Source organism: Gopherus evgoodei, chromosome 9, assembly GCF_007399415.2.
Source record: "Gopherus evgoodei ecotype Sinaloan lineage chromosome 9, rGopEvg1_v1.p, whole genome shotgun sequence".
Taxonomy (NCBI): Eukaryota; Metazoa; Chordata; order Testudines; family Testudinidae; genus Gopherus; species Gopherus evgoodei.
Genome location: NC_044330.1, coordinates 20,289,733 through 20,361,821, shown reverse-complemented (window position 1 = coordinate 20,361,821; position 72,089 = coordinate 20,289,733).

Genomic DNA, 72,089 nt, shown 5'->3' with positions numbered 1-72,089 from the left:
CACTTGAAAGCCTTTACATGGGATGACTCATTTCCACCATAATCTAGAACTGTACAATTTTAATCCAGCTATGTTAGCCTACTGCCACAGAACTATATTTAAATTTCTTCCTCATCATCCTCAGAAACTGTAGCCTCTTTCTTCTGCAGTTTGTCTCCATTAAATTTGTTTATCACTGGTACCTGAGTTCTTATAGGAGTGCCAAACCATGCAGTCTTGACCTGTGTCGTGTCTCCACAGGGAAAATATGTTCCTCATATATTTGGTTATAAAGTTCATGCCACTAGGGCACAGATTAATGATTGCTATTGGATTATGCCCACCACTTACTGTGTCAGAGCTGCTACTTGTCCTGTTGCAGCTACTTGCTTTTTCAACAGCTAAAATTTCTAATAAGCTTTATGATGGCTGGCTCTTCAGCCAGTGTGAGTGAGTAACAGGAAGAAATCCATGGTGACCAACAATAATCATCTCACTTTTTAAAAACTAATTTTGTTTTAAAATATTCTATTAGAGCTGGTCAGAAAATGAACTTTGCAGAAAATCTCATCAGAATACAAGAAAAAATGAAATTTGCAGTGGAAAAACAGAACACCCCCCCATTGAAATGTCTTCAGTTGTGAAAAACTGAAAAACAACAACAAATGGATGAACACTGGTAAAAATAAAACATTTTGTGGTTTTTGGCCAACATTTTTAAGTTTCTGAAAAGCAGACTTTCTATGAAATCTCTTTAATCAAAAACTCAATTTTCCATCAAAAGTTTCTATGGAAATTTTTTTTGCCAGACCTCAGTTCTCTCCTATACTTACTTACCTGGAATCAGTAATAGCTGTCTCTAAAAGCAGACTGACTTGTTTAAGTATGACCAACTGTCATAAACAGATGGTTAAGGGTTAATGTCTCTTTTACCTCTAAAGGGTTAAGAAACTCAGTGAACCTGGCTGACACCTGACCAGAGGACCAATGGGGGGACAAGATACTTTCAAATCTTGGTGGAGGGAAGTCTTTGTTTGTGCTGTTTTGTTTTGTTCGTTGTTTGCTCTTGGGGCTAAGAGGGACCAGACCTGCGACCAGGTCTTTCTCCACTCTTTCTGAAACAGTCTATCATGTTCAAAATAGTAAGTACTAGCTAGAAAAGGCGGATTAGTCTTATGTTTGTTTTCTTAACTTGTGAATGTGTATTTTGCTGGAAGGATTTTTTACCTCCGTTTGCTGTAACTTTGAATCTCAGGCTGGGGGGAGGAAGTCCCTCTAGGCTATATGAATCTGAATACCCTGCAAACATTCACCATCCTGATTTTACAGAGATAACTTTTAATTTTTTCTTTCTTTAATTAAAAGCTTTCTTTTTTAAGAACCTGATTGATTTTTTTCCCCTTGTTTAAGACCCAAGGGGATTGGGTCTGAACTCACCAGGGATTGGTAGGGGGAAAGGAGGGGGGATGGTTTATTTCTCCTGGTTTTAAGACCCAAGGGGTTTAGGTCTTGCCTTCCCCAGGGAAGGTTTTGGGGGAACAGAAAGTGTGCCAAACACTGTATTTTGGCTGGTGGCAGCACTCTCAGATCTAAGCTAGGAATTAAGCTTAGAAGGGTCCATGCAGGTCCCCACTTTTGGATGCTAAAGTTCAAACTGGGGGAAAAATACCTTGACACCAACATATGGCCCAATATTGGATTTAGCTAGAAGACTTAACATAGGAAAATATAGGAATTGATTTCTTATTGTTTCCCAAACTTTTTGTTATTGCAGGTTGCAATGAAAAAGAACATAATCAGTATAGTGGTTGTTCACAGGCTCAGGTAAGTTACATTTAAATCTAAATATATTCTAACATATTAGTTTGGGATAACGTTAGACAATATTTTTTCTTTTTATAATTTAATGGCTCTTCCTGCACAAAAAAAATGCTGGCTGTTAGGACTGTAATAAAGAATTTTTTTCTAAAACTATTTTTCTTAAATTCTGTCTCTCACTTTAGTGAATAATTTATTAAGACAATATACTCAAATTTCCAGTTCTTAGCAATACATTTTAGAATATTAACCGTAGTATCAGCATTAAGTGGTAGTGATCCGTTTTGTCAGTACCAAGCAATACTTCTAATCCTGTAATTGTCTATGTTCCTGTAATGTTTTCCAATGTGATCCTTTCTGAGTGAAAATAATCTATGAAAATTCTGCCATGTGTGTTCAGAATTCCCCACTTCACAACAAACCATCTCATATAAAAGCCTGGTCTTGCAACTGACTGTGGATAGACCGTGTGGAATTCCATGTGGGTGCTGGATGCAGTCTCTATTTGTGCGTCATTCATTGGTCCATGTGTATCTTGTAAATTATTTTTATAGGATCTTTAATAAATAGTTAAGGATCATAATGAGTAGAGCTTGAAATAAATAGCTGAGCCTAGCTAAAATGTTCATTTTCAGAATATTAATGTTAAAGATCCAAGATATAAAGGTTTCCCATGCTATAAATCTCAAAGAAATTTCTTGTAAAAGAGTGTATAATTCAGGTCAAGTGTCTGTAAATTTTCCCTTGAGCTGCACTCTAAGGGCTTGTCTACATAATCAGTTACTGCACAGCAACCATGATTGTGTGAATCTACAGAACACCACCTTGCCACGCAGTAATGTGCTGTGTGGACGCAGCAAGCTGAAAGTCCTAGAATGTGGTTTAGTACTCCGACATTCACTGCACTGTGGCAGTGTCTGCATGGGACGTTTCTGTGTGGCAAGCCTGTGTGTTGTATATTAACAACCTCCCATCCCTGCTTGCTGTGCAATAATTTATCATGTAAACAAGCCCTAAGATACTAAATGGTATCTATCTGAATGCTCTTTCAGACCTTTCAAGTAACTGTTGTTATTCATTGAGTACAGACAGTGTGCTTGGTGCTGTACAAGGCATGGACATATAGACAGTTCCTGCTCCTTGGAGATTTCTGTCTAAAGCCCAGATCCTGCACTGAGAACCATACACATATCCCCCTGCAGTGAAGTCCATGAGTGGTTTTCAGTGCAGAATAGGAACCTAAAAGACACGCCAATAACCACCCAGAATGATCAGTTCAAGAGCTCCAATATAAGAGTTGCACAGGGGAAGCCATTTGCAATCTCTAGTGCCCCCTCCCCCTCAAAAAATTTTTATATTGGTCCTACAAACCCGAGCCAATGCCATATATGTGAGCATCACTTACTGACACCTTATCTAATAACTAGCTATTCTGTTGATGTGTGAGCCCTGCTACAACCCATGGAAAGCCGTTAATGTAGGTTGGGTTTTTGTTGCTAATGTTTTCCTGATCTCATTGTCTTCCCCACATGTGTGATAGGGAAGGTATTTACAAGAATGCTAATGTCTGTGCATTACAGAATTAGTGAGTTTTTTGGAGGGACTTGAATGCTGGGGGATGGGGGAAAGGTGTTTCTGTACTGGAGTTGGTTGGGATTCCATGCAGGAGGGCAGCCTGGAAATGAACTGAGATGAACATGGGAGAAGGAAATGAACAGGATGCTGAGTCTGGTATTACTGCACCCAGTAAAAGAGTGGGGAGCAGTGCACTTAGTGAAACCTTGAGCAGAGCTGGTTTGCCACACAGGGAGTTGTAAGCTATACCCTAGAAAAGATTGTGGCAATAAGCACAGCTCCTGGCTCCTCACTGTGGGCTGGGTCTACAAGGAACAATGAAGCCCATTGTGAATAAGGCTTGCAGGACTGAGCCCATTCTTCTGTGAGACCAATTTCTGCCATGTTTAAACAATGAATTGAGCTGTAACTATATTTTCATACCAGGTATTGTAAATTTAAATTCAAATAAGTCACCCTACAGGGTTTTAACCATATGTCTGTAAAGGCCATTAAAGAATGCCATTCTCAGCTATATGGAAGTATTTATCATGTATTATTTTGCATACTAATAGAAATAGAAAGTATTACTTCTTGTTACTCCCTTACATGATTCATCTGTTAGTATTTCTTGCTGGACAATACGGACTTGATTAACTGGAGAATAGCTAATACATGCTGAAAATAAGGCCTTCATTTTTCTTTCCAAATAACTTTTTTTCAAGCCAGTGCATGCTACTAACAAAATAATTGAAATGCAAAAATTAGTTATGTTCTAGTGTTAAGGTTTTTATTTTTTTATTTTTTTATGGAGTATGTATATTCAACATCAAATCTCAGATAACTGGGCACAGAATAACACATTGTACCAAAGTAAAAGAAACACAATTATTAGGCCAAAACTAGTGTCCAGTCTCAGAGACCAAAAATATATCCTCATGGAGGACAAAAAAATCCTCACTCCAAAGAACAAGCAGTAATGAAAGACATTTAAAATGAAATAACAGAACTCCAACATAATTATCCCGGTACCTAAAACCAGCAAAGAATGCCTGTAGACATTTAAATGTTATTCTAAAGAGGAAAATGAAGATCATTAAACCCATGGATTATTTCTGTTTGAGAACATTTTGTGTGTGTGGAGGAACTTGGGCGACATGGCAATGATTAGAAAGCGGCATTAAAATATATAATGAGACTGTTATAGCCCTGTTGGGCTTCCTTTTCTGGACACTCACCAGGCTGTTGTTTGGATTCCAAGGCTTGATCTGTGTTTTTAAGTTTGCCTTTGGTCTGGGTAGGCTCCAGCACTGTCTTTCTTTGCCCTCCGAGCATACTCTGTCTGTCTGGTAGCCCTTTTAGGAAATGGGATCTTGCAGTCCAGCTGCCCAGACCCCAAGACCAACGCCTTACCCCACAAGACTCTCTTGTAGTTTAAGGACTCTCCACCTTTGTGCATACTTTAAACCTTCAGGGACTCCGATAACTGAGGCAAACAGACATATAGACATTGCAGAAGAATTTCTAAAACAATCCTTCTTTTATTTAGACAGCAGATCTAGGCAAAACAATAAACATCTGTATGCTATACCCTGTTTCAGTTTCCCCACCATGCTTGAGTGTTCTTTGCGGTTTGGGTCAATGCCCTTTCAGGGTTCAAAGTTCCATCTCCTGAGCCTCACACCTCAAGCTCATGGTGTTTCCTCTCTGACCTCTGCAACCAGCTTCAGATGATCTAGTAGTCAAACGGTGGCCTCTCACCCATTCCTTCAAACCCTAACTCCCCTGCAGACCAACTGGGGTCAAACTATTTTCACCCAGATTTGAGCTAGCAAATTGGTTTTTCTATTCAGTTCTTGGTGATCTTTAACAACAATTCCATTCAGAGGCAGATCTTCAGGTATCACTTGTGTCTACTTAGCATTAAATGTGTCTCAGGAAAGAAACTATATCTTTGAGAAGAGGTAGTTTTAGCAACAGTTTAAGTGGGTAAACTGAGTCACACAGTTTTCATAAAAGCAATACAGAAATTTCACATGATCTCCATAGTGACCTTTGCTGGCTGCTCACACAAAGAATTTTGGGTAGCACAGTGATAGGAGGTCGAGGGAGGAGTCTGCGGGAGGTGGGCAGCAGGGGTTGGGAGCGGGCAGCATCAAGGCTACATACCCCAGCACATCAGGTAGTGTGACTGAACTGGAATACCATGGAAGCAAGCTGTGCCACGCATTCTTCTGGTATAGATTATTTCCATCTCAGAGCCAAGGAGGGAGCAGGGATCAGATTGTGACTCTACAGATTCAATGGTTTTCTTCATTTCTTGTCAATACATGGCTAACTCATAAATGTGGCCTTTCTTTTAGATAAAATGTTTACATGTGGGCAGACTTTTTGTTTTTGTTTTGTGTTTGTTTTTTTGTCACTAGGATGAGGCATAAATATTAAAGAAGCCCTACAGGGCTGAGAAAAATGAAAAGGGAAGGGAAGAATCACCTAGCTTAGAAGCTACTGAGTTCTTTAGCCCCCTGGTACCATAGAAGGCTGCAAAGCAGAAAGAGTGGCAAATATTGGGCAATACAAAAGACTGGACCTTCTATGCGTAACTCTTTCCCTCGGGTTCTGTGTGAGGCTGCAAAATTGCTACATCTTAGCCAGAGCTCAGAATCATTTCTGAAGATGCACATGTCCAAGCTGTTTTTAACTTGCTTGTCTCTAGAAAAAAGATGAATATTTCTGTCTAAAATATTTTAATAAAAGCATGGGTGCTTTAATAAAAGCATAAGTGAGAAAAAAAATCCCCACACGGTAATCTCAAGAAACTGTGTTAAATACCAGGGAGGTAACTGGAAAACAAAATAACCAGCCTCTGACAATGCAAAATAGAATTGTTTACCTATAATTTAAGGGAAAGCTTGTAGCAAAGGCAATTCTAAAGTCACCTTTGTGGCATTGGTAGATTCCTAATGAACGTGAACTTCATCCTAACCTGTGTTTTTCTGAGATAGGTGTCAACTGGATAGCATTAAATAGAATGTATATGTATGTGTGTGAGGTTGAATCTCCTAAAATTGTAGGTCTGGAAATACATTGCAATCATGGGTATAGTGAAAGTAATTTACAGAAACCCTTCATTAATGTTTAGATAGTCTGTGGCAGAGTGATCTTAGCTCAGGTTATTTTGGGCAGTTACCCTGTGAATTGAAGTACACATGAAAACTTTATTTGGAACTAGACTGTTCTGAAATTACTATTTATTCTTTAAATTAAATTAAATAGTATATTTGGGCTTTTTGGCACTTCTAATTTTAACTATGAGCACCTGTATTTTGGGTGCATTAAGGATTCTTCTGTTGAACCTGTCAAAGCCCTAATGGGAAGCCTACACCTCATCTACATAATACAATGTAGGATTGTCACCTATTTGTGTGTCATTCTGAAGCCCAGGAATATCTGAAGTGGTGAAAAGAGCTACAAGCATGGTTGAGAGCTCTTGTTTAAAATATCACTTGCTTGAATCATCAGTGGGATTTGCACCCTACCATCTAATTTTTAAGTTCTCAGCCGTTTTGATTTTATGAATTACACTTGTCCGGTGTACAGCTACAATAAGGCATATCAAGAGTCTTAGACCATCATGATATTAAAGGTAACATAACCAGTCACCACCTGTATTTTGTAGCTAATTTACATGAAAAGACTTCATTGATCATATGAGGGAGACTACACAGATGGGGTCTTACTTGGCCCAACTGCTATACCAATGCAACAGCATAGGCTTTCAGCTACCAGTAACACGTAACATAAGTGTAAAAAAAAATCACTTTACAGTCAGCAGCATACAGAAAATAACCTTGGGAATGTCAGCACTGTACATGCAAACAAAACTGTAGACATGGAACCATAGAATCTATAATGGTATCCTTATCTCCTAATGGCAGTGAATTTCATGAGGGCAGTGGAGGAATTTTTTCTTAGTGGACTGAGTTGACTTTTATAGTGTCAATATTTTGCTGGTCAGAGGAATCCTTTTGTTGTTTGTGATGTAGGGGGGAGAGTGAATATTAGTGGTAATGAATGTAAGGCACTAATAGAATTAGTTGGTCAGCAAGTGGGAAGATATTATTAGGAAGAGAAGAACTTGCTCTGTCAAATTTGGAGCCCACTCAAAAATTGGTTCAAAGTCTAGAATAGAGGTGAATATTTTGAAGTTTGAATTGCATTTGTCCATGGAAAAATACAAGTTCTAGGGCTACAGAATGACTTTGTACTTAATTTTCCTAGTAGTCCTGGGAGAAGGGCAAGAACTATCAAAAAAGAATTTTTGTTTTCATTGCAACAGTTCTATTAACTAAAGGTATGATTTCAAAAACAGGAACCATATTTATGCACACAAACATTTGGTCAGATTTTTCCGCAGTTGCTAGGTACTCAGCTGCTCCCACTGAAATCATGTTCTTAATGTTTTTGAAGATATGACACTTCTTTAGTGCCTGAATATGGATTTAGGAGCCTAACTCTAGGCTCATTTTTTTAAAAATATATATTTATTTCAATGAAATATTTAGAAAACAACACAATGTTTTAACTGAATCTACATCTATGCAACTCACACAGACATCCTGATGCTGGCTGTCATCTGATCTAGCATACTAAAAAGAATGGTGTAGCATAGACAGTGTTGGCATAGGTTAACTGTCCCGAGTATAAACCCACCTGAACCTCATGGATACACACTTGGGGCAAGTAGCCCGGGCCACTGCTGCCACTGCTCATGCTACTGCAGCTACACTACTATTTTTAGCATGCTAGCTCACATGAGAGTAAGAGTAAGTATGTCTGCGCAAGCTGGGAATCACACCCCTAGTCTGAAATGCAGATATACCCTAAATGCGTGAATATATTTAATAAGAAAAAATTCCAGTTAGCTCTCCTGAATATTCAAGTTTCTCAGCACAGCTCTGCCAACAAATCTAAAGGGGGGGTGCGCACTCTCAACTGGGAGGATAATTTCCAGCTTGAAGAGACACATCTCTTTTCATTGAGCTAGCATGCTAAAAATAGAGGCTGGCCACAGCAGTGTGAATGGTGGGATGGACATCTTGGCTAGGTACATACTTGGGGCGGCTAGACCGCCACTCATTGCTAACACTCTACTTTTAGCATGCTAACTTGATGAGCACTAGTGCAACTGTCTCCTTGAGCTCGAGATTACATCTCTAGTTTGATGTGTAGACAATATCCGTTGTCCTCCCCCACAAAACTGCTCCTATTCCAGTTCGTTCTCTCTCTCTCTCTCTGAAAAGGACTTCTAGTCATGCTCTATATTGTTAGATGATCAAATAAGGACACGTATCAGGCCACTAATCTCCTCCTTTTGATTTAATAAGGATTTGAACCCTGATTTCCAGAGGTGAAAGACCATTCCACTGAACTACTGCAAACTAAATCTTACAGTATTTACATTCCTTCCACTACGTAGAGGATTAAGGAGATCAGAATAATATCATTTGCATTATTGATAAAACTGAATTTGTTTGGAGTGAAATTTGAATTCCCCTTTATGGCTACTTCTATAACAGGAGAGTTTTCTCATCACTTTATGGACTTTATCTTTGTCTTTTCTTATTGCGATACTAATTTTTGTGTTCAATCCATAGAATGTTTTTCACAATGAGTCAATTGTGCTATAAGTTTTATCATTAATTCTCAGCTATGATATAAAGTGCCTCACCCAGCTGGCAGTACTTGATTATGATGCTATTACAAATGTAATGTTTGTATTTCAAATCAAATGAAAATCTCACTCTTTTTCTGTATTAGTTTATCCAACATGACCATTTCAGTTTGGAGCCTGACAGGCAGTTTCATTTGCATATGGACTAAGGTTATCTCACTGCCCAGAGCAGAATCTTTATTTGTGGCTTCTCTCTGTCTGATGATCTAGGTTTGATTTGCACTGTGCTCTTCAGGATTGAGTGTAAGGAGTACTGTGAGTTCTGTGTTGGTCTGGTTAGAAGCTGCCTTTGGAACTGCATTTGCACAAGAGACGGAATATTTTTTTTTCAATTTCATATTGATTACTGGCATACTGATCTACAGGTTAAACCCTTGTACTACTGCCATTTGACTTGCAGGTGAAAAACCTGCTATACTATACAACCTTTTTGTTCATAATTTGCTAAGACTTGTTTTCAGTGTTTAGGAGACCATATTGCAACTTATTAAAAATGTATCAAAATATATCACATTGGCAAATTGTGTAAAACAAACAAAACCCATGAATAAAGACAAATTTCAGCTAAATGGGTATTTGATCTTATATATGCCACTGAATCAAAACTCCAGTTTTTGGAAGCCTACCTTGCAGTTTGCAGTTTTTGTTCATGTGTCTTTCGCAGTTGGTAGATTTAAGAGCACTCTTCTGTCAAGTGTCAACAATTCTTTCTTGCCATGGATAGTGTAACTTCATCTTTGTGTTCCCCTTCAGAGTTGCTCATCTCTTTTTGATATCTTCAACACTTCACCTTAATGCTGATTAGGCTGTTCCTGAAGCAGTGAATGCAATCCACATTTGATTTTTATCAGCCTTGTTCACTCCCTTATCTCTCAAAACAAATAAATGATCTTTCCGCTGGATTATCACTTCAACTAATCTTTCAAGTTCAGTATCTGTGAATGTATGTGTTCACAGCCACCCTGGATAATCATTGATGTCATCTTTGGGAAAGGATCAAAATTATATCCCCTATAAATACATCTTAAAAATTAGCAGTGCTCTAACACAGATTACCTGAATTTCTACCAGCCTATTTTCTCATAGAATCATAGAATGTCAGGGTTGGAAGGGACCTCAGGAGGTCATCTTGTCCAACCCTCTGCTCAAAGCAGGACCAATCCCCAACTAAATCATCCCAGCCAGGGCTTTTTCAAGCCTGACCTTAAAAACCTCAAAGGAAGGAGATTCCACCACCTCCCTAGGTAACCCATTCCAGTGTTTCACCATCTAGTGAAAAAGTCTTTCCTAATATCCAACCTAAACCTCCCCCACTGCAACTGCAAGGAGACCATTACTCCTTCTGTCATCTTCTACCACTGAGAACAGTCTAGATCCATCCTCTTTGGAACCCCCTTTCAGGTAGTTGAAAGCAGCTATCAAATCCCCCTCTCATTCTTCTCTTCTGCAGACTAAACAATCCCAGTTCCCATAACTTCTCCTCATAAGTCATGTGCTCCAGCCCCCTAATCATTTTGTTGCCCTCCGCTGGACTCTTTCCAATTTTTCCACATCCTCCTTCTAGTGTGGGGCCCAAGACTGGACACAATACTTCAGATGAAGCCTCACCAGTGTTGAATAGAGGAGAATGATCATGTCCTTCGATCTACTGGCAATGCCCCTACTTATACAGGCCAAAATGCCGTTAGCCTTCTTGGCAACAAGGGCACACTGTTGACTCATATCCAGCTTCTTGTCCACTGTAACCCCTAGATCCTTTTCTGCAGAACTTTTACCTAGCCCTTCAGTCCCTAGTCTGTAGCTGTGCATGGGATTCTTCCATCCTAAGTGCAGGACTCGGCATTGTCCTTTTTGAACCTCATCATATTTCTTTTGGCCCGATCCTCTAATTTGCGCACCTTTTGAAAGGCTCTCTGTTCCTTAAAACAGATAAACTAATATAGCTGCAACAAACAGAGTAGAATAATTAAAAATTCACACTGTTATTGCGCCTTCAAAACACTTTAGAAACAGATGAAGACCAGGAATTTCAAAGGGGACAAAGGGAGTTAGGCACTGAAATTCAAGGGGCACTGGACACTTAGCTCCATCGGATCCTTCTGAAAAGTCAGTTTGACTCATCTCACACCTTGAGAGTAGGTATTGCTCCCATTTAACAGATAGCAAAATGGAGGTAGAGAGAGAACAGTGATTTGCCCAGTGTTCCAAGTTGAACATGGCTTAGATAGATTTATTGGAACTGTGCTGTGTGGTGTGATAGCTTTACTTCTATAGCCCAATATTGCCTTCATTAGTCGTCTTGCTCCCTTATTGCATTGCAGTGTCATGCTGATTGAATTAATAATCTAGCAATGTTGTATCTAATTTGTTCATTACTACAGAAGGTCTACTATAAAACTTCCTCTCTTTCATTGAATATTTATTTCTATTTTTTCCCAAAATTATACTGGCCTATTGATTATAAGAACATAAGAAAGGCCATACTGGGTCAGACCAAAGGTCCATCTAGCCCAGTATCCTGTCTTTCAACAGTGGCCAATGCCAGGTGCCCCAGAGGGAATGAACAGAACAGGTAATCATCAAGTAATCCATCCCCTGTGATAGAATCATAGAAGATTAGGGTTCAAAGCGACCTCGGGAGGTCATCTAGTCCAACCCTTGCTCAAAGCTGGACCAACCCCAACTAAATCATCCCAACCAAGGCTTTGTGAAGCCAGGCCTGTTGCCCATTCCCAGCTTCTGGCAAAGAGAGGCTAGGGACACCATCCTGGACCAATTTATCATCCTGTATGAATGTCATGTGTTACTCTGTTTCCCCATCTCATTAATGAAAATATTAAATAAAATATGAAATGACTCAGATCTTTGGGATACTACATTGTAGTGACTCTGGCTGCGGGTGTATACGTGCACATGCATACGTATATGCATGATGTTACAGTCTCATGGATGGTACACAGAGAAAATAGGGGCCTACAGAGAAATCTTGTTTAGACTATGAGGTAAAATCATAGATTATTAGGGTTGGAAGGGACCTCAGGAGATCATCTAGTCCAACCCCCTTGCTGAAAGCAAGACCAATCCCCAACTAAATCCCCAAATAGCCCCCTCAAGGATTGAACTCACAACCCTGGGTTTAGCAAGCTAATGCTCAAACCACTGAGCTATCCCTCCCCCCTAAAAACATAATTTCGAAGCTGAAACATGAGGATTCTTATCCCAGTTTGCATGCGTGTCATTTAATATTACTCACTGTCTGAAGGACAATGATTTGTTAGAATGCCCCTGTTAGACACGTTCCCCTCTTCCAGTTCTATCCATCAACCGTTATCCTTCTTCTGTGAGGGTGAAAAGTGTTCTCTGTATAACTTTTGTGTATCCATCTCTTTAGCACCAATTTCCAGATGAAAGGTGCTAATGTAAACTTACTGTATGATGTTCTCCGTATTAATGTATAGGAATGCACAGCAGCTAGCATGGGGGGGAAAGGAAATGAGAACGCTACTGTGCCACACAACCCAATTTTTACTGGGGGATAGTCATATCACAGGACAGCACTTACAGAGACAGACTACAAACATTTCAATTAAAGGTCCTGCTGAATCTCTCAGTTAATACATATGAATGAATAGAGCCCTTTAAGAATTTCTATTGCTCTTTGTAATTTGATTTGCCATCACTGAGCCTGGGAAAGCCTCTTTCCTTGGGCCAGTCCGAAGGGTCATGGGCATGCTAAGCCACGCATCATGGATGTCGTCATTAGTTTTTAAAAGCCATACCAATGCAGAGATTATTTTAGGTACAGTGTCTATGATTGAAAAGAGTAGAGCCATTCATGCATGTCCCTCAGGTCGTACAGAGTCAATAGGTGCCTGCTGGGAATCTCCATTACAGTGCACTGACTTGCCTAGCAAGACACCTGCAGACCTACAGGAATAGCTCTACATTTTTCAAATGATGGCCATAATGTACTGTATACCATTATATGGTTGTTAAAGGGAACACAGAGCTGAAAGATCTGTTTAAGTAGCAAAGAGAGAGGGGTAAAAAGAGGAATACCATAACCAACACTTCACATCTGTACCAAGAAAATAGTGAGGGGGTTTTGTTTGATTGGTTGGTTTTTTTTTCTCCCCTTGAATCATAACTGGACTCCACAGATGCTGAGCTGCAAAAATTTGTGAACCACTATTCTTTACTGTATAGATTCCTTAGCTGATATATACAGTACTATAATAATTGCACAGTGATTAGTTATTTTTAGGGATATAGTTAGGTTGACCAGATGTCCCAATTTTATAGGGACAGTCCTGATTGTTCAGTCTTTTTTATTTTTATATATATAAGCTCCTCCACCCCCATCCTGATTTTTCACATTTGCTGTCTGGTCATCCTAGATATGGTACTTTTTTAGATGAAACCCATATAACCCTTCTGGCGGTCAGAGTTGGCAGCAACAAGGGCCAGGTTGAGTATCTGGGGTTCCTTTTCAACAACACAGCACAAAACTGGCTTGAACCACCACACAATGACCTGGAACAATTACACAACACCCCAGGGTGCCTCTAAGAGGCAATACTTCCCCTCTAGCATGCTCAGAGTCTGAGTATAGCAAAGATGCTTTTAATAAAAGGAAGGAAGTCAACCAACGTTAAAGAGAGAAAATGCCACAAGCAGGATTCATAATCATAAATCTGTGAGCAGGAAACCCACCCAGAGTGTGTGGGGCCTTCTAGGAGTTTTGAGTAAACCATGATGGAACTTCTATTTGTCTTGCAAAGGGGTAGGTTCTGATTTCTGCCCTAAGGAATGGTCTGATCAGGATAGTTCTTATATTTCTAATCTCCATATTTAAACCAAGGATCCTGGTCAAGGAATGTCTGACCGTGTGCAGGTCCACTGACTACCTGTGAGAAGCATAAGATGGGCAAATCAGATAGGAAGTTTGTGCTGAAGTGTCTGGGGTTTCCTCTGCATGGATAGTGAGGCCTCCTAAGGGGAGAAACCAGGAGAACTTCATCTATGTATCAAATAATGTTAATCATTCTTTTGGGAAACCTTTTGTGTCTAGAGGTCTATGGCTCAGTATGTTTGATTTATCTCTAGTCTTTGAGATAAAGTGAATGCGCTCAAAGGATTAATTTAACTTTTCTTACATTTGAGCTTGTTGTTTTCTCTTAACTTAGTGTATAGCAGTGTTGCCCAAATGGTGGGTCCTGACCCACAGAAAGTTCTAGATAGGTCGCCACATCCAAAGCCAAATTCATCCATCACTAGCCCCTGGCCTAGGCAAATATACATTTCTCCAAGCCTGGTGCAGAGAGGAGGCTCCAGGCGGGAGGAAGTTTGAGAGCAGCCTGACCCACACTCACTCCACAGAGGTAGCTGTAAATCTGGGCCTGGCTCCAGGCATTGCAACTTGGCATACAGGATTGCAGTGTCACTCAGGTTAGATCCAGTTGCCACGCCACACCATGAGAGAGGGGTGGCCAGGCCAAATCTGAATGGCACCTCAACTCCGTGCTCCAGATTGCAATGCTCATAGTATGGAGCTGGACTCAACCCTATGGAACAAGAGCTGCTACACTAGAGTGAGTGCAGGGTGGGATTTCTCTCCCAAGCCCCACACCTACCACCAGGGCCTCTCCCCTCAACACTAGTGGGACTCAAAAATAGACAAAATACAGTTGGTGGGTCAACTTACTAAAATGTTTGGGAGCAACTTATGTACGGAGTAATTGGGTGAGAATTAACTGTGCTAACATTGGATCTGCAGTGTTAATCAGACCAGGATGAGTGACCCTTTGATGAAATCATGGATGGTGATAGGTTTGTTGACTCTGCTCATGCATTCAACAGCATGTAACTAATGTCCTGATTCTTGTCTATTTTAGCTACTGGGTGGATATGTTTCATTTTTACTTGTCTTCTGAGATTGTCTGTACGTCTAAAAAAAATCCTTATTTCCTTCCATTCATTCTCCCTTCTCAGTAGTCACTATAACTCTATCCTGCCTATCATCCATTCAATTCACTTCTTTCTTCCTCACATATCCACAGTATGGCCACAGCTAGTATACTCTTTATCACGTGCTCACTTCTATTATCAGCTCCCTTATTTGGCTGCTTCTTGCATTCTTCATCCACTCTTAAACAACTCAGCCCTGCTATATTGCTGCTTAGGTTTCCTTCCTGATCACCCAAAACTTTCCCCTGAACCACTCATTTTTGTATCCTTCTTGCATTCATGCCTTTGTGTGTTACTCCTTGCCGTATTGGTGCTCAAAGTTACTACCTCTGTCTTTATTTAAACTCCGCCTGAAAACTTATTTCCTCCATCATGGCTTAAAACTAATTTCTTCCTTGAAGCCCTCTGGTGAGCTCAGTGAGAAATGCTTATAATGAAAACAGGATTGCAACCTTCCATAGAGAGAGAGGCCTGCTGTTTCTCATTAATAATCATGAAATCATAGAATATTAGGCTTGGAAGAGACCTCAGGAGGTCATGTAGTCCAATCGCCTGCTCAAAGCAGGACCAACCCCAACTAAATCCTAACTATAACTGCTCTTTTTCAGAGAGGTTGGTTTTCTTCATCTCAAATAACTAAATATCAGGGGGGAAATAGGAAGGGCCAAGGATTCACTTTCAATATGAGAGTTGTAAATGATAAATACCCTGGTGTCAGTTGTCATTTGCTATTTCTCAGTAAGCTGCTGATAATTACAGCACCTTTGCTCTCATTTCACTCTTTCATATGGCTGTGCAGTTCTGAACAGGAGTGCACTAAATTAATTAACAAATATGTGGAAAAGAGGCAGCTTTTTAATTAGCTAACATGTTTGGTCATAATTCTGAATGTTTTTAGAAGCCTCAGCTAAAACATAAGTTAGTTGAAATGGGGTCATTTTCAGTTGCATAGGTCAAATGAATTTTGTCTGCCTGTTTCAATGTATTGAACTTGCATGTGAATTTACCCTGGCTGCTATTTTAAAATTCTCATGGCAAAACAACCTGTATTGAAAGACACTACATTCTCTCCTTTTGCTTTAAACTAGCTATTAAAAATGCTACATTACTTTAAGCGATTCAAATATAGGATCCAATTCTGTAGTCCTCATTCACATGAGTAGTAATTGAAAGTAACTGGGCAGTATATAGTAATGATACAGTAATGATTGTAACCTGGGATGGGACCTTGTGATGAGACAAATGTGTTTTCTTCTAGGCTACTGATCGCAACTTGAGTGGAAGTGAGGAAGTACTACTCAACATGAGTAAGGGTTGCAGATTTAGGCCTATAATGAATGATTTTACTATTAGGTAATTAAAATGTTCTAAATCCATAATGCTTTTGAATTAAAATCCCCCCCAACTGAGGAATACATCATTATCTTTCAAAGTGTCATATCATTTCCACCCTGCCTCTGAACATTAATTATTTGTAAAGTAAAGCTGATTCAATTTTTTTTCCATAGAAAAATTCAACTTTATATTGGAAAACTTAAAGCCATAAAGGTGAAAACTGACAATGATGAAAAAATGGCCAAAAAATACAGACATTTGAAAAAATAGTTCATTTTTGGCTCAATTTTTGCTTCTTTTTTGTTTCACTTTTTTGTTGAAAAACCAAAATTTTTCAAAGAGAGAACACACTTCCCATTAAAATTTGTTTAGTCAAAAGCCCAATTTTCTGTGGAAAAATGTTTTGAAGGAAATTTTTTGACCAGCCCTTTTGCAAAGGTATAGAAATTGAGTACCACAAGATTTGGCCCATAAGAATTCACGTCTGAAATGAAATATCTTGCATATAGCTCAAATTTTAGATGATAGAAAATGTATAACTAATTGGAATGAAGCATCAGAAGAATATATGTGGAACATTATCATAATCATTTTAATACACAATTACAAAACATGGTAAACATGCTATAATCTATTCTATTTGAATAAAGAAAACATATCCAACATAACAGAAATGACTGAGGGAGTCTGACACACTTATGGCCTAATTCTCCAGTTCTAATGCCTGCAGCATGTCTCACACATGCAAAAATGACAGCAGTAACCTTCCTTGAAAATGTTTGTCCTTGTCAACGATGGCCTCCTTCTTTACCCTTTCTTTGACTAGGTAATAAATAATGGTGATTATTTTATTAATATCATTATTTAAAGAAAATCAATAACAATTGCATGTCAAGAAAAAGGAAAACAAAATTCAATGCAATAGCATTCTTATTCTGGACTACAATAAATGGAAAACAAATTGCTTACAAAATTTAAAAAGCAGAACAGTCATGCAAATCCTACAAAACTCCTTTATTTGCAGTTCTTCAGTATGCGTAACAAAGGATGGCTCATTACATCTTTCCATTTTTTTCAGGTACTTGGCCATATGACATAGTTGTTAAAGGTTATTTGTTGTTGCTGTTGCTATGGTTTAAACTTTAATTTTAATTGGAACTTCTGTTCTGGAAGCACCAGTATGGCTGTCTTTGTGACATTTGCTGGGCAGGAGCATGCATCCAGAACCCCCAAGCATCAGCTTAGTTTCCTCTGACCAACAGAAACCATCTGTGCTTTTTATTTCTTTCACTCTACTTGTCAGAGCTTTTTATTGACTTCTGGCTAGAAAATTGAACTTCTTTCCCAAGTCTAGCTGTCTCATTAGAATCATGATACACTCATTCCGTCTTCCCGGACTGGTGGCACACTGTAGGGGCTAACAAGAAAGGAAAGTAATTGTGATTTTTTTTTCCCTTCACAAATTCTAGGCTAGTGTCACATCAAACTCCCAGTTATTTCTTGAGGTCAGGGATCCTCTGAAAATATCTCAGTGTAAAGACAGATTTCCAGGCATGGACATAACAGGCATGCAACCATAAACATGTGCTTATGTGACAGCCAGCAAAATATCTGTCTGCAATAGGAGGGTTAAATGTGCTCTGTTCAGGCCATGTAGCCATATGCTAGGGGAAGGAACCAATACCACAGGAGACTCAGCAGGGGTCAGTAAGGATGGAATTGACTCAGGGCAAAGGAGAAAGCAGCCAAACTTCTACATGACTCACATACTGCTTTTTCACAGATCAGTGTCTTAAAATACTGCATGCAGTTGATTATAAGAAAGCTGGCTTTTTAGTTCTAAGATTTCTGTATTTGATTAGTTAAAAGCTAGTGGTCTGATTCTCTATTGCCCTGTACTTTGTGTGGTCATATACAAGAGTGCAAAGTGAAGACAAACTATTTGTAAAATGCTACCAGATCAAAATATTAGTATTTTACATCCCCTTTGTATAGTCTTTAACAAGATTCAACTTGCAGGGCCATGAATAATCAGGCAAATGAATTGTAGGAAGATCTGGTATTAAGTCTCTTATTGTTGTTTATTTACATACTCAGATACCACAGAATTGGGGACTGCCTCCCAAGTATTTATCTTTACAACATCTCTGTGAGGTAGGAGCGTGTTTTCCATGCTATACCGATGGGGAATTGAGGCACCACAAGATTAAGGGACTTGCCCAAAGTCACACAGGAAGTCCAGAACAGAACTGAGAACTTTGCATGCATCTGACGAAGTGGGTATTCACCCGGGAAAGCTTATGCTCCAATACATCTGCTAGTCTTTAAGGTGCCACAGGACTCTTTGTTGCTTTTTTACAGATAGAGACTAACACAGCTACCCCTCTGATACTGTAAATACATTGTTATACCAAATAAACACAATTAAAAACAAACAAATTCACACTTTTTAATTAGGGTAATAGAGAAAGAAAACACAATTAGTTACAAACTATAATTCTCAGATGTCAAGAAAGAAGTGCCTTAAACACAGTTCAGATAAAACCACTGCTGTGACTAGCTGAGGATTTGGCCCATTATGTATAAAGTTCACTTTAAAAGTATTTGGTGTTTCATACACTGCAGTTTTAATTCCCCACATTAACTTATGTTGCTCCCAGGATAATTCAGTTTAATGGATATCTTGTGGCAGAAGTACTGGGACTCCAGAGCCTCGAGTTCAGTTCTCAGTTCTGTTCTGGACTTCCTGTGTGACTTTGGGCAAGTCCCTTAATCTTGTGGTGCCTCAATTCCCCATGAATTGTGGTGCCTCAATTCCCCATCGGTATAGCGTGGTGGCACAGGACTCTTTGTTGCTTTTTACAATTTATTTACAGACATTCCTAGGCACAACCTTTATCAAAATGGTATGCGGAATGGGGTGTATACACCCCACACAGGATTAGAGAGGGTTAAAGAGAGCCAGAGGGCTAAATTAACCTCACCTAGTATATCTGGGGAAGTGTAATATGGTCTCTTACCCCCTCAGGGCTGAAAAGCTGGGGTTAGCCTAGGGTGACCAGATGTCCTGATTTTTTTTATAAGGACAATCCCAATTTTAGGGCTTTTTCTTATAGAGGCACCTATTACCTGTCCCAATTTTTCACACTTGCTGTCTGGTCATCCTAGGCTAGCCAACCCTGATTACAGAATAAGCCACACCTGGGAGAGATCAGCATGATTGTTCTATAAAGAACACAGGAGACTATAATGAATAGGGTGGAAGGTGAAACTCAGAGATTGGGAGGAGTGAGCAGTCTTCAGCTGAGAGTTAGGACTGAGACTCCAGCCAAGTGAGGCTTAGGAGTAGCCTGCTAAAGCAGGAAGGCCTGGGAAGAGGAAGATAAAGCTTTGTTTTGTGTGGACTTCTGGATGGAATTAAAAACTTTATTCTGCAAGTTTAACTCAATAAAGCAAAACCCGAAAAGGGATGGGAATGGACAAAAGTAGTTGAGTTTCTTAAACAGTCCAAGAGGAGGAAACTGAGGTACGAGTGGGTGCATGGGAGGCATTAGCCCTGCTACCAACTGGTGTAGTTGCAAGGATCCTGTGGCCCTCCTCCCATTAAGGAGGGAATGTGAAGGCATGGGGCAGGGCAGATCCAGACAACAGAGGAAGCAGTTTCTTTGCTAGCTGAACACCAGCAATGGAGGCCGGCTGTTCTTCTTCAGGAGCAGTGGCAGCAGTATAAGACACAGTGAGACAAACAGCAGGCAATCCAGGTGGTGAAGCTCCAGGCACAGCAGGAGTGGCAGGGAGACCGCTGTTCCCAGCAGGTGAGGAGAATCCTGCTGACTTGTTAAGTTTTAGAAGTGGGAAGCCAGGACATAAGAGTAGAATGCCCCAGTTGGCAGTGGGAGTGCTTGGAGTGAGCTCAGGGAAGACACACTCCTAGAGTGGTGTGGAGGTAGAAGGATCTGTCCAAACGTTTTAAGTATATCAAGGGGACTACAGCTCTGAGAAATGTAAAAAATGCAAAGGGAAAAGAAGAGAGGCAATGAAGTAAGGAGAATGTCCCCTAAGAGGCAGGGGAAGGGTGTATACAACTGCGACAAGGAAGGAAGAACCCTCTATGAATTGTTTTGCTTGTGGAATGGAGGGTTGCATATTAAAGATTTGTCCAGAAAAGATCTAGAACCTTGGGGACGTTAAAGAAGAGAGCCTGTGAGACAGGGAATGCTAGGCCATCTCAAAGAGACAGTCTCTAAACCTATAAATTACTGCAAAATACATTGCATGGGTTGTTTGTTTGAACTTAAGCCACTTGAGGTGTTTGAACTAGGAAGGGAAGAAAGACTGCAGCTTTCCGCATTTACAAGTGAGAGCTTCCGCGGGGAAGACCCTGGCACAAGAGAGTTTGGAGGCTTCTGTGGGAAATATTGACTCGGAGAGAAGGGTTGGACCTGGAAACCACAGCCAGAAGCAGCTGTGGGAGCCTCAGCTGTCCTTACTGCCATGAAGCAAGGTAATGCAGGAAGCTCAGAGGGGAAATAGAGCTGTTGATGGCTAGGGGAAAAGATATTAAGTCTGAGAGCAGACCAGTCTTGGAAAGGTGTGACCAGAGTGTGGAACCATGTAGGATGTGGCAGAACAGACTTGATGGGTAGGAGAAAGGTGTGGAAAGGACATTGATGGTATGCTCTCCTTTAAAGAGAAGTACTACAGGGAAATCGCTTGTTGCTTATCCTCCTTCAGAGCAGCCCTGCAAGAAAGGAATGAACTAGCCCTGCAGAGAAGTAGGGCTTGGAATGGCAAAGTGAAGTGCTGGTGGATGAGGGGATTGGGCTACAAGTCCAAGTGGGGGAGATAAGAGGTGTCATGTAGGAAAGAATCCTCTCACTCTTGGGGTTTAGTCAGCTGTAAGTATTGCCAATGGAAAAATAAACTGGCAAGGATGAAAAAGGAAATAAGGCATTCTTTCAAAGAAAACTTGACCTGAGGTGGGCAGCAAAGGGTGTTTTTGGTTTTTGTTTTTTCTTTTAAAAAAAAAAAGAAGTCTCTGGGGGACATATGTAAGCTTGCCAATTCTGATTACAGAACAAGTCACATCTGGGAGAAATCAGAGTGATTGCCTTATAAATAACAGTGCAAGGCTGTAATAAAAGGGCAAATGCTCAGGGATCAGAGACAGTGTCCTGAGCATTAAGACTGAGACTCCAGCTGGGTAGGGTTTGGGAGTGACCTGCCAAAGCAGGAAAGGCCAAACACAGGAAAGTGAGAGAATCCTTTGTTTTGTGCAGACTTTTGGATGGACTTAAATTTATTTGAATGTTTAATGAAGCAGACTTTGGGAAGGGACAAAAGTGTTTGGGTTTCTTGAACAGTCTGAGGGGAAACTGAAGCAGCCTACCCACCATGGGGGGTGCATGGAAGGCAGCTGGTTCAGTTATGAGCAGGTATGCTTAGGTAAATGGAAGAATTCAGTGGCATGCAAAACAGTCAAAGGAAGAGGATGGACAGAAGTCCTCTCCTGGGAGTAGAGACTGATAAGCTAAGGATGTGGGGGGGGGGGAGAATTTAGCTTTTAGGGGCCCTGTAAAGGGCAAGACCGATAGGCCCTGTGAGTAAATGTCCTGAGGTAAGGACAAAGAGGTGGAGTGAGGAGGAGGACGGGCTGAAACCTCAAACTTATCTGGAGTGAGAGAGGTCTAGAGAGATTTATGTTTTGGACACTACACTTGTTGGAGAGGTGGATTGAAAGGAAGTCCCAGAAGGGCCATAAGACTGTTGGGGTTTGCTGGGTTTGCTTTAATGCCCTGGAAAGAGTGGGGCTTTAAAGGAATCAGGCCAGATCCAAAATGCAGGAGATCATCAGAAAAGGCCACAGGTGAGCACTCCACAACGATAAGGCTGCTCAGTTCAATATTCACTTTCTTCTAAACAGTCGGGTGTGTGCTCAGTCTGATCATTGCCAAGGTCCTGTTGCTACAGTTCTTCCTACAGCACCTGCAAGTATAAAGCTGGGTCTCTACAGCTACATTGTCCCTATGGAGTGCAGCTTCATGAATGAGGCAGTCTCAAGACAAGTTAGATTCCTATCTGTTCAGGACTCTGTAGAGGAGGATCAGGGTTTTGAAATCTTTTGAGAAGGAAATGAATAGCTAGCAGAACTTGTGAAACAGGAATGGGATGTGTTCACATCAGCCTTTGCTGCTCAAGAGATGCTGCAGTATCCAGCACCAACTTCAGTGCTTTGGTGGCAGTTATATTTCTGGAACAGCCTTGCAAGGAAAGTAGTGGGGGCAAAAGACATATCTGGCTTTAAGACTAAGCTTGATAAGTTTATGGAAGGGATGGTATGATGGGATAGCTTAATTTTGGCAATTGATCTTTCAGTACCAGCAGATAAGTATGCCCAGTAGTCTGTGATAGGATGTGGGATGGGATGGGATCTGAGTTACTGCAGAGAATTCTTTCCTGAGTGCTGGCTGGTGAGTCTTGCTCACATGCTCAGGGTTTAGCTGATCGCCATATTTGGGGTCGGGAAGGATTTTTCCTCCGGGGCAGATTGGCAGAGGCCCTGGAGGTTTTTCGCCTTCCTCTGCAGCGTGAGGCATGGGTCACTTGCTGGTGGATTCTCTGCAGCTTGAGGTCTTCAAAGCACAATTTGAAGACTTCAATAACTCGGACATAGGTTAGAGGTTTGTTATAGAAGTGGATGGGTAGGGTTCTGTGGCCTGCTTTGTGCAGGAGGTCAGACTAGATGATCACATTGGTCCCTTCTGACCCTAAAGTCTGAGTCTATATTCAGCATCTGTATAAAAGGTAGCATCAGCCAAATCTGAAGGAGACACACGCATGGATCTCTGACTAGGTCTTTGCCTTAAAAAAGGGTGTCACTTCTGGGTCAGACAGAAGTGGGAGAAGGCATTCTTAAAGTGATTCACATTCTAATGCAATAATGTACTGTGGCAAGTGAGGGCTGGAAGCAGCCAGACCTATGTATGACTGTCTTTTCATTGTGCTATGATTTTTCATTGTGCTGTGTTAGTAATATCATTCTCACATTGCCTTCGTGTTTTGAAGCCATAACACACGTACCCCACTGTGTGTACAAAAATCTGTATTTGCATGCCCAGTCAACTAACTGAATATGCAAACAGATAATGAGGTTCACAATTATCCTTTTTGTGCAGATATAGTCTCTACAGCACATGGCTGGAAACTTGCCGTATGGACTCATGTAGCTTCTATATTAAAGTGGCTGCTGCAACTAAAAGTTTACTAGCATTCCATTTTAAGACTCTATTTGTGGGTTTATAAAGTGATAGGAAGAAATAATGCTGTACACAGAAAGTTGTCATAGAAAATTGCTGTCCAGGATATTTTGTGTGTGTACGTAAATAAAATTGGATTACCCTTATTTTGGCTACTTCCTTTAAAAGGGTGATGAGAAATGGCAGCTGTTTTGTGGTTGTGAACTAAACCCTATATTATTATTATTTTTTTTTTACTATATGGGCTAGCTCTAGAAAGTAATTTATTTAACTTCAATTGTTGAGAGAGTGGGAATTTGAAAGGCTGCAGTTTACTAGAAAACCTTATGTGGTGGTAAACATTTTACCCAACATGCTTTTTATATTCGGCAGAGTACTTGGAGCACACCACATTTTAAGTGATTTTTTGTTTGTTTCTTTGTTCTAAAAGAGGCAAGAAATTAACTATATAGAATATCTTTCTGCAAAAGCCTTAAAAGAAAGGGTGGCAGGGTGCGTGAGGTAACTTCTTATCGGACCAACTTTAGTTGTTGAAAGAAACCAGCTGAAGAGCTCTGTGTAAGTTTAGAAATTGAAAGAAGGGTGTCAGATATACACTTAACTGCAGGAGGCCTATGTGCAGGATACAAGAAAGTGGGCTATTAGCAGCCCTGGGGTGCTGTGCTGGCTCTGAATAGACCAATGAGGATATGATTGGAGGCAGGGCCAAGGAAGGCGTGCTGGATTTACACTTACATGGATTCAAAGGCAGCATACCTCACAGGAGTTGTAGAGTGGTTTCAGTGCAGCTCTGTACCCTGTCTCAGTATTGTGGGGGGCTGAATTTCAACCCTAATTTCTGCTTAATTCCTCCATAACATATGTAATTCCTTGACCTTTGTCCAGGGTGGTTTAATTTGCCCTTTAGATGGTAGAGCAGAGTGGGAGGTATACAGGTCATGTACACAAATTGTAGAAATCGTTTTTATATTCACAATTTTGTTTTTGAGCAATTCTTCCCACTTGCTCTATCTTTCGATAAATATAACTCAGCTGTTAACCTAAATCAGGCAGTCTGTATCTCCCTTAGTGGCTATTTTCAGACGTCCATTGATGTAGCAGGCCAAATAGACTCCCAAATCTCACAATGTCACCTTGCCTTCAGCCTGTCAAAGCACAAGCAGTGCCCTCTGTCAATCATGGATGGGAAACTGTGCTTCAAGAAGAGCTGAATAATCAGAATGAGGAAGAAACCTGTGAACTGTCAGCAGCAGCAGATGGAGGAAATGATGTGATTGGAGCAGCCTGGAAGCCAGCTCAGGGCATGCTGTGAAGTGAGGAGGAGGCCTGAAGGAAGGAAGACAGCCAGTTGTAGAGGAAAGGTCTGAAGACAATGGCAGATGGACAGAGGGGGTAGGGAAGACAGTAGTGATTGCTGGAGTGCTGTGCTGGGGCACAGTGCCTGAAGCAAAGGCTAAGACATGGGACAAAAAGACAGTGAAAGAGTGACAGGCCCTCAAAGGAGAAGAGGGGAGAGTTTAATGTAATGTATGCAAATCATTAAAACCAATAAATATCCTCAAGGAACAAAAGACAAACTAGCATAGTTAGTTGAAAATCGTTTTTAATCATTTCAACGTTTCTTTCCTTGGGCACAAAAACCTTTTACCCTGTCACTAAGATCAGTAACAAGCAGCACGAAAGAGAAAAATCCTCTTCTGAACCATGCAGAACAGAATGGGCAGCATCAGGGCCAGCTCTACCGCGTAGCCCTATTAGTGACAAATTGTCATTTTTGACACAAGCGACATAAGGACCCAAGGGAGAAGGTTGCAGGTACATTCCCCTACTGGCTTTTTAGCTACCAAGTGAATTTTAGTGTCTGCAGTATCAGAGATTAGCCCAAGTTGCACTGTCTGAAGATGTGTGGTTCCGGATGTTAAATCATTCCATCTTATGGATCAGGACAATTTAAATTCATATAGAGAGATGGATCAAGAGCCAAACTTTCTCTAAGTCTGGAAGTGCTTGGTTCAAATTCATCTCTGTTCAAAATTAAACTCTTCCATCATCAAACATTTAAATGGGTTGTGACTAGCCATGTGCAGGCCCACAACATGGGGAAGGTGCAAGGAATCTTCTTTGTTTTCCCTATTTGGGCGGTTCACAGTTGTAATCCTTGTTCCTAATAAAGGGTAAGGTGAACGGGTCTATGGTCCTGTTCCTTGTCTCCCTCACACCCTTCACTGAATAGCACTCCTGGCCAGCTACACATGAGCTTCATAGACTGTATCCCCTTAGCTTCTGTAGTAGTGAGTATGATCCCCTGTGAAGCTGGGAGCTCATACAGGGGTAATGTGATCCAGAACTGCCCCCTTCTCCCACAGGCGTAAATATAATGCTAAAGGCCCAATTAACCCCAGAGTGATCAGAAGTGAAAAATTGTTAACCATATTGTTGACTTCTAGGATCACATTTGTAAGATGTGTAGGCTGAAGTTCTCAGGAAAAACTCTGTGTGTGTGTGTGTGTGTGTGTGTGTGTGTGTGTGTGTGTGTGTGTGTGTGTGTGTGTGTGAGAGAGAGAGAGAGAGAGAGAGAGAGAGCGCGAGCGCACACATCCACGTTAGCTGACACAGGATGGAACTCAGGACCTCCAGCACTAAACATACAAGTCTCTAAGTCTGAGCTTGAGAGCTAGTTTTATAAGCTGGGAACTGTAAAAGATCCCTGTCATCTGTGGACTAGGTACAGAATGAGGGATCTAGTACACACTGACCAGTGGGTTACTTAGTTACATTAATCATGTTGTGGTGGAGCGCCTGCCCCACCCCCATGTGAGAGGGGGCTAGAGTAGGCCAGAGAGGCTACACAGGCCTGCAGCCAATCAGGGGAGGGATTACTGAGAGCCAGTTAGGGCTGTGATTGGAGACAGCCGATCAGGGCTCAGCTGGGCCATATATAAAGGCTGCCCAGAATAGCAGCAGGTAGTCTGTTCCAGACCGTGGGGAAGGTCTGTCTGCAGAGTAGGAGATCAGCACCAGGGACAGTGCAGTGCTGGGCAGGCTTTGGGGAATGGAAGAGAACTGCAGCCACTACCTGCTAGGCTGCAGGCCCTGAGGGAAGGGCCTAGCAGGTGCAAGTGGTCCGAAGCGGAAGTGGCCCAAGGACAGATGGACAAGGGGAGAGAAGGAGAGCAGAGAGGCTGCCACTAAAGGGTCCGTGGGTTGGGACCTAGAGTAGTGGGCAGGCCTGGGTTCCCCCCTCCCCCCTTGTACTGCACCTGGCCATGCAGTAGGGGGCTGAAACAAAGTGCAACTGGCCCTTGCGACAAAGGGCTAGACTTTGGAGGTTGTGGTTGGCCACTGGGGTCAGTGCAAGGACTGTTGCTAACCCCTGCCTGAGGAAGGACTAGGGGACACTGCCAGAGGGCAGTGGCCTGAATAGGACACCACTGAGTGGGGAGCATTGTGAGTGCAGACACCAGCAAAGAACAGACAACGGATGGGACACCACCGTCAGAGGGTGCTTCTCCAAGGTCTGAGCTAATTCCCAGAGAAACCAGTGGGAGGCGCCACGGTGGTGAGTCCCAACCCTGTCACACACATCAACTATTCATTGCAATTCTGTATGGGTATTGGGTAATGTTAGGAGCCTTGCTTTCTGGCATGTGTGTTTGATATGCAGACACAGTTGTAGCAATTGGTCATACAAATGTGGGCACGTACCAATATACAGATTTTGCATGAAGGCCTCCTTTTCTGAAAATGTTCATGATTAGTTTGACACTAAACCATGGAGGAAAAAATGATGGCAGCTCACACCTCTGTTAAAACCGCAAATAGTCTAAAACAGCATCAACCTTTTGAAACAGTTCTCAACCTTTTTCTTTTTGAGCCCCACCCAGGGCTGGCTCCAGGCCACAGTGCACCAAGTGCATGCTTGGGACGATACGCCGCAGGGGGCGCTCTGCTGGTTGCTGAGAGGGCAGCAGGCAGCTCTGGTGGAGCTGCCGCAGGTGTGGCTGCGGACAGTCCGCTGGTCCAGCAGCTCCGGTGGACCTTCCACAGACACACCTTCGGCAGCTCCACCGGAGCCGCGGGACTATCGGACCCTCCGCAGAAACGCGTGTGGCAGGTCCACTGGAGCCGCGGGACCAGCGAGCGCAGCGTGCCGCCATGCTTGGGGTGGTGAAATTGCTAGAGCTGGCCCTGGCCCCACCCCAAACATTCTATAAAAACTCCATGACCCACCTTTGCTGCAGTAACTGGTTTCCTGCATATAAAAGCCAGGGCCAGCATTAGAGGGTAGCAAGCTGGGCAATTGCCTCGATCCCTATGACACAGGGGCTCTCGTGAAGCTACATTGTCCAGGCTTCAGCCCCAAGTGGCAGAGCTCAGGATCCTGGGCTTCAGACCCATGCCGTGGGCTTCAGCACTCTACCCTGGGTCTTGGCAAGTCTAAAGCTGGTCCTGCTTGGCAGCTCCCCTGAAACCTGTTCATGGTCCCCCAGGACCCTGGAGCCTCGTTGAGAACCACTGAGGTAGGCAGCCTTATATCACTTCATATTCAAAAGGATATCTTTGAAAATTTGATAAATACAAAGTAATGAACATTGGAAAACATAATCCCAACTATACATATAACACACTGGGGTCTAAATTAGCTGTTATCACTAAAGAAAGATCTTGGAGTCATTGTGGATAGTTCTCTGAAAACATCCACTCAATATGCAGCAGCAGTCAAAAAAGCAAACAGTGTTGGGAATCATTAAGAAAGAGAGAGATAATAAGACAGAAAATATCATTGCTTCTATGTAAATCCATGATACGCCCATATCTTGAATACTGTATGCAGATGAGGTTGACCCATCTCAAAAAGATATATTGGACTTGGAAAAGGTTTGGAAAAGGGCAACAAAATTATTAGGGGTATGGAATGGCTGCCATATGAGGAGAGAGTAATAAGACTGGGATTTTTCAGCTTGGAAAAGACAACTAAGGAGCGATATGATAGAGGTCTATAAAATCATGACTCGTATGGAGAAAGTAAATAAGGAAGTGTTATTTACTCCTTCTCATAATGCAAAAACTAGGGGTCACCAAATGAAATTAATAGGCAGCAGGTTTAAAACAAACAAATGGAAGTATTTCTTCACACAACACAATCAATCTGTGGAACTCCTTGCCAGAAGATGATGTGAGGTCCGATACTATAACAGGGTTCAAAAAAGAACTAGATAAGTTCATGGAGGATCAATCGATGGTTATTAGCCAGGATTGAGAGGGATGGTGTCTTCAGTCTCTGTTTGCCAGAAGCTGGGAATGGGCAGCAGGGAATGGATCACTTGATGATTACCTGTTCTGTTCCTTCCCTCTGAGGCACCTGGCATTGGCCACTGTTGGAAGACAGGATACCTGGTTAGATGGACCTTTGGTCTGACCCAATATGGCCGTTCTTATGTTCTTAATGCAAATATAGTGTTAAATTAATATTTCTGAGAGGTTGGGATGCAGAAAGAGGGAGGAACACCACCAGCAACCCAAGTGCTGTAGGGCGAGGCATTCAACCAAAATAAGGCACCACACTTTGTCCATTTTGGGAGAGAGCTCATGACAGTGGCACTGTACTCTTTTAAAAGGTACAAAAAGTTCTGGTTTCAATGTAAGTCTAAGGATAACTGCTAGCATATTGGAGGTGGTGGGGAGATTGTAGTCATGCCTCTACACAGACCTATCCCACCTGGGCAGGAGGTATACAGCCTGTGGTTGGATGACCTCCCCACTTGTAGAGAGATTTGCTTTCACACTTTGGCCTCTTCTCTGTACAGATGCTTTGTAAGTGAATGAGATCCCTTTGCGCTTTCCCTTTATAATACAACCATGCAAGGCAAAATCCTTCCCTGTCCCTCAATTGTTTATGGGTGAAGTCTTAAATATCAGCAGAAACCAAAGGAGCCACCAGAGACCTTATCAGCTCAGTCTAATTCCTGTACTTTTTTTTTACAGTTACACAGGAATTTAGTGTTTGTGGCAGTTGTGTGGCTAAATCTAGCACACCTCTGAAATGCAATATATTACCAGTAATTTCTGAAAAACAAAAAATAATTCCAAAACTTTCATGTGCCCGAATCATAACATTGCCACTTTGCTGCTGCTTATAATGTTGTAGATATGCTACTGTTAGCAAATTAAAATATGCTCTTGTCACTACATTGGCGTAATGACAAGAAAACTCCTTATTTCCATACTGGATCTTGTAAAAGACCAATATAGTAGACAGGTTTGGGTTTTATTAAAACATTTTTATAACAAATCTGAAGTTATACATTGCTTAAAGGAGAAAGTGTTTTATTAATTATGCAGTTTGAATTGCAATATCTGAAGTTTCAAAACACATCTCGTGCAGTGTCCAGAGAGGAGGTAAGCACAGAAAGAGAAGCTTTCCATTTTAGTTAAGTGACTGGATGCTGATTAGGATTCAGGGGATAGGAATTCATTTCTTAGCTCAGCCACAGATTTATGTGACATTGGGCAAGTCTGTCTGCTAGATTTTTTTTTTCCCCCAAAAGAATTCAGCTCTCAGGCACCTAAATAAACTTGCCACACTTTCGGAAGTGCTTAGACATTCTCACTGAGAACAGTGGTAGCTGCTGGAAGTTGACCACTCTTGAAAATCTGACCTGTGTGGGCATCAGTTCTTCATCTATAAGATAGGAACAATAGATACAGTGAGGGAGAAAGAAAATAGTATGTTGTCCACTTCAGTCATGATATATGTACAGCATCGAGCACAATGAGGCTCTGATCTTGGCTGGGATGCCAAGGCTACTGTAACAGAAATATCAGTACTAATAATCTGAACCAATTCTTTATCTTTCTGATTTTTCTTAAAACTGATTTTTTTAAAAATTGATTATAGATCACTGTTAGACTTGTAAATGGTGTTGCTTTTATAATAATTCTCTCATCAGCAGGGCTTTGGAGTGGAGCCCGAAGCTGGAGCACAGAGTAGTGAAGCTGCAGGTTTTTGCCTGGAGCTGGAGCGGAGCCAGAGAGCAGCTCCAAAGCCCTGCTCATCAGACCAGTACACTTCCATTAAAAATGGAGACTAATAATTGTATGCTTTATTATCAATGCAATCCTATAGCTGGCTTAGGTTAAAGGTATGTATTGAGTTATTGATCGTGCCATTATCTAGTCACTAAAATCCCATAAGCAATTTTCTCCTATAATATTTGCAAAATATTCAGGAAGTTAATCCCATAACAACTGTGTCCTGTAAAACAAGATGATAGGCATATGATTTAACACATGCACATATGTATATTTAATGCATTTGTACAACAGGGTCTTGTTCTTGCAATCATCTGCTAATGGGAGTAGTTGTATTTGACTTCAGTGGGATTTTAGTGGGACTGCTCATGTGAATAAAGTCCAGCACATGCATAATGTGTTTGCAGGATCAGGGCCACAATGATCCTAATGGGTCAGCACCCAACAGCTCCTATTTTAGGCACCTAAATAAAGTGACCAGATTTTAAATAGTATTTAGCACCCAGCTGCTCCTGCTTCATGGAAAGAAGAAGCCTTCTGTCTTCACTACGGTGGATATACTTATGGCTAAATGTTCAAAGAAGCTCAGCATCCAGTGAACTAAGCTCTCGAAAATCTTCCCATCTGGTGCCTCAGTGGGTGCTGAACTTCTTCTTTGGAAATCTATTCCCAAGTGTGGGTGCTGAGTTCTATTGACAATCTGGCTCAGCGAAACCTGCTGCGTGCTGTGCACTTCTGAAAAGTCTGCCAGCACTCCCTTTCCTGCCATCCTTTCTCATCTAAATAATAAGCATGTCATCTGTGATTCTCAGGTAACAAGTGTCTCAGAATAACTTCAAATAAAAGATGCAGAGCGGGCAATAAAGGGAAGGAAGGTGACGTTTGAGTTATGAGGGCAATATATTTATACTTTGCTGTCATTTGCTTCTTGCTAAATTACATGAAAACTAAAAGCCTCATCCTCCTCTTATTAATGTTCAACTAACTGTTAATTTAAGAAGGCTATAGACAAAGTTGCCTGAACTTTTTTCCTTTCTTTTTGAGAAATGGGGTTTGTTCCACGAGAGGTGGGTCAATCACTTTAGCAGAGGTGTGTGTGAGAGGCCCAGATTAACATACTAGAGATGTGAACACCTATGAATCTTTAGGTTTCAATTGTCTGAATTGTAGGCTTTATGATAACTTTTGTTGTTTGGTAGTGATGATAAGCGAGACGACTTACCAGCAAAGAAACTGAGATTTACAGGATAGAATCTGCAAGGCAGCAAATCAGATACTATTAAAATTAAAGGGTTTCTTTCTCTTTCATTCCAGTTTTATTTCTACTTGCTGAAAAACTAAGATATTTGAGGCCTCCTGAGTACAAATGAATATCGTGAACCTAGCTACCCAATATCTTTGAATTCTTGTGAGGCTTTCATACTCTGGAAGATTTCTTGGGTAGGAGGCAGGAAAATCAGATCTACAGCTTGACACATCTTCAAACTCCCTAATGCCTATGCTAAAGTAAACAAGAGGCCAATTTGTTATTGTCCTAACCCATGATTCATGTGGTGGAGTGGGAAGGAACCCTGTCATGTAGGTGTAATTTGTACCAGCCTTTGACATCCTCTTTGTAAACTTTCATCTGAGAATAAATATCTGTATGTATGTTTTCATATTTAGGAGAGCAGCAGCCATTGTTATTTTGGGACTATGTCATAGCATTTATGCAAAGAAGTTTCAAGAGGCACAACTAACTTTCTGAAATAAATGTGTGGGGTTTTTGTTTTTGGTTTTTTAACCAATTTTCAGCTGTAAAAACTGATGTGTAGATGGGCTTCCTAGTAGAAATAAGCTAATCTGAGGAAAATGTAGCTGTTCTTCTTCCATACAGAGAGATGATGCATCTGAGTGATCTCCTTGCAGTTGCTTTGCTGTTTTGCCTTCCTAATTGAGCATTTCAGCAGATTGGGAAGGTAATACAACAACTGTTTGCAAGTCTACGCACTGTCTGATGTTACTACGGTAACTGTAAATTGCACACCAATCTGCTCGGAAGCACCTATGAAGATGAAGTGGTCAGAGATGCTGCTCTTTGGAAATGTCAGGCATTGGCACTGGCACTTTTTCATATTACTCAGAATCTAATGAAAGAGGCAAAAATTACCTGGTCATAATATCTGCGATGGATTTTTATATCCAAATTTTCTGTACATTGTATTCCCTCTCACATGCCTTTTTCACAGCATTCCCCACTCACTTGAAATGTTGCACATTCAAGGCTCAATCTTCAGCAGTGCTGAAATTTCACTTGTCACAGCTGAAAGGGGAATTGCAGGGAAAATGGCTTTAAACCCCCTTTCTGTTTTCCCAGTCCTGGGCCACCTGGGGTCAAACAATCCCCACTCTAATAGAGAGTAACTCTGCTGTACTGTGATATAATTAATGTAGACTAGCCAACTGTTGTACTAACCATTATCCACAATGTGTCATATCTGACATTCTGTACATAAAGTTGTCCCCTGGAACCCCATATTCACCACTGCCATATAACTATATGTTTTGTACAAAGTTCACTTTCGAAAAGTCTTGATCTGTTGAACATTAATATCCAGTTGGATTGCATATGCTATCATTATATGTGAGGTTATGATGTATTGCTGAATGTGCCACTGAAACATATGGTGAGGTTGGGAACACCCACAACCAGCCTTTCAGGTACAACCAAGGAGTAGCCATGGAGAGCCAGACAGTATTAATGGCTCGTCAATACCCATCACGGAAAGAATTCGCTATTGCAAAGATGATATCCGATAGAGATTTCTTGCCCAATCAGGACTGCTTATCTCTATGTCATAGCAAAGATCTTTCCAGCAAGAAATGTCCAAGACCTGCTAACATCACTTGGCTTCCCCCCCACCACACCCCCAACTAAACACCTGAAAGAATGGCTGGAGGACAAAGACTGCAAAGTGTGTGTGTGTGTGTGTGTGTGTGTGTGTGTGTGTGTGTGTGTGTGTGTGTGTGTGTGTGTGTGTGTGTGTGTGTAAAAATAATAGAGCTTTTCAAACTGTGTTAATTTTGGGGGAAAAAAATCACAGCTGGGGGATGTGGCAATGCACACATGACAAAAAGCACACTATGTATGTACGTGTATGCCTACATGCACACTTCATTACAGTTGTTAAAATGCATGATGTCTGCATTTCCTCCCACAATGAGTTGCCAGAAAGAAGCATAAGAGCAAAATTGCAGTCGTCATGATTCACTGAAGGTGTCAAATTGTGACCTCAAAAATGGTAGCCCAATTTGAAAATTAGATTTATTTTCCTCAGTGAACTACTACCCACAGAAACTTGTTAGCATTAGTTTTCAATCCCAAAGTATAAAATGATAGTGTAGATGGGGAAGAGGTTTGGATAAGATTTGTACTCAGTAGCAGGAAGTCGAAGCCTCCAGATAAAGATACTTGTTTTGGTGAGAATATAAACTATTGCAAGAAATCAGGCTGAATTTGAGACTTTTCCTTTTTAAAACACATTTTCATATCCTGTACTGTACTGCACCAGTGAGCTGCTGTCTTAGTCCCTTTGGGGATGTCAGACCAGTGGTCTGTCTCTTCACCTTCTTTTGAGCAACTCATTACCAACAGCTGCTTTCAGGTTTCATAAACGCTTTCCAGGAGTCCAGTAGGATTACAGAAAAACACAAGCTGCTACTTCACAAATGATTATGTAATAGTGAATATGAAAGTCTAAACACTGATCTTTTAAATAATGATGAAGGTAGTTACATTATAAAGTAGCAATTTTCTCCACACAATATTCTCTAATCATATTAGACACCACTAAATCAGTCATTGCATTATCTTTCTGTACCCAGGCAAAATCTGTTTGCTTACAAAAACCCACACCGGTAAATGTTCGTGGACAAGGGCATGCAGAAATCAGGTAACTGCATGCCTAACTGTTTCATTTACACAAGCAAATATCTCATTTGCAAGGTCAAATGTGGGGTTGACATGCATAAGCAGGTGCAGATATAGGCATATTTTTCCAGCTAGAAACATGCTGTTTGAAAATGTAGGCTTATGAGGAATGAATCACAAGCTCTCTCTCTCCCCACCCCCAATCAGAAGAGTAGCTTAGGGAGATTGAGGTCCCGGGGAACCATAAACTCTGGTTCATTGTCTCTAGAAACTTAGAATACCAGGCCAGTTATTTGTTACTTGATTAGCTGCCTCTTCACGCTGTGGCAGTGTTTTTCTCTGCATCTTATTTTGATGGGTTTGCTATACAGCCTCTTAAAAATTATTAAACAATATGCTAATCTCGCACTGATTACTTCTCTTGGGCAGCAAAATATTTACATGAGGTTGTTCTTCTTGACTAACTTAGTAAGCAAGTACTAATTTACATGAACATGTCCTTTAGGACTAATCTATGCAAATAATGTCCCTAACTTGTTTTCATACAGTAGTTGTGACTTATTAAGGCTTTCAAAGCATTTTGAGTTTCTAAAATAGGAACTATGTAAATTTATTCCTGCTTAGTGTCACAGTGTACTATAGCTAGTAACTCCTGATAGTATGTTTTTATTGACTTTTTGTTTTGCACTGTTTTACAAATATATACTCCTACACATAAAAGGGAGTTCAGACACATTGGGTAATACATTGTAACATCTTCCTACTCAGAAGTCATAACATTGTTTTCTTTTTCATTTGTCTTCTATAAAAGTGTTGCTCTTTTTATAGTGAGACAAGAGACTGGATGACTCAGGGATTGGATTGGGATGTTTTAGAGAAATATTTTTGGAGTCAGGATATATAAATCTGTTTTACACACACAGTTTGTTTAATTTCTGCATTTGATTGTACCAAACAGTTTTTATTGTTTTGAAATCCATGAGACTTCTAAGCTGTTGGAAAAACAGCTGAGAGTTGGAAAAAGTCACATTTGCTTACAGATTGTCTGGGAAAGAAACGTCCAAGACCTGCTAACAAAAAGTCTATCACCAAAGTGTGTTGGAGGGTTCTTTAATTATTATAACACACAGCTCTGTCTGGAATATAAACTATTTTCTGTTATTTTATCTACATAAGTGCCATTATGGCTAAGCTCATTATGGCTAAGCTCTTCTATACAATAAGGGTCCACAGATGGCTGGGGTAGAAGGAAGTAGTTTTGATATGTCCCAATGAAATGGTCTTCTGATTATGCTCCTAGATTCAAAAACAGGGTCTAGTCTGTGAAAACCTAAAAACTGGTGTCTTCACTATAGAAAAGACAGTCCCTGTATGAAAGGGCCAATGTGGCCTTTTGGGAAAAACAATCTAGAGAAACTGTCAGCACCAAGGAACAGTTATAGACTGAGACTCTGGCAATGGTATGTAGGAATACAGCTTCTACTTTAACCTTTAACTTGGGCTTCCAGACCAGGGTGAGCTTGGTTTTCAATAGCTCCCATCTGAACAAATTTGGTATTTTATTTTGAATTTATGTTGAGGAAAGCCTCAACTGTGATGATATAGCATTATCTCAGATAAGGAAATCCCAATTGTTTGACTTCATAGGCCAAATCCAGAACCCTAACCTCCACCCAGAAACCCACAGATAGCCAATGTAGATTGTGAAACAAGGGTGTAATGTACTTTCAATGAAACATCCTATTTAACAAGCAGGCCAATTCATTCTATACTTGTTTCAGTTTCTTAACTGATTTAAGATGTAACCCTAAATGAAGTAAGTTGCAGCAATCTACTCTTGAAATGAAAAAGGCATGAATCAAGATAGTGAGGGCTTGCATCAGAAAGTGTCAGTGTCCCTGAAAACTATTGAAATCCAATCATTCAGCAATGATAGGTAATCTGATTGGACCCCTAAATTGCAAATGTGGGTTTAAAAAAAAAAAAGAAGAAAACACCTTCAGTCAAAGGGTCAGGTAGAACCCTAACCATATCTATCTATCTATCATATATATATGCACTAATGCAAGAAGTATGGGGAATAAGCAGGAAGAACTCAAAATGCTAGTAAATAAACACAACTATGACATAGTTGGGATCACAGAGACTTGGTTGGATAATATGCATGACTAGAATATTGGTATAGAAAGGTACAGCTTGCTCAGGAAGGACAGGCAGGGAGAAAAGGGAGGGAAGTGTTGCTTTATATATTAAAAATGTATACACCTAAACTAAGGTTGAGATGGAAATAGGAGACAGACTTGTTGAAAGTCTCTGGTACAAATAAAAGAGGTAAAAAACAAGGGTGATGTCATTGTAGGGGTCTACTAGAGACCATCTAACCAGGAAGAAGAGGTAGATGAGGCTTTTTTAAAACTAACAAAATCATCCAAAACACAGGACTTAGTGGTGATTGGTGACTCCATCTACCCAGACATCTGTTGGGAAAATAACATAGCAGGGCACAAATTATCCAGTAAATTATTGGATTATTGGAGACTTTTTTTTATTCCAGGAGGTGGAGAAAGCTACTGGGGCAGGGGCTGTTCTAGATTTGATTTTGACAAATAGGGAGGAACTGGTTGAGAATTTGAAAGTGAAAGGCACCTTGAGTGAAAGTGATCATGAAAATAGAGTTTATCATTCTAAGGAATGGTAGGAGAGAGAACAGCAAAATAAAGATGATGGATTTCAAGAAGGCAAACTTTAGCAAACTCGGGAAATTGGTAGGTAAGATCCCATGGGCAATAAGTGTAAGGGGGTAAGTATAGAAGACAGTTGGCAGTTTTTTAAAGAGACATTATTATGAGCACAAGAGCAAACTATCCCACTGGGTGGGAGAGATAGGAAGTGTGGCAAGAGACCACCCTGGCTTAACCAGGAGATTTTTCAATGAACTAAAAATCAAGAAAGAGTCCTAAAAAAAAGTGGAAATTAGGTCAAATTAAAAAGGTGTCCTTGCCTGCAGGTATATGGGATCTTGGGGAGCAATTGCCACACAGGTGGGGTGCCAATTAATTTCTTTATTAAAGGGAAAAGGAAGTGGTGGGAATTTAACGATGAAATGCGATGAGAAGGGGTGTATAAGGTGTTTACAATAGACAATGGGGGGATTCTTATTGAGACACGGAGAAGTACACAGAGGGGGAGATTGGAGCAGGGGAAAAACAGACACGGGAAAGTTCAGGGAGAGATTGGGACAGCAGGAGGACGAATTCAAGCAGTAAAAACCTTATCTATCCTCTAACTTAATCAAACTTATATAAATTACAAGCAGCTTATACAAAGTAATAAAACAGGTACAGAATACAACCAGGCAATGGCTTTTTTAAAAATCTATCTTAATCAACGACTAGGCAAAACAACAAATATCACAATTCTAAGCAAACTATAACAAGCAACTATACAGAGCAACAAAACAGCAAACTATAACAAGGCAGGTGAAACTTACAAGCTCTACAGTCTTAGCAAACTATGACTTATTAAACTAAAAAGCAAAACCTACGGTGCACCTTATGCTATGGGGAAATTACAGAGGGCAGAGTGGTATGTGCCCAGGATACAGCTCCCAAGGCAACCCCCCAAGGAAGCCAAGGGATGGTGGCTGCAGCAGTGGATACAGCTGAAAGCAGGGAGCAGAGTTTAGCAGCAGCACAAGCTTATTTTTAGCAGCAAAGCACCGCAGAGTTAAAGAGAGGTTTTAAGACACAGACCAAGGTTTAGCTTGAGTCTGTGTGCTGGGGAAACAGAGCCAGCAGCTAAAGTAATAAAATAAAAGTATGGAGAGTTTCACAGAGGGATTCTTACCAGTCCCCAAGGCAGCAGCAAAGGCAGAAGCAGCAGCAACATCAGAAGAAGCAAGGAGGGCTCGGTACGGTCTTGATAATCAGGAGATCTCTCAGGCAGCAATTCGTTCTTCGTGGGGGGGGGTTCAAAAACCAGGGGTACGCTCAAAAATAAAACGAGAGCGGAGAAAGGGCCCCCCAAAACCCCTGGCTGATCAGACCAGGCAGCAATGCAGGAACCTTTCTGATGTTTGTTTCAAAAATGTCTGTTTTTAAAGGCAAACTTAGGCAGTTTCCCACCAGTAATCCTGATAGGCTCCCTCTGTCACAGGGGAGGAGGCACAGGGAAAAACTGCAGGTGAGCACAGAGACATGCCCGAGCAGAGTCCTGTGCAATAGGTGACTCAGAAGCACATGAGGCCTATGACTCATGCCCAGGATCTTAAAAACACAATAGGTCTTGCAGCTCTGGACATTGCCTGCCCTACACCAAGCTCAGGTTTAACAAGGTGATAACAGGATCAACCCTTTGAACAGGGCAGTGGTCCCATGCAGCACAAGCGGCCATCCCTTTGAGAAGGGCAATGGCTCTTGGTAAACAACTTAAGGGGCCCTCCCTTTGAGAAGGGCAGTGGCCCTGGTAAACAACTTAACAGCCAGGGAGGGGCGGCCACAGGAGGAGAACAAAAACAAAATGGAGTATGAGGACAGCTGTAAGAAACAAAATGGAGTAGGGGGATAGCTGTAACAGACAAAAGGATTAATATTTTTTTTAAAAAAGTATGTAGGGACAAAATTAGGAAGGCCAAGGCACAAAATGAGATCAAACTAGCTAGAGACATAAAGGGTAATAAGAAAATGGTCTTCCTCTTGCTTCTAATGTATTTGTAGAATAAGGACGGGGGGAATAATAACAGAAAATGTGGAATTGACAGAGGTGCTTCATGGCTTCTTTGTTTCAGTTTTCATCAAGAAGATTGGTGGTGATTGGACGTCTAACGTAGTAAATGCCAGTGAAAATGAGATAGGATCAGAAGAGGCTAAAATTCCTACCTACCTTCCCCAGCACCAGTGGGGGTTCTGGGGCACCTCCCTCGGCGCCCCCAGACCACTCTTACCCCTCCACCTGCCAAAGTTTTAATCACTGAGAGTATTTTTATTAAAAGTCATGGATAGTTCATGGGCCCATGAATTTTTGTTTACGGCCCATGACCTACCCATGACTTTTACTAAAAATAAAATAAGTGCAAAACTGGTTGGAAAATCATTTCCAGAGAGTAGTTATCAGTGGGTCACAGTCATGCTGGAAGAGCATAATGAGCGGGGTCCCACAAGGATCAGTTTTGGGTCTGGTTCTGCTCAATATCTTCATCAATAATTTAGATAATGGCATAGAGAGTACACTTAAAGTTTGTGGATGATACCAACCTAGGAGGGATTGCAAGTGCTTTGGAGGATAAGATTAAAATTCAAAATGATCTGGACAAACTGGAGAAATGATCTGAAGTAAATAGGATGAAATTCAATAAGGACTAATGCAAAGTACTTAGGAAGGAACAATCAGTTGCACACATACAAAATGGGAAATGACTGCTGAAGAAGGAGTACTTTGAGGAAAGGGATCTGGGAGTCATAGTAGACCACAAGCTAAAGATGAGTCATCAGTGTAACACTGTTGTATGGTGGTTGGTTTTGTTTTGTTTTTAATTACCATCATTCTAGGATGTATTAGCAGGAGTGTTGTAAGCAAGACACAAAAAGTAATTCTTCTGCTCTACTCAGTGCTGACTGGGCCTCGACTGAGTATTTTGTCCAATTCTGGGCACCACATTTCAGGAAGGATTGGAGAGTCCAGAGAAGAGCAACAAAAATTATTAAAGGTCTAGAAAACCTGACCTATGACAGAAGACTGAAAAAAATGGGTTTTTTTAGTCTGGAAAAGAGAAGACTGAGAGAGAACATAAGTTTTCAAGTACATAAAAGGTTGTTACAGGGAGGAGGGAGAAAAATTGTTGTTCTTGTCCTCTGAGGACAGGACAAGAAGCAATGGGCTTATCTTGCAGCAAGAGAGGTTTAGGTTGGACATTAGGAAAAACTTCTTAACTGTCAGGGTGGTGAAGCACTGGAATAAATTGCCTAGGGAGGTTGTGGAAGCTCCATCATTGGAGATTATTAAGAGCAGGTTAAACAAACACCTGTCAGGAATGGTCTAGGTAATACTTAGTCCTGCCATGAGTGCAGGGGACTTGACTAGATGACTTCTTGAGGTCTCTTCCAGTTCTGTGATTCTGATTCATGCTGATCGCTTGAGCATGAACTTCCGTGTTAAAGCTATAAATGGCATAGAAGAAGTGTTTAGTAAGACACATTTTCCAGTTGTCCCATTATTCTTTTGCCTCCTTTTGACAAAAACAGATGAAATTTCACTTTCTGTTCAGGAACCTATGATCCAAATAAATCAGCACTGAATGAGAGGAAAGTTATAACAACACACATACTTAACATTCTAAACTCTTAAATGATAATATGATTATATTCAAAATGACTGAGTCACATGACTTATTGAATACTTCCCCATCTTATGATTGTTTGTGAGTATTAAAGAAGTCTGAATTATCAACTCCAAAAATGGAAACACTTTATCTGCTGTTACTTAAAAGTGATATTTTCCAAAAATGCTTTAAAATATAAAATTTAGACTGCCCCAACCTCCAAACCCTCAGTTTTCAAATTAATTCCTAAAAAGAAATAAAGCCACTCAAATGTTTGTAGGGACTCTTTGTTTCAAAGCTCAGATGATTCTCATTTTTTTAGGTTCCGATGTTATTGCAGCAATGTCATCTGTTGCTCTAAAATATTGTGAAAGGGTCAAAGAAGGCTGATTAAAGAGTAAAATAAATTTCCAAATATTACACATGAAGACAGAACAAAAAACAATACCTTAAAAAGACTTCTCTATTTTAATAAGAAGTGTATGTCAGTCGGTGAGGAGTTCATATTTTTCCATAAATAGCTTATTGGTCTGTCCATGAAATGTTCTAAACTTGTCCCCCCAAGTGGTGAATGTGAGGTGCACATAAAGGTCATATTTGCTTTCCATAATGCCATGTCAGAATGTTTAGAAAGCCTTCTTAATGGATTTTAGAGATCAAGAATGATGGCTACTGACATTTTCATGAAAGATGTAGTATGGACATAGCATTCTGATTTCAATTATTTAGAGATTAAAAATCCCGGTGCCTGAAACGAATGATGGAAATGTCAGTCTTGACTTGTCTGGGAGAAGGGATGCGTAGGGGTGGGGTGAGGCATTTCTCACCTGTTTGTTTGTTCTGGATGCAGGTCCCTCAAATGTTAATAGAAAATTGAAATCAGAGATTTATTTAACTGCTCCAGGTACTGGATATATAGAAAGGCAAAGTAATAAATGAATCCAACCTTTCGATCCAGTTATTATAAATTTAGATAGCTGAGACAAGATCATATGACCTTCTGCCCTGGAGCAGAAGAACCTTAATATGTAGAGTAAATCTGCTTAAATTATTCTACATATAATGAAACATTGAAGACCATAATTTCTCTCTTTCTCTCATCATATTTATGAGCCACAGAAGTCATGATTAAAACTAAAAAATGTGTGTAAAAATGAAAATAAATGTTGTTTTGATGGTTTAAGTGTAAGATTCTATACAAAGAGAGGATTTAAACTCAGGAGGGTGGATTCTGGCCACTGGACCTCTCACTCACACATCTAAAGAGCAGAATGGCCCTCCAAGGGAATTTCTCCAGTGTGAGAAGAGCATAAGGCTTACATGGATATCCCTATCCCACCGTCCTGGCTATGGCTGGATTGGCCAGGATGTGAGGGGAATGGCTGGACCTCTCTGTGCTCTGGCTATTCTGGGAAGTTATGCAAGGAAGCCAAAAGTCAGAGCAGCCCCAGGAGCTGCTCCAAATTGTACTGGGGGCTTTACTGGTCTCTCTCCCCCCACCCCACCCCGAATAGCACAGAATTAGGGTAACTCTTCCTCTGCTACACCAGGAGAGGTACAGCACTGAATTTGCCCCTGGATTGTGTAATTAAAGGGTACAAGTGAGCTTCCTTAAGCCTAACTGCAAAATGTAGGTTGTCAGTATAAATTATGAAAAGGGATCAGAGAGTAAATATTTTGCAGTGTCATCGGCATTAGTAAAAGAAACTAAATTACACTGTGGAAAGCTTTTGACCTTGGAAATTAACATGAAATATAACGACTTGCAGATTGAAGCATAAGAATGGTATAAGGAAATGTATTCTTTAGACAGGGCTCTGGGTGCATCCAGATTGGGACAAAAACAACCAAAAGAAAGTATTATCTCTATATAATTGTAGATATTTTTTTTTAATTTTATTTTTTTAAGTCAAACTGTGTAGTGGAACAGTAGTGACTTCTGGTGGACTCTAAGAAACTGCATAAGAATTTAGGACAAATTTGTTTGTAGTTAACTTGTTGTCTGCAGCTTGTGCCTTGTAAAGAAATGCAGAGACTTTTTTTAATCACTGGATTTCACTTCAGTCTAACAAGAATAAGAGGAGTTTGAGTGTGTTGGAGCCGCAAGAAGTAGAGATGAGAACAGTGGAGGCCCTACTAGGAAAACCTTACGAACAGCCAAATTTGGAGAGAAAACTTAATCTATGCCTCTTTCTTGGGTTGTTGTGTGGTGGGATTTTTTATTATTTATTTTGTTTTTGAGCCTTTGCCTAAGTTTGGATTATATATCATATGTGAATACTCTACCAAAGCAAAGTGAGAACTTCCTCTTCTTATAATCCCATTCGATCCAAAACAACTAACTGGAGTTACTTCAACCTCCTTGGCAAATGCAAACAACGTTGAAATAGAATATGGACCAGTTTCTCTCTCTCTCACTGTGTACATTACACAACAGTTGAAAACAGGAGTAGAAGAATATTGCCTTCAGTGATTCCTACTGTAATTAGTCAAATAAGAATACAGCCTGAGCATTCCAGTTAACATTCCTGTTCTTGGAGTAAATAGAATCTTTATCATAATTTAGAATATCTGCTTCACAATCCATCAGTCAGATGGACCATAGCTTTATACAGCATTGTGAAAATCTTTATTATACCTTGTGTTGAAGAAGGGAATATGATTATAGAGCTAATCAATCCTCTTAGAGATACCCTTTTGTATTTTCCCATAGGCCATATTCTTTTCCAACTACAAGGTTTTAAGATGTCAGATCTGAAAAATATCAGAAAATTGTATTGCAGATGCTCTCAAGTGAGTGATCACCTTCTCTGGGCTTTCTTAATTTGAATACCAATTCTTTAAGCATTTCTTAAACTCAGATATCTTATGACCAGTATCAGTATTTTTTTAAAACTTATAGCATGCCAATTGACAAATGTAGGGCTTCTAAATGATCCAGATTTTTTTGGACATTGCTGCAAAGAATTGCATATTTTGTGCCTTTTTTTCTTTTTTCTTTTACAGTCTTTAACAAAGAGGCCAACATCTCTTTACAGCAGCTCAATCTGATTTTGGAGAAGGAGGTCATGAAGCTAAAACAGTAATGTCTGGGCTGTATGTGGAGAAATAATTCATTAGAGTTGGAAAGTCATGAATGGGTTTCTAAAAAAAAATAGTCTGCTCTTGTAATCTTTCTTAGAAAGAAGAAATGTTTCTTCTTTCTAGAGATGGGACAACTAGAAAGAGGCAGATGTGTTGCTGTTAATCTGACCCCAGTCTTTTTGGGTTTAGATTAAATGCAAGGGGATCTGAATCCACCCCACTTGGTTTGCAAAACCAAAACCTGACCAAGAATTTACAGATCCTTGCACTCCAACTACGTTATGTAATACTTACCTTCTCTTTCATACATACAGTATGAACTTTCACAGGATAGTGCTGGATCATTGATCTGTGCCAGTGTTTGCTTATAAGTAATCTACATCTACATGATCTTTTGCTTAAATACTAATGGTTTGGGTAGTTGCACATATTATTTTTATCCACTCACCCCCTCCAGTTTCTGGCACCTGCATGACCAGGCAGTCATCTGTGCACACTGAGAAGCACAGAACGGCCTATATAGATAAATCAAAATACAGCATCCAAAATATTGATGGAAGAACACTGAAGCCAAAAAATGTCAAACTTGAGTTCCTAAAACCAACTAAAATCATATTTAGACAGCTAAATGCTTCTGATTTTTCAGAGGCAATGAGCCCCCACAATTTGTAGTTAAAGCCAGTTTTCTCAAAAGATCTCAACACCAGAGTTGGTCAAAACGTTTGAAAAAAAAGAAGTTGTGATTTTTCAGGGGTTTATAATTCAGGTTGGATTGCTTGAAAAAGCAAACCTTTCTTTTCTCATAGTAGTTGCCAGATCAGATGTACAAATGAGGCATTCAGAGTTGTATAATCATCTCTAATAACACTATGTGAATATACTTCCTGCGTCATGTAACTGTAGTATGTTCAGAAATAGCTCATTTTGTTCTATCCTAGATGGAATCATTCACATTTATGCAATATTTCTCAAATATCTGATCAAGTTGTTAGAGCATTGGTATAGAAATACATGCAACATTGTCATCAAAGATATGTTTGTATTAATAGACTGTAAATTAACTTGAAGTATTCCTATGAAGCTTTATCACATTATCTAATTTGATCATTTCTATCATTTTTCAATGTATTCCTTTCACTCACTCTGTCGTGCCTCAAATATTTTTCTTCCATTCAAGTAAAATAACAAAAAGGCATTACAGTTGTTGTAGAAATGCTTCCTTTTTAAACGTAACAATACATCTTTACTTTGCTGTGTTTCGTCTGATCTAAATAGTTTTGAAGTTAGTACCTTAGAAATCCCATTTTTCCATATAAATGAGTGGATACTCTGACAAAAGAGTAGATTTTTCCTTTAAAATTGCATTTTATGTGGATTTTTTTAAAAAGCAGATGTAAGAATCCCTGCTGGGAGTACTCTATGTAGTCAGACATAGAATGGAAATAAGACAAGATACAAGGAATATTCTTAAGCACTTATGTGTAGCTTACTTCTCACTAAGCCAATTTAAATCTTCAGAAAATACTGAGGTGTTTATCGGAGAATAGATCCACTCAGTAATAGGCTGGGGATACAAAGTCTTAAAAAAAATTCTATTTGCTATTGCACAATACTCCAGATAAAAATGCTCATCCTATAAATTTCATCGCAATGACACATAATGCTATATTATATTCTTTCCTTGTATTTCAGTTCAATTTACTTTGTATAATACAAACTGTGTCCCAAAATGTTTATGGAACTAATGCAATAAATAACAAATAGAAGCAGAGGGAGAGAGAAGTTAAGTGAGATGATTGCAGAAGGGGTGGCGAGTTGATAGGACAGAAGACAAAAAGAAGGTTTAAAAAAGTAAGATGTAGAGCAGAAGACTCTCATACTGAGGTTGATAAGACTGTAAAGGAACAAAAAAAATTGTACTAGGCAAGCAGGATGAGTAGGAAGGGAAGTGGAGAGAAAGAGACCTTCTAAAAGGTTAAAATGTATTACTAGCACGCAAAATCTTAAATTAGACTGAATAAATGAAGACTCGGCACACCACTTCTGAAAGCTTGCTAACCCCTGGTTCTGCTGGGGCTTAGGTGAGAGACAGGTATCCAGGAACTTACTTGAGGCAGCAGTGGACATACCCGGTGGCTGAAACTTAGGTGTGTTCGGGACTCTTATAGCAATAATGTAGGTGCTTAGGGAATTTAGGCTTCTCCAGAGTTTAGGTGGCAGTTGCGAAGCGGGGTTATAAATGCCAGTAGTGCCTAAATGTTGGACCTTAGGTGCACCTACTGATTAGAGGGGTAGCTGTTTTCAATATCCTTGTGTTCGCCTGGAATCATGTTTCTAGGATTTTGAGGCATCAGCCTATCCATGAAAGGCTATTTTCATGGTATATCCTCAAACCAGATCGAAGCAGGAGAAATCTCACAGGAAATCTCTAGTAGCCCAATTCCAACATCAAAGTAGGCTGGATAAATTTGGAAAAGCCCCTTGCCCCCTTCTCTCTGTAATGCTTAGATGAAATGAACCTTTCCATGCTTGTCCATCACATTGTACCATGCACTGTATAAGATTGCTTTTCCTCCTATTGATCTTTAAAAATATGAAATACTTTTACAAAGATATAGCAACAAGGCCAGTTTTTATGAGCCTTTGCCAGGATCTTTTTAGTACTTTCATTATTCTTAACAAATTCTTCCATCAGTAAGTTCCAACAATGTGCAAAAGATGACATATGAATTTGTCATCTGGTGCTCAGCTATCAACCCTACAGTAGCTTTATTGTTGTTAGTGCTAATAAAAGAAGGGGAAAGACTTCTGGAACAAAGCCATACATTCATTTCATTTTGAAGATTTGATATGTTGGCTGATGTATGATCATTATTAAACTAGAAATCCAAAGTGCAGTCTATTTTTTTTTTTTAAAGTCACTGCCAGTGACTGTAATTGTCCCCCTGTCCTCTGGCTGCCTTGGCCACTTCTCTTCCTTAGCCAGTTTTACCCATTGTCTCCACTGTGTTGAGTAGGTGCAGGGTCCCTTATGGATGGGAAGGTGCAGTGTCTGTGAACCCTGAAGGCACTTTCTGATTGCACACTGGAATAGACCAATGTAGACGGTGGATAAATTTTCACCATATGGTGATAGTTGTTGGTAAGCATTAAAACTAGAGACTGGCAAATAAAATGTGAATCTGGGTTTTAAAGACCATATCTCTTCCCAGCCCCTGACCCTTTCCCTCCTAATTTCAGGAGTATTAGGATCTAGAATTTGGATTTGGCTCATTATAGGGAAAAGAACTAATCATGAAAATCAGAACTGGAACCAGAAAAGTGTTCTTAATCCGTAGGAAAATTTGAAAATCATTTTGTTTCGGGCCAATTTCTACTTTTTTTTAAAAAAAAGAGAGAGTGAGAGCGATGGTGCTACTGCAACTACCACTGGACCCAAATGAATCGGAGTCAGATAATAAACCTTTATTCCCTCCTGCTACACTATAAAACTCCAGCTAACCCATACAACTGTTCATTCTTCCTATGTACAGTACTGCATTCCAGTGCTTCCGATATTTTTTTCCTGATTGTCGAATATACCACATCTTTCTTCTAAATCAAGCAAAATTTAGCTATTCAATAATTGTGTATCAAGCAACTGTCACTATAATGTCCTGATATTTATCAGACTAAATAAATACATCAACCATTTGATAGTATTAGAATGAATAGCCTTAGGGGTGGTACTGGTGAATCAGAAAGTGGCACTCTTTTGAGCTTGTACCTAACCAAGGGTCACTGTATGATAGGGGATTGTGCTCTTAGGGGTGTTGTGATCAATGAAATGTAAACCTCAACTCTTTGACTCTTTTCGTTAAAGATCCCATGATCTCTTCTCATGAGTTAATTTTAATCCTGCCATTAAATTACAGATCAGTTAGTTACCTTTTACTTGTCTAAACTCTATGGATGAGTGATTCATGTTGTAAATTTCTTGCCTGCCATGAATATCAGTAGTTCTTGGGTGGCAGCAAACACTCTGAATGCAGACCACATGTGGTCAATTGCATGACTGGGGTCTTGTTTCATTTCCATTATATACATGGGAAGAGATGGACTAAGTCCACCAATCATAAGGACAAAGCTAATGAGAATTGTGCTAAAAATGTGTGTGAAATTGTTTGAAACTGCCTGATTGCCTCAAGTAGCTGGGAATTATAGAGGATTCAAGTTGAATTGTTTTTTTTCTTTTTTCCTTTCCCCAACTTTGAGCCATTTGAAGCAGCTAGGGCTAACTTTTGTTCTCAAGGAAAGAAAAAAAACTTTAATTTGATGAATGATTTGAACTTGACTTATATTGTTCTATCTTAAATAATTCAGACTCAATGCCCAGATACAGATTCAAGCTAAAATGGTGTTCTGTGTGAACTGTATACCATGGCAAGATTGTTTCTGATTTCAAACAGGATATCATGAAGGTTTGTATTAAATGGTTTGTAATTCCAATAATTAAATTCAGCAGGATTAATGGTGTTAAGCTGTAAGGACATTGTGTAACTTTTCTAACCAACATGCATCACCATTATCTGTGATCTGTTTGCCTTAGCTTATTGTTAATTTCACTAGAGCTGGTTCAGGACAAAAATACCTCATGTTCTTGGCTTTCTGCACGTGTACTCAAAACGTCCCATTTATTAACAAAATGTGCACAGAGAGTGGATCATGCACGTACAGTTAAACTCTAGAAATTCATAGAAGAATTCTGACTTAACAGAAGTTACAAAGATTCTTATTTTTAAATGAGAGACTCAGTACATGGTATTTCTTCTATTAATGGAAACATCAAGTACTGGAAATTGTGTAAGTGCCAGTCTTATGAGATTTCCAGCCTATTTTTCAGCACCAAGATTCTGGATGGGTTCTGTATCTGAACTTCTGGAAGCTTCCTCTGTAGCAAATCTTTTATTCATCAGTCACAAATTATGATGTCACTATCTTAGGTATTGATCCTGCAAATCAGTGGGACTAAAATTAGCCACTATCTCTGGTGGACCCCTTGTAGAATCAGGGCATCTTACAAAAAGTATCAGAGAAAGAGATTTGTCTATTCGTTCCCATGCTATTCATGCAAAGTTCTTGAACTATCTGCAGTTGGTTCATAATTATTTGGAATCCACACAAATTTTTCTTTTTCAAATTACATGAAATTATCACATGCTATTTGTATGTTGTGCACTTAACTAGTTTGTATCTGGTAAGAATCATGGCAAAAAAGGTTATAAAATAATTCATTTGTTGACACTGCATCATGGCACACTTTTGTCATAACAAGTTCAATTATATCTGCAAGACAGCCCGGCGTGCAGACATAGCACCCCACACCTCTACATCCCTATGGCAGGTAACCTATTTCCACTCCTACATGTGGCCCAAGACCTCTATTGACATGGGTTGTATGTGTGGAGAACATCTCTTGCTCCACCGATTTCCACTGAATCAGTTTCCTCCACTGAGGGAGTAGAAATAGAGTGCCACCATGCTCCCTTCAGCACAAGTGCTGCAATTATGGCTGGCCCTTATGCTGTTGTCTGTAGGTAACTGATAGATTTTAAGGCCAGAAGGAACCATTGTGATCTGGTGGTCTAGCTATTATATAACAGTCCATAGGACTTCCCTGAACTAATTCCCCCTTCACGTCCAACGGTGGTTGAACTAAACTGTCTTTCAGAAAAAGAACATTCGTTCTTGGTGTGTGGGGAGACTTCTTGCCTTCCCAACACCACATCCACCTGCCACAGAGCCAAATAGAATTTCGTTGTGTTCTGGCATGGAGAATACTGCACACCTACAGAATATGCCTTTCTATATATAGCCAGTACATCCATATTACCATAATGCTGTAGTTTCAACGGGGTTTTTTGTTCTATTCATTATTTTATTTACTTTTAAACCAAAACCAATTTGCAGTGTGATTTAAGGCTTTTCCCCCTGAATTTCATAACTTTATTAATATCTGAAGCCAGTTTTTTCTAGCATAGGTGTACTTAAAACTTGTTAAACAGTAATGATTTCAGTTGTATGTTTTTAAGTTCAAAAAGACTGATTTGCTTTCTCCAGCAGGCTTCATTTGTTACAGATATAGAAGCACCGAATGGATAAGGTTTTTTTTTTTCCGTTTGTTTTCCCTCTAGCCTTAGTTTTGTATATATGTATTCGGTTTAAATAGAAAATAGTGATTTTAATTACTTTCCTTCTCTAAGCCTAACTTGTATAATGTTGCATACTATGAATATGGTATCTTTCAACAAGTTTCTCTTCGAGGTCAAAGCTAAAGGTCCTATAGAAAATAATGAAATCATTGAATAGACAGCTAGAAGGTTTAGAATTCACTGTAGCAAATGAAGTATGCAGAAACATAATTAAATAACTAGACATCTGAGACACACTTGCACCATAATAGTTCAGCAGGAAGCAATGACACAATGCTATTAAAAATCATAGGTAATGAAAAATACTCTAGTGTAAATTTTGAACCCATCATAAAATGTACTGATTAACTATGCTGAAGGGGACTGGAAAGGAGTGGTCTGCTGAATTTTTGACTTATTCAAGCATTACATTGGAACCCATACAATGTACGCAATAAAAAGATACAGTTTTCCCGAAATAGTGACAGTTGAATTTGGTACCTAAGAAACAGCCCAGTGTACAGTTTCTAAGACTACACACACATCCAATTTAAGAGAAAATAATGCAAGGGAAGAATTTCACTTTTAAATATACTTTCAATGTGAGCAGTAAGTTAGCAAAATATTTGAGCTATGAGTGCCTATGAAAACGCATCTGGCAACTTAGGATTTTTATATGAATATAAAGCTTAGCCAAGCTTAATAAAAGTGGCAAATAACAAGACAAGATGACTTAGTACAAAACTAATTCAAAATTGCCAAATCCATATCAGGAATGTAACTGCTGCCAGTGATCAGTGGTTGAAATTATGGTATGTCAAGTCTAAGGAATATAATATGGATAGTATAATGAGGTAAATAATGAACCAACAGTATAAAGTTCAAATTTTGGGTTTGGTTCAAATAAATGCCCCACAAGCAGAAAACAGACTTGTTTTAACTACAATCCCAACTTCTTCAGTTGAGAAGGAAGAGAGAGAGCAATGGACATGCAAGGCTCTATACTATTCTGAGACTGAATGAGAAAATATCCAGGACAGTATGTGGCACTCCATGATATTCAATGACATAATATCACAGATTTCTCAGCTTGATATTCAGCAGTGATACTAAACTAGAGGGTTCTTTGTCCAGGCAAATTATAATGTTTGGCCCATGCCTCTCAGCTCTCATCACACAGACAAATTTAACTTGCTTCCCACTCATACCATGTGTTCACATTGACATGATTGTAGATTATTTACATTACAAATGCTAAGTTATGGAACTCAGGTTACAGGCAATGTTAGAGATTCTTTTAGCATAATGTTCAGATTTCTAGAGCCCAGCCGCTCTTGTGATGTTCATTTTCTGCTTCTCGTTGAGTCCATTAGAACATGGAGTGTGAAAGGAGAAACAGTGGAAGGGCTGACAAAGGGAGCAGGGCAATTTCTTGCTCAGCCATCTTGGATCCAGGCCCAGAAGCAAGGAGAACTTGAGAAACTGACCATCTTGCTTACCCAGAATGGCCTCAACTCCTGCAGCCTCAGATGTGGGGAGATTTTGTCATGGGCCAGTAGGGAAAGAAAACCTATGGTCCCTTTAAGGATTGCCCCTTCCTTTCTTCTGGGCTTGAGGAAGGGATTCCTCTGGCTTGTGTAGCACCTTTGTTTCTAGCCAGCTACCTCCCATATACCCAAGAGTGGGTTTATAAGCCCTTGCCCCCTGCATGGAGCACCATGTTATGCCCTGAGAAAAAGCTTCCTCCCTACTTGTGGGAGAAGAGTTAGGACCAGGCTTTGAGACTTTGCTGTAATCATATTATTCACCTGGGAAGGAACTTTTCCCTTACTGCCAGATTGAGCCTGGTCTGGATGGGTTCTTTCCTCTTCCTCTCAATGTACACTCAAGTTCCCTGGGCTGCTAAGCATAAAATTTATGTTGTTGCAATTTGGAAGGTGCCTAGTGCAGGTACTTGTTCAATAAAAACTCTGGTTCCATAATAAACCAGAGTTGGAAGCGGATTAGGAGAAGGCTGTTCCTAAAGATGGTGGGGGATGGGACTGGCTTTCCTTATGTCTGGTGCAGAGAGAAAACCGCACCTTCTTTCCCACTCTCTTAATCCTTGTGTGAGGGGAGGGCTCTGCGGTCCCAGCAGCAGTGCTAGGATCAAGTTAAGAGTATACAGGGTGTCTGGGACCAGTCCTCCAGTAGATGGTATGGATTACAAAGAAGGAAAGCCTGCACTGGACAAGTTACTGCTAGCTCCCATATATGTTACTTAATCAAAAAGTGACCTAGTTAAACCACATTCCAGGTGTCTTGCCTTCCTGTGGTGCCTAAAACAATGGCAATACTGTTTAAAAGAGCTATTTCATTTAAGGGGCTGCTTGTATGTTTATCCCCACTGAAGAAAATCCTTCTTTGTCTGTCATTTTCATGTATTTTGGGAGTGCAGAAGGGGATGTCAGATTGGAGGTAGCTGTGATTCTGAATCCCCCTATACGATGAATAAGGGCAGATAAATGTTCTGTGGAGATGCATTTGTCTTATGTTAGTAGGTTTTTTTTTTTAATTTTATTATTCTCCCTTTCCTGTTACCTGTGGCACTGGCTCATGCCACACTATACAGAGCCCTTGTCGTGTGAAAACAAAGTGATATTTTAAAACGTTTTGACAACCTGTATAAATATCAACTGACCTGCTGTCAAAGCTAGGCTGTGCTGCTGCCACTATTGAGCTGAGCCAGCAGTGGGGGAGATATGGATCAAGGTGAATAGACTGAAAGAAATTGTGAGGGAAGAAGTCTGATGAAGGCATGGAGGAGGGGAAGAGGGCCAAGACAGAAATGGACTCAGTAAGGCAGAAAACTGGTGGAATATGGGAGGGGATATTTGGGGTATGGAGGGAGCATGAATGGGAATGCTAGGCTGGAGCAGACATTGAAAAGAGCAGGGAGAGACAGAGTCTCTTGGCCATGGTTTGTTTTATTGATCTTTTTATTTTAAATTTTGCTAGAAATATAAATCTTTAAGGGCATGACTTAGAGAAATGTTGAATATGCACAACTCTTACTGAAGTCAATGGAGGTTGTGGATACTTGACTTCTGAAAATCAGGCTCTAAACACTTCACACTTGCAGTACAAAAGCTCCTTGTATTACCCACCATAACCTTAAGTATGGTTTCAGGCACACAGCTGCATGCACACATTTTATAGACTTGCTGAAATCTTTGGACAGGGAGCCCTGCTTACATGTGTCCCTAGAGATTTGTAAGAGCAGGAATCTCTTAGACCTTAAACGCCAGCTTGATTTAAGTGCTATGGCCTAGATCAGGGGAGGGCAAACTACAGCCCATGGGCCACATCAGGCCCTTCAGACCATTTAATCTGGCCTTAGGTTTCCACTAGGGAGAGGGGTCAGGGGTTTGCCCCGCTCTAGCCGGGGAGTGGGGTCAGGGGCTTACCCTGCTCTGCTGCCAGCAAGTAGCTGGCATGACCCCCCTCTGGCTCCTACATAGTACACGGAGGCATAGCCAGGCAACTCTGCATGCTGCCCCAGCCACAGGCACCACACCCACATCTCCCATTGGCCACAGTTGCCAACCAATGGGAGCTGCAGGAATGGTGCCTGCAGATGGGGCAGCATGTAGAGCCACCTGTCCGTGCCTTGGAGCCAGACGGGAGACATGCTTCTGGGAGCTGCTTGCAGTAAGCACTGCCATGAGCCATTCCCCCGCCCGCCCCAACCCCCTGCCACAGCCCTGATACCCCTCCTGCCCTCTGAACCCTTTGATCCCAGCCCAGAGCCCACTACTGTATCGCAAGCTCCTCATCCCCAGAGCCTTCACCCCCAGTGCACCAACAGCCTGCCCCACCCCTGATCCCTCTCCTGCCCTCTGAACCCATTGGTCCCAGCCTGGAGCACCCTCAGACACCCCAAACACATCACCCCCAACTGGAGCCCTCACACCTCTCCCCCACACTGCACCCCCCTGCCTCAGCCCTGATCCCCCTCCTGCCCTCCAAACCCCTTGGTCCTAGCCTGGAGCTCCCTCCTGCACCCAAACCCCTCATCCCCAGCCCTACCTCAGAGCCCTCACCCCCCCCACTGCAACACGGAGCTCCCTCCTGCAACCTTAACTCCTCATTTCTGACCCTACCCCAGAGTCCGTGCCACCAGCCAGAGCCCTCAATCCCTCCCACACGCCACCCCCAATTTTGTGAGCGTTCATGGGCTACCATACAATTTACATACCCTGATTTGGCCCTCAGGCCAAAAAGTTTGCCCATCCCTGGCCTAGATCCTCAAAATAGGCACCTAGCAAGCGTTTAAATCAATAGGATTTGGGTGCCTAAATCCTTCTGAGTATCTAGGCTTTTGATCACCTTTAAAAAATACAAGTAGGTTTGCAAAAAAAACAGCTTGTTAAAGTTAAGATCCAACCTCATCGCTTTTTAATGAGGCTTGTTTACAATACCCCTCGTTAAAAAGAGTTGAGATTGAATAATACAAAAATAGAGAATGAATCCTTTAATTTGCAGCCTGATGTGAAGTAAAGGGCATTTAACATAGTATCCACCCTTTTTAGACTGATAAAGGACTGACATGGGAGTTCTCGTATGATAAAACTTTGATAGGTCATTTTTAAAGGTAAATTGCTTGTTCTCTTTACTGGTGAATTTCAGCCATAGGTTTTTACTTTCCTTCTGCTTTTTCTCCCACAGTATCACAAACAATAAACTAAGGATCACATTCCCTTCAACCTTCCAATAAATATAAGTTTACTTCTTCCTCTGAGCATTCCACTGTCTTGCGATCTGAATGCTGAACTTGGGGCTGAACTTGTAGGTGGAGTGCTTTTTTTTTTTAACAGGGACAGTCTTTACACATGGGTTTATAAAGGACTGAGCAAATTTGCTCAATGTAATTTTGCATCCACAAAACTTTTTGATTTTTCATGAAATTTTAAACACTGTTAGGCTCTCTGCCTAATCCATTGGACGACTGTGGCTTCCAGATAAGTGTAAATGGCAGCCTGTGAAGGAGGTTAAGGCATATGACTTCAGTCTTTCTTCGGAAGCAATGCCTAGGAGTCGCAATCTCATAGAAATGTAGGGATCTTGAGCCATCACCTAGTTCAGCCCCTGCACCGAGGCAAGACCAAGTACACCTATACCAGTGGTGGGCAACCGCCCATCAGGGTAATCTGATTGTGGGCCGCAAGACATTTTGCTGATGTTGACCATCTACAGGCATGTCCCTTCACAGCTCCCTGTGTTATGCAGACAAAACTACACAGGATCATTTCAGGGGGCAAAAGGCAAAGATGCCACATTTTATTACGATAGCACAATTTGATTTGTGACCAATAACTAATATCTATACACACACACACGCGCACACATGCACACATATCCATTAGATGTTCTGCAGCTGCTGTGTAGTTACCAGTCCTGAGCATAGCTTAAGTCCATGGCTTGTTATCGCAGCTTGGGTTCATAGCTTGTGGTGGCTAACTGGCCAGGAAAGCCACGCACAAGGAAGGGCTGGGTCTACCCTCCCATGTTGGCAGCAGAATGTTGCCCTACAAAGTCTTCCATCTCACCCATCCTTTTTTGTAGGCTTTAGTTTGAATCTGGAGTCTATAGGTCTTGCTGTGTCATGCTGCCTCTGGATTTGGTGTGATTGATCACCCGTCAATTGCAGACTTGACTTTCAGCCTCGGACCTGGCTTTGATCTTCCTTCTATTGTACCTTTGTTCTTTTCTTTTTAGGGTGGACTCTTCTTACTTTGTTAGGGAAGTTGTTGGTGTCTTCAACCATTGGTGTTTGAACTCTATTTCATCAGGACAGGCTGGAGGTTTATTCCATCATCCATACATACCTCATTTACACATCTAAACTAAACTAAAAGATTACAGCAGGGTTTTGCAAAAATGAAGGTTGCAGCAGGCTTTTACAAATGGAGTAACCATTGTAAAATGGATTTTGAATTACAATATGGCAAACAGTGAACAGAAGTTACAATGCTGAAACAGTGCAAGTCACAGTGATTTAAGCAGGAACTGGATTGACAGAGAAACTTACAAGGGCAACTGTCTGAACGCTGTGGCTCTTAAAAAGCATCTTAATTGTCAATTAGCCAGTTATTGGGGTAACTGGTTTTATGAATGAATGTTGTTTCATTCACAAAACATTACTTATGAACAATTTCATTTATCAGTTCTACACAAGTGTCTGCGGTTCACCCTGCAGCTCCCATTGGCCAGGCACGAAGTGGCAGGCTGCGGGGACCACTGACCTAGACCATTTGTGACAGGTGTTTGTCTAACTTGTTCTTATAAACCTCCAATGAGGGGGGGGATTCCCCAAGCTTCCTTGGAAGCCTGTTCAGTACTCAACTATTCATATAGTTAGGTTTTTTTCTAACATCTAACTTAAATCTCCTTTGCTCTATATTAAGCCATACACTCTTTGTTCTACCTTCAGTGGATATGGAGAACGGCTAGTTAATATCTCCTTTATAATGGCACTTATGATATTTGAAGATTATCAAGTCTTCCCTCTGTTTTCTTTTCTCAAGATTAACTAGGTCAATTTTAACATCTCCACATAGGTCAGGCTTTCTAAACTTTTTGTCATTTTTTATTGCTCTCCTCCAGACTCTGCAATGTATCCATGTCTTTCCTGAAGTGTTGCAAGCAGAACTAGATAGAACTAGACAGCTCAGGCCTCACAGTGCCAAATAGATCAGGACAACTCCCTCCCCTTGTTTTATATGTGACTCCTTAGAACAGTAGCTTCTTTGGAACTACATCACATTGTAGACTCATATTCAGTCTGTGATCCAGTATAACCCTCATATCCTTTTTCAGCAGTACTACCATCTACCCAGGGTTATTCCCCATTTTGCAATTTGATTTTTTTCCTTCTGTTTTACACTTGTCTTTATTGAATTTCATCTTGTTGAACTCAGACCAATTCTCCAATTTGCCATGGTCATTTTTAATTCTAATTCTGTACTCAAAAGTGTTAGCAATCCCACCCTGCTTCCTGTCATCTGCAGATTTTATAAGCGTATTCCACTCCATTATCGAAGTCATTTAATGAAAATATTGAATACCACCACACCCAGGATAGGCCTCTGTGGAGCCCCAACAATATAACAGCAAACCATTGATAATTTCTCTTTGAGTTCAGTTTCTAAACCAGTTGTGCACCTGCCTTATAATAATTTTATCTAGACCACATTATAGTAATTTAAAGATTTATATTTCCCTATTTTGCTTATGAGAATGTCCTATGGGACAGTGGAGTGGGGGGAAAAAAGCCTTCTGAAGTCAAGATGTATCTATTGCTTCCTCAATATTCACTAGGCCAGTAACCCTGTTAAAGAAGGAAAATAAGTGGTTTGTAATGATTTATTCTTGACCTATCCATTCTGTCTATTCCTTATAACCCTATTATCCTCTAGGTGCTTACAAACTGATAACTTAAAAATATGTTTCAGTATCTTTCCACATTTCAAAGTTAGGCTGACTTGTCTACAATTTCCCCAGGTGGTCCTCCTTGCCCTTTTTAAAGATAAGTATTATGTTTGCCCTTCTCCAGTCATCTGGGATCTAACCTGTATTCCATGAGTTCTCAAAGATAATTATCGGTTCTGAGGTGGCTTCAGCTAGTTCTTTAAGTACCTTATGGTGAATTCAGATTCTGCCTACTTGAATACATCAAACTTATCTAAACGTTCTTTAACCCGCTCTTTCCTTATTGTGGCTTTTGTTCCATCCCCCTTTGTGTTAACAATCTGGTCACAATTAACCTTTTTCATGAAGACAGAAGCAGAACTGGAATTAAACACCTCAGCATTCAGGTTGTCATCTGTTAGTTCTCATTCCACATAATGTATTAGACATATATTTTCCTTGCTCTATCTCTTTCTCCACTCCTAATGTATATAAAGAACCTCTTTTTATTACCTTTTATATCCCTTGCTAGATGTAACTAATTTTTATGCCTTAATCTTTCTCATTTTTCCCTATATGTTTATGCTATTCTTTTGCATCGTTAGCAATCTGTCCGTGTTCCCATTTTTTGTGGGATTCCTTTTTAGTTTTCTGATCATCCGTGATCTCCTTATTAAGCCCTATCGCCTCTTCCTATTCTTCTTTTCACATTTGAGTAGTTTGCTGCTGTGCCTTTACTGATGCCTCCTTGAGAAACTGCTAGATCTCATTTTTATTCTCACTTAGATCGTCTTCTCATGGGACCTTGCCTACCAGTCTGTTAAAGTCTGATTTTTATTTTTTTTTAATTCCATTGTTCTTATTCTGGGTTCATTCCATCCTTTCCTTGAATCATGGAATCATCATTTCATAATCACTTTAACCCAAACTGCCTTCAACCTTAAGATTTGCAATCAAATCCGCCCGGTTAGAATCAAATCTAAAATCAAACCTAGTAAATCTTTACAACTTGTTTCAAAAGGTGGCTCCAATATATTCCAAGAATGTTTTGGACATGTTTTGTGATTTTTAAAAGCTCTTTGCTGCTTTTACAGATCCAGACTAACACGGTTACCCCTCCTGATACTTTTGTGATTTTTGTTGCATTATTCTTCCAACAGATGTCTGGATAGCTAAAGAAATATCAACTTCCATTATGGCAATGAGAGGGCCAAATGACCTGAATATATGAGGTGTTGTCCCTGTCTGGAATCAGAGAGATAAGAACTGCAAATTGACCAGTCAGAATGCTCCTTATGTATATAACCATTAATTTTTATAATTCTCTGCAGTAGTGGTAACACTAATACTGTCTGATTCCTTTCCCACTGAAATCCATAAGAACAGACGTTAGCAATTCCAGAGGAGTTGGTGGGTCTGTGTGTCTGTGTGTGTGAGAGAGATGCAGTTACACCAGGGTGGGATATCAGGGTAATAGATGAGAAGGAGAAAATAAGACTTTTTTTTTTACATCAAAAACTTGCATGCTTTATCATTTTTTTTTCAAATCAGAATTTTAAAAAGAGCTCACATGCAAACTATCTTATTTGTTCCATTCATTCTTTCCATAAAAGTATAAAAATGGTGTCCAGATTCTCAGCTAGTATCAATTAAAGTACCTCTGAAGTCAGTGGAGCTATGCTAATTCACATTAATTTAAGACCTATCCTGCTTGTTGGTTTTGTTTTTGTTTTCAATAACTACTCACTCTCAATTGAAATATTCCAAAAATATCTTTATAGAGATCCAAAGCATTTAACAACTTTCTAACTGGCTGGACACCTATAAGACAAATTAAATGAAACAAAGTATTCTATTTGAATCTTAAATAATTTGTTTGGGTAAACATTACAATAAAAGTGCTGACAAAACTTCCTTCAAAATGATTGGTTTGATTTTGCATCTGATATTTACCACTGTGTTTGTGTTCACATTTCTGTTACTGAAGAACTGAAGATAAGCTTTTTTTTCTGATCTATTATATGAGTCATATTCTAAATGCATTTGAGCTGAACTACAAAACGATCTGCTCTAATTCATTTTATTGTATCATGTTGCACAAATTGCACCAGCTAAAGATCCTAGTCTGAAAGTTAAGATGCTTCAATTGATTTTTTTTCAAGTCTTAATTTCTTATTGTTCTACATCCCAGTCATAAAAATTGATATTAAGAAAGCTGTTCATGTCACTACTTTTGTTTCCAGTGCAGAAATGCATACAGAAATGCAGTGGTCAGCCATTGTTTCTCATATTAATGCATTAACCTGTGTAGCGGGGTGGTCACCCCGCTCTGGCCCTAAATGGGCTAAAGCAGCCCTGGAGAGGGCTGTGGCAGAGAAGCTAGGCTGATTGGGAAAGCAGCCACAACTGTAGCCAGTGCAATCAGGGCCCAGCTGGCCCTTATAAGAGGCATGCCCCCAATCAGGCTACTGCTACTAGCCCTATAAGAGGGCTGAGGATCAGAGGCTGAGGAAGACACACTCTCTCTCTATCTCCCTAGAGAGAGAAGGACTTGGCTGCCTGGGAAGCTGAGGAAAGCACCTAGGGTGGATCAGTGCTGGGGAAGGGCAGAGGGAGTTGGGGAGCTCCAGCCTAGAAAAACCCCAGGCTGCAGGCCTTAAAAAGGGCCAAATAGGTACTGGGGCTGCAGAGGGGCAGCCTAGAGATAGGCAAAGGCAGCAGGTCCTAACCCCCTTGCTGCTGATGAGTGGTTTATAGAGTGCAGTCAGCCCCCAGGAGTTGGGTCTAGATGATGACTGGCAGTAGCCACTGAGGCAAGGTGGGGATAGAGGGTTAGGGGTTCCCCTGGGAGGGGAGACCCAGAGAAGTGGGCTGCTGCTGGGAACAGAACCCTGACGTAAAGGAGCACCGGGGTCCAGGAGGGACACCGGCTTGCAGAGGGAGTTCTGAGCTGGAAAGAGCTAATTCCCGAGACAGCCAGCAGGAAGCACTGTGCCAGTGAGTCGTCATCCAGCCACACCTGTCTTGAAAAGCTTAGTTAAAGTAAGCACAATATTTAACAGTTCTTTCAACTACGCAAAGGGGTGGGCAAAGTTTGCCCAGTCCTTCAGCAAGTATGGATGGATAAGAACTCAGTGGAACTAGCGTGGTCAGCTGCATGGGGAGCCAAGATTTGGGGAGACTGCATAGGATATGCAGTCCTACTATACACAGTTGAGAAGTACTATGGAGGGGCTCCTGGCACCCTAGCAGGTAGGGAGTGTTTTGGGAGGGATGGTGTGGGTGAATCTGTGGAGATCCACCAGCTAGACGCACCCATAAGAGAATGAGCACAGAATCCTTGGGAGGGGAGCGGGCTACTGCACAAAAATAGCTAAAGAGCAGTTTTGTGGTCTGCCTGGAGGATTCCTTTCCCAGACTCCATCAAACAGCTTTGTTTTGTATTCTGACTGCAGGCGGCAAAGAAGTCTTGGCCCTAAAAGACATTATGCTTATTTTTACACATGATCATCCCTGACTGTGGGATGACTAGCAGTAATCTTAATTGCTACTCAGATCTAGAGATGCTGCCATTACTTGGTAGTCATGGATTGTGTCTCTACTTAAATCCATGTGATGAATTTAGGGGACAAATATCACTGGAAAATTCCTTCCTGAATGTTGTCTATTTCTATGTGTTTCATGCACTACCACGTAGTAGAAACCCTATTCAGTTATGTAAATCGGATCTTTTGGTGCCTTTTTACTTCTCTGAGAGGAAGAGAATATAATAGGGTCTGGAAAATGTAGGCCTCAGTTAGGTGTGTGTGGGATGCCTCAAAACTTCAAACTTCATAGTTTCTTGAACCAGGTTTTTAATCCTCTCCTAGCCTGAAAACTAAACTGCAGAAGCAGTGAAGAAAGGGATGGGGGCACTACAAGAACTAAGTCACAGTGATGCTTCTCATGAAAGCAGAACTGATTTCTCAGGAAAGGGGCGGGTCCCATGTTTTCTTGTATTTACTTCCCCCTCCTTCCCCTACTGCTTTGTTGTCTAGTTTGTAGGGCAGGCTAATTGCTTCATCTCAGTGAGGGCCGCTAAACGGTTCTGAAGCTAGGAAGAAGAAAAACTCCTTAAGAACTTAGGTGAAAAAGGGACCTATTTTTCCCCATCCCAATCTCTTAGCAAAGATATCTTTTTCCCCTTACCACTTCTGGATGGTCAAGTCCCCTTAGTACAGGCTTTGGCTACACTACTTGCTTTAGAAGAGCTTCTGTCATAAACAGATAAGGGTTAATGCCTCTTTTACCTGTAAAGGATTAAGAAGTTCACCTAGCCTAGCTGACACCTGACCAGAGGAACCAATGGGGGAACAAGATGTTTCAAAGAGAAAGAGGGAAGTTTTCCTTTGTTTAGAGTCTCAGTTTCAGCCGGAGTGAAAAAGATCAAGGAACCAGCCTCTTATCAGAGTAGTAAGTTTTAGAAAGGGATCAATAGGTTTATGTTTATTTTCATTGTAACTTGTCTTGGTACCATTAAGGGAATTATCAAATTTGGGTATTCTTGTGTGTATTAAAGTTTTTGCCCAGGAGAAAATCCTCTGTGTTTTGAATCTGTTGTCTGTGAGAGAAGCTGATATGCTATTCTCTCCCACAGGGTTTTCTTTTACCTTTCTTTTCTTTAATTAAAAGCCTTCTTTTTAAATACCTGATTGATTTTTTCCTTGTTTTTAGATCCAAGGGGGTGGATCTGGATCCACTAGGAGTTGGTGGGAGAAAGGAGGGGGGATGGTTAATTTGTCCTTGTTTTAAGATCCAAGGAGTTTGGATTTAGGTTCACCAGGAAATTGGTGAAGTTTCTCAAAGCTACCCAAGGAAGGGAGTGCTTGTGAATGGTGGCAGTCAGACCAGATCTAAGCTGGTAATTGAGCTTAGAGCTTCTCATGCAGGTTCCCCACATCTGTACCCTAAAGTTCAGAGTGGGGAAGGAACCTTGACAGCTTCTCTGAAACAACCCTGAGACCCATTATACTTTTTTGTTTAATGAAATTTCTCAAAGATCTGTAAGCTAAAGAGAGTGAGAATACCTTGTTTGTTTCTTCAAGTCTGTACTAAATCATTTTTTTCACTTTTATATAGCATTGCTTGGTTGATATCGGCTATAACAATGTGTATTTAGGAAATGTGACTGTCAAAGTTATCATTTTGTTCCATAAAAAATGTTACTTTTTCCATTTAAAAAATGTGTGCCTTATAAGAGAGATTTGAATCTGTTCAATATCTATGATTTGGCTAAGTGAAGGCTACATAGGGGTGGGTGACATAACTGTAGACAATAATACTTTTGAGGAAGTAGACTATAGGGCTGTTCAAAGCTCTTGTGGGGGAAAAATGAAAACAGCTCCTGTTTTGCATTCTTCTGCAAAACCAAATACTCTGATACTTGTGGATCTAGATGAGATATACCTGTGAAATGGATCTCGGGCAGGGCCAGGGCCAGCATGGTACTCTCCAATATGTATCATGGAATTGTGCTTGCGTGTTTAATAAGCATCATCTTGTCCTCCAAGGGATATCCACACACAGTTTTTGGCATTATTTGATGCATATAGCCTGATACATTTATAGACCCGAGTTCAGCAAGGAACTTTATCCATATGGCTAACTTTTAAACATGTAAGATGTTCCATTGACATCAATGGACTTCTCACATGCTTAAAGCTTTGGTACATTTGGGCATAGTCTCCTATTCTGTAATCAGAGCTGCATGGGCAGACTTTTATGGCCATGTGGAGACCCACTGATGTGATTGCAGGATAAGGATCTTGAACATGGAATAACGCTATAGTGACCGTTCCAGCAAAAATAATACGGTAAATAAGTGCAGTTTTTAGTCTGGAGTTAAAGAAAATGTAATAGATTTCAATTGTTTGATGCCTGCAACAAATCCATCATTCTAGGAGCAAAGCTATATTGCATTTTGTATCTATATTAGTCATTGAGAAGTCCCCGGGTCTCAATGTCAACAGGGGTTAATGAAAACCTTATAGAACAACAAAGAAAAATTAGAGTCTACAGAAAAATAATTTCACTGTGAAAGATTCGTCAAAGTTAAGAACATAATTGATCTCTTCAACTGGTGTGTCATGAAGAGCTTTCCAAATTCGATTTTGCATTTATTGCTAAATGACTGATTACCAAATAGATGGAACATGGCAAGCACCATATGTTTTGTTTACCTAAAGGCTCATAAATTCAGTGTCTGTTGGTCTCTCAAACATGATGTGTTAGCAGAATCCTTTCAGGAAAACGAAACCAACTACAAAGTCAACAGGTTGAAGTATTATCCCTTTCAAATGATTTTTCAACCTAATTCATTTTTTGGCTGTAAATATGAGCCAGATGCAATATAGAGTTCTGATTAATTGTTTGTCAAAATGTGTGTAGCACATTGAGCATAGAGGCATTGTTGACGTCTTGGGTTGCTAATGATCTATACCCCATAGACTTCAAAAAGTGTATATGTATATAAACAATAAATCTTTCAAAAAAACCTGTTTCAGTAAACTAGTTTGTCTTATTGGTGGTGCAAAGTTCACAGTAGGACCTGAGCTGAAGTATTCGTAGAAAAGCATACATTTTTAATTCAAGACTTCTTATAACCCTATACCCAACTGGAACTAGCCTGTCACTAGAAGCAATGGACCTAACCCATTGCGTGAATGTTGAGTAGCTTTAAATCTGGAGCAACCGATGATGGATAAATTTTTTGTTAATTTTATAAACTGTTATGTACTTAGTGAATTAATATCAAGAGGCCTTCAGTGAAGAGAAAAAATTGCTCTTATTATTTATGCCTCACCATAGCCTTTTGAGGTAAATAAATATTATTGGTGCCATTTTTCAGCTGGGTAAACTGCAGCACAGACAGATTATGTGGCATGCTCAAGATGACACAGCAGATCACTGGCAGGGCAAAATGAACTAGGATATCTGGACTTAGTCCCTTAATCTGAACAACAGCCCACTTGACTTCATAATATATAATTACACTTAACATAACGTGTAATGTTAATGAATTACACATGCTTGTAAAGCATAAAGTTTCTCTCTTCAGGTTTCATTCAAACAACTCCAGACAGCTGTTGTGCATTGGTATTTCACATGGCCTGGCAAGGAAGGAAAGTGGAGCTTCAGCTGTGTATATTGTCATAGGTGCATCCTAGTATTTATGTTGAACGGTGCTATGGAAATCTACATTGGCTCAGACTCAATTCCAGTTAGTTTATTTTAACAATCTTATTTGTGGATGCATTCAGCACCCCGGCCACTTTTGAAAATTTGAGATTAGCTGTCAGCTGTCTCAGAGATTGGTTGCTTCCAGTGATGAGAAAAGGAGTTTTTCTGTGGACTAGTAATGCTCTTCTGCGGGTTTGTCTACACTTACAGCACTGCAGCTACAGCGCTTAGTGACGACACTATCTACGCTGATGGGAGAAGCTCACCTGTTTACCTAACATGCATCTGACAAAGTGGGTATTCACTCACGAAAGCTCATGCTCCAAAATGTCTGTTAGTCTATAAGGTGCCACAGGATTCTTTGCTGCTTTTACAGATCCAGACTAACATGGCTACCCCTCTGATACTGTTTACTTAGGTACTCCACTGCCCTGAGAAACCCTCCTATCGACATAACTCCCAGCGTAGACAGCGCTATGTTAGTCTAACTATGTCACTTGGGAGATATGGACTTTCCATAGTTATACTGATATCACAGGTGCCAACTTTCGTTGGTGCCAGTGGATGCCCACACCCCCTGGCCCTGCCCCAACTCCAACCTCTCCCCAGATCCCCACCCCAGCCCCACCTCTTCCTCAGCATGCTGGGTTCCCCTCCTCCCTGCTCCCTCCCACCACTTGCCACGCGAAACAGCTGGGAGGGAAGGGGGAGAAGCAGGATGCAGCGGTGCGCTCAGGGGAGGAGGCGGAGGTGAACTGGGTGTCAGGGAGAGCTGCTGGTGGGTGCTATGCACTCACTAATTTTTCTCTGTGGGTGCTTCAGCCCCAGAGCACCCATGAAGTCAGCACCAATGACAGATATTAGTTTGTGGTATAGACCAGGGCTGTCTCTTACTCCCAGGACATCTCAATTTTATTCAAGAGATGAATGAGATTATATGTATTCCTGTCCAACAATTAATATCATTTTAGGAGACAATCCTGTAGTTCATATTTAGAAAAACGTAGATACCTCTGATCACACCAATGAATGAGTGTCTGCAGAATGTTGCAATCTATTACAGTATATTATAACAAAACTGCCAAAAAAAGCTTTGGGCAAAGGCTCTATAAAGTAATTGATTCCTTTCTGTTGGAACGCATCCAATATTTTGATCAGGAAACATATCAGCATAGCCTATTAACTGTGGCAATTCTTAGCTCTTTCACACCGTTGGAATTACACAGAGGAAAATACTTGGACAGCAACAACTTGAAATCCCAAGCTCAACTTAACTTCTGGCCCTCTGCAATGTTCTGTGTCAGAGGAAAAATAAGTGTCCTCTGCTAACATTATGATTGCTTACTGAAAACACCTGTAAGCAGGAGTTACATTTGTGTGATTCTCATAATAACTAAATTGATCTTGTTGAAATGAGCACTAAACCTAAGGTTCTCAATAGAGGATGAAATCTTACCGCTGTAAGACTGACTGAGAAAAATTACGATCACTTGATGCATGTGAACATTCAAAGAGGATCTTCCAGATTATACTAAATATAATTTTTCTAGAGTTTGTTCACAGAAATGATTTTGTCATGGGTAGTGGGTTTTTTGTTTTTCTTTTCTTTTCCCTTGTATATTCTAATAATGGTGTTGGGAGCTCAAGGGAAAACCTAATGTCTAAGCACTAACTCACTCTATGTAATTATTTCTCTACTCATCTCAGGTTGTTTTGTAATTTGTGCATTCAAACTGTAACAATGAAAAATTTTTGTTCATATGACAAGAGTTAATTTGAAGGATTTTCTGAGGGACAGCAGAAAAAAGGAACAATGTAATGTTCTAAATATGAAATAAAAATGTTTCTTGGTAATGAGCAATATGCATATTTGTGTGAGTTTATAGATTAACATTGGGGACAAATTTTCAAAACTTGTTTGCTTTTGCAGTAAATAATCCTTTACATTTCCTCCACTACACATTATGCAAAATCCCAGTACTCCAGACACAGAGTGATGCAGCCCTGTCAATATTGTGCACAAGCAGGGCTATATCATTTCATTTAAGAAGACTTGCTGACATGACTTTAAAACTTTGCATCATGTACACTTACGTTAACCTACATTTAAATTAATGTGTTAAAGGGGAGCATCATTTATTTAGGGGGATTGTTTGGTGGGTGGATTTTTTTCTGGAAAACCTAATTATCTTAAATCTGAAGAACTTTTGTTGTTGGTTGCCATTAGCTGTATCTTTATATGTACCATTAGCTGCAGCATTAGATGCAGAGATTGATAGATCTTTAAGGCCAAAAGGGACCATTATAATCACCTTGTCTGACTTCCTGAATAACATGGACTTTCACTCAGTGATTCCTGCACCTAGCTTAATAACTTCTGGTTGAACTAATAGAGCATATCTTTTGGAAAGACAGCCTGCTGGGATGCTGGACCACTCTAGCATCATTCCTAGGAGCTAATCTGCCATGTTTGTCAAATGCCTGCCATTCAAACTGGGGGAGGTCTGTCTCTCTGCCTGATAGGGTTAGACTTCAGCACCCACAAGGCATTCCACAGCCTTAACATATTCTATCTAGTGTGTTACAAAACATTTGAGCACTCACTTGATATCCTAATGTTCATATACATGAGTGAACATTTGTTTCACTTTCTTCTGTATAAACTTCCAACAATACATACATTGTATTTTTCACAATAAGATTATCAACTTTGGAGGAAATGTTATGTGCTGTTAGTTCTTGCGCATTGCAGCTTCTGTTCACGTGCTACTGTTATATAAGACATTAGTATGTTACTGTGTCAGTGGGCCCTCTCTACTGCCCCAACTTTTCCTGCAGTTCAGCACATGGACACATACTCACTAGTATGCTATTTTGTCTCCATGCTTGCTTGGTTTTTGATGTTTGAAAGGTGAAGTGTGACTTAGAGCAGGCATTTCCTGCCTCTGGGTCATGACCCTCTATTCGGGTGCCAAGAGGCCTAAGGATGTCAGGAAAAAAAATCTGCCTTTACTTTGCAGTCCCAACCTGAGTCAGGGTTGTTTTTGTCTATCAGCTTACTAAGTCAAATATAAATGCACTTGTTAATATTACTATTATGCACATGCTTGTTACAATAAGCTTATAATTAGAGCAATTGAAATATTACAAAGCAAGATATTTTTTTTTCTTCATTCAGCTTGAGGTGTGTCTCCAATGTTGAGTTCAAAGCATTTTACCCATTTTGAAAATTGTTCATACAATTGATTCATTTCAAATAGCAAATGTTCAAGTTACAAAATCTGCAAAAATACCATACACATTTGGTCAGAATATGGAGGAGAAAAAGGGTCCATTTAGGGCAAAATAGGATTCCATGCTCTTTCCAGTCGCACAAATATCTGTTGCTGTTCTCTGAAACCCCACAAGCTGCTTTGTGTTGTGATGGCTAGAACTGAACATGATCAGCCAGATCTTCAGCAGATGTAGAATGGTGTAGCTCATTTAATAACAAGGAACATAATCTGTTGACAAGTGGCCATTATGTGGGTTGGTCGCCCAAGAGCTAGAGAGAGAAACTCTGACATCCCGTCTTGATGTAGTCTTTTATTTATGTGCCCCCTCACTGAACTAACCCTTTGCACAAAAAAGTGATGTCTAATTTGTTGTCCAGCATGACCCACTGAGTATACCTTCTTTATTACTGCTGCTCAATTCTCTCTCTCTCTCTCTCACTGATTACATGAGTTTCCACATTCTTTCCCCATATATATTACTCTACATTTTAAAATGTATTCTTTACTTATTTCTACTCACTGTAGATCACTGGTTCCCAAACTGCATAGGTCTCCTTTTTCCCTCATATATTTCCAGAAGGTGTAAATCGCAGTATACATTCTGTCATGAAGCCTTGCTGATTGATGTGGCTCTGCTTAAACATTTAAGGGAGTTTTTGGACTACCATTAGGGAATTGCACAGATTCACTGGTTCTACTGAAATACTCTAATGTGAAATATTTTTCAAAACTGTATTATGTATTTCTCCTAATTGTTCAGTATTGGCAAACCTGATCAGTAGGGAGTTATTTCCATGGAATGAAAAATGCTAACTTAATTGAAGGGGAAATGACTTTGCAGATTTATGGATTTATAAGGCTAAGAATCTGCATGAGTGCCTTTAATTAAATTCATTTTTCTGCATAGGCTCTTGTCATTTCAGATATTCAAAATATCTACACCTGTTGCTCCTCCTATACTGGTTTTTCAATTTATTTGCAAGACTTCATTTAAATACTTGTCAGTTGCCTGTGAGCACCTGATGAGGCTGCCATTACTCCAAACATTACATGGAAATAAGTTAGGAAACTAGAGAGGCAACAATTTCTATTTTTATCCTATGATTTTATCCTATCCTACAGACAGTTAATGGTATCTTCTTACCTGCTATAGTGATAACTAATAAAAAGGATAATTAAAGTAAAAGCAAAATACTGAGGGCCAGATCTCTGCACATCTCTGTGCTCTTTGTACTCCTCCAGTGGCATAAAGGGTATTGAAAACTTCTTTAAGCAGGTCACCAAGGATTTTATTGGAGAGAGATCCTCAGATGGTATAAAAAAACAGTGTAGGGACTGGAAGTCTGTGGGGTAACATGATCAGAGCAATGTGAGAGAAACATCATTTTACTTCCTGAATGATTGATAGATTGGAGAGGAGATAAATGAGAGCTGGAGAAAATGGATGTGGTAGGCCAGATGACAGAAGCCAACTGTGGAACAGTATATTAGCTTAGGGACAGGGAAAGATGGATTTTAGAAATGGAAAAATGACAAGATTTGAGAGCCTGGCTCTGAGGAGAGAAGATAAGGGGCAGTTGTGAAGTTGTGTGTTGAGTGAAAAAGAAGATAGTGGATGTGTCTGAAATTATCCCCATATAAACATCCTACACATTATTGCAGTTTTTTTTTTCAAAACATGCCTTGTCAGGTATCATTTAACAGCTAGTAACACATGATCAGTATTCTTGCATAATGTATGTACAAAATGCAAATTAAGAGTTATGAACATAAACTGAAATTATGACTCTAATATGTTTACCAGACAAGATGGATGTGGGGAAAGGAGGATAAACCACTTTCTAAGAGACAAAGGATAAACTAATGCCTCTAGCCAGGTGTCATCAAAGTTGCATGGCTGTCACCTGTAAAGTGGCCATTTTTGGGCAAAGAAGTTGGACAGGAACAGATGGATCCACATTTTAGAAAACAACTGTATGGAACAATGGTGGGTAATCTGCTAAATGCGGCCCATCAGGGTAATCCATTGGTGGGTGGCAAGACAGTTAATTTACATTGACCATCTGCAAGCGTGACCTCAGTTTGCCGATTCCAGCCAGTGGGAGCCGTGGGAAGTGACAGGCTGAAGAGATGTGCTGACCGCCACTTCCCGCAGATCCCATTGGCTGGGAATGGTGAATTACAGCCACCGGGAGCTGTTGGTGGCCGTGCCTGCAGACGGTCAATGTAAACAAACTGTCTCGCGGCCCGCTGCTGGTATGGAACCTCTTTCACCATGAGACTCCATGTCTCCTTCCTCATTGCTGGAATGAATTTTATCTAAGGGTAGCCCTCAGAAAATGCATTTCAAAGGGTGACTGGACTAGAAAAGTGAGGAGTGATTCATTTTTCATTTAAGATGACAAAGGAACCAGCCCTTTGACTTTGCAGGGAGATCCAGATCTGTGATTTTGGTCAGACCTATGTGTGGGAACCTGGTAAGAATTTTTCCTTGAACCAAGTCTAGCTGGTTAAATTTGAGCTATTTGGAAGTGTTATCTGTATTTTTCTTGTAGTAATTTCTGACTTTAATACTCACTTAAAACCTTTCTCTTTGTAGTTAAATAAACTTGTTTCATTTTTAATCTAAACTAATCCAGTGTTGTGTTTAATCTGATCTGTTTGGCAACTCCAGTTAAAACAGCAAACTGTTAAATATTGAGGCATTGCATGGGCAATGACTTTTAATATCAGGACTGTCCAGAACACACATTTTGTAGAAAAATAGAGACTGGGAGTGTGTGTGTCTGGGGGGGTCACCCTGCAAGTAGTAACCAAGGCTGCTGGAAGCCCCAGAGTGTGACTGGAGTGTTGCTGACAGGCTGCTGAGGTCAGAGTTGCTGGGCCAGTGCTGCAGCTATACACAGACACACAGGGACTGACCTGCATGGGAGCTACAACAGCAAAGCATTGTGATGTACTCAAAGTTGTAGGGCAGTGGTGACACAACCTCTCACTGGTCTGGATTGCACCCCAGCATCTGACAGTGGAGTTGTCGTCAATAATGGAGAAAAAGAAGAGGGTTCAGCAGGAGAGATGAAAGTTCAGTTTTTGCCATGATATTTTCTGGCAGGCAGCATAAGACACATGAGATATTGCAGAGACAGGTAGAGAAATCATAGCTGAAGTGAAATAAGTGGTGTCTGAGACATGCGAGAAGGAGATGTTTTCATACACAATGAGCAAACCATGTACTCCAGTGATTACTTAGTTTAGCTTATCTTTTTGTTATTTTTTCCCCAGAATCTAACGTCTCCATGAGCAGGGCTGGCTCCAGTCACCAGCTTGGAGGGAAGAAGAATGAAGTGGCGCAGGAGAGCAGGTGCAGGAGAGCAGCCGCCGAAGTGCTGCTGACTGCGGCTTTTTTTTTTTCTCTTCACACTTGGGGCTTCAAAAAATCTGGAGCCAGCCCTGTCCTTGAGAGATCATAATCCTTGCTGACCTTTTATAGGCTGCAATAACTTTGAGAACAAAATGGCTTCTCTACTTTGCTGCACAGAGTTCTTACAAAAGTAAATGTACAGTATGCAGAAAACAAAAGGCACCACAATATCGTAGACACACTACAAAGAGACACGGGCCTTATCCAAAGCTCTCATTGAATTCAGTGGTCTTTGGATCAGGCAGGGCCACCCGGCGGGGGGGGGGGGCGGGGTGGCGGCAAGTGGGGCAATTTGCCCCAGGCCCCACAGGGGCCCCCATGAGAGTTTTTCGGGGCCCCTGAAGCAGGGTCCTTCACTCACTCTGGGGGCCCCCGGAGCTGCTTCTGCTCTGGGTCTTCGGCGGCAATTTGGTGGCGGGGGGTCCTTCTGCCCCGGAGCGGAAGGACCCCCTGCTGCCAAATTACCGCCGAAGCAGGGGGCCCCCCGCTGCCAAAGACCCCAGACCCCCTGAATCCTCTCGGCGGTCCTGGGATCAGGTCCATGGTGAGAAGGGCAAGATGTACTGTGTTA